The 69,225-nt window shown below is 40.5% G+C and overlaps 5 protein-coding genes across 7 annotated transcripts; 3 read left to right on the top strand and 2 right to left on the bottom strand.

Annotated features, from left to right (window-relative positions):
• Nucleotides 1-2,602: 2,602 nt before the first annotated feature.
• On the bottom strand, nucleotides 2,603-13,779 carry arpc2 (actin related protein 2/3 complex, subunit 2). The gene is made up of 10 exons (XM_080877585.1): nucleotides 13,560-13,779; nucleotides 11,788-11,822; nucleotides 10,889-11,001; nucleotides 6,504-6,549; nucleotides 6,203-6,389; nucleotides 5,951-6,044; nucleotides 5,235-5,361; nucleotides 5,040-5,140; nucleotides 4,144-4,244; nucleotides 2,603-3,100 (listed from the first exon to the last, which is right to left on the bottom strand). Exons 1-10 carry the CDS (start codon nucleotides 13,631-13,633, stop codon nucleotides 3,079-3,081), a joined length of 900 nt encoding a protein of 299 aa, XP_080733711.1. The 5' UTR covers nucleotides 13,634-13,779; the 3' UTR covers nucleotides 2,603-3,078.
• An 11,128-nt stretch (nucleotides 13,780-24,907) lies between these two features.
• Nucleotides 24,908-25,969, top strand: LOC308393750 (C-X-C chemokine receptor type 2-like; the record flags this gene model as incomplete). The annotated part of the gene is made up of 1 exon (XM_080877705.1): nucleotides 24,908-25,969. The coding sequence occupies one exon, from the start codon at nucleotides 24,908-24,910 to the stop codon at nucleotides 25,967-25,969; it is 1,062 nt and encodes a 353-aa protein (XP_080733831.1).
• A 3,193-nt stretch (nucleotides 25,970-29,162) lies between these two features.
• Nucleotides 29,163-44,667, top strand: slc19a1 (solute carrier family 19 member 1). Of its 3 annotated transcripts, none has more exons than XM_080877076.1 (6): nucleotides 29,163-29,414; nucleotides 31,734-32,321; nucleotides 36,067-36,847; nucleotides 39,759-39,951; nucleotides 40,568-40,709; nucleotides 42,985-44,667. In XM_080877076.1, the coding sequence occupies exons 2-6, from the start codon at nucleotides 32,037-32,039 to the stop codon at nucleotides 43,174-43,176; spliced, it is 1,593 nt and encodes a 530-aa protein (XP_080733202.1). In that variant the 5' UTR covers nucleotides 29,163-29,414; nucleotides 31,734-32,036; the 3' UTR covers nucleotides 43,177-44,667. The 3 variants fall into 3 exon arrangements, with proteins under 3 accessions (XP_080733202.1, XP_080733204.1, XP_080733203.1); XM_080877078.1 differs by lacking the exon at nucleotides 29,163-29,414 and adding an exon at nucleotides 29,437-29,896; XM_080877077.1 differs by lacking the exon at nucleotides 29,163-29,414 and adding an exon at nucleotides 29,952-30,482.
• Nucleotides 44,668-49,865: 5,198 nt separating this feature from the next.
• LOC308393504 (lymphocyte function-associated antigen 3-like) lies at nucleotides 49,866-57,927 on the bottom strand. The gene is made up of 11 exons (XM_080877311.1): nucleotides 57,635-57,927; nucleotides 56,919-57,080; nucleotides 56,711-56,836; nucleotides 56,426-56,586; nucleotides 56,236-56,344; nucleotides 56,041-56,139; nucleotides 53,687-53,707; nucleotides 53,084-53,104; nucleotides 52,887-52,913; nucleotides 52,733-52,789; nucleotides 49,866-52,332 (listed from the first exon to the last, which is right to left on the bottom strand). The coding sequence occupies exons 1-11, from the start codon at nucleotides 57,711-57,713 to the stop codon at nucleotides 52,307-52,309; spliced, it is 888 nt and encodes a 295-aa protein (XP_080733437.1). The 5' UTR covers nucleotides 57,714-57,927; the 3' UTR covers nucleotides 49,866-52,306.
• A 2,325-nt stretch (nucleotides 57,928-60,252) lies between these two features.
• On the top strand, nucleotides 60,253-62,115 carry LOC308394086 (uncharacterized protein). The gene is made up of 4 exons (XM_080878259.1): nucleotides 60,253-60,617; nucleotides 60,721-60,786; nucleotides 60,919-60,999; nucleotides 61,424-62,115. The coding sequence occupies exons 1-4, from the start codon at nucleotides 60,288-60,290 to the stop codon at nucleotides 61,784-61,786; spliced, it is 840 nt and encodes a 279-aa protein (XP_080734385.1). The 5' UTR covers nucleotides 60,253-60,287; the 3' UTR covers nucleotides 61,787-62,115.
• The last annotated feature ends 7,110 nt before the right edge of the window (nucleotides 62,116-69,225 follow it).

The raw sequence follows: 69,225 nt of genomic DNA, 5'->3' as shown, positions 1-69,225 counted from the left end.
TGCACGTCCATGATGTGAATTTCCTGTTCCACCGCATCCCAAAGATGTTTTCTTGGCTTTGAAGTGAAGTCATTATGTTGAAGAAAGCAGTTTGAGTTGACTGATGGAAGCAGTGATCAGGAGATGGGTGCACTGTGGTCATAAAGAATGGACAATATTTCTCAGGTAAGTCGTGGTGTTTAAAGGATGTTCAGTTGGAGCTAAGAGCTCAGAAGTGCAAAGGTACCAAGCACCATTATCCATCCCCAGCAGCTTGAATGGACCCAAGCTTTAATGTTGTTTACACCAACCTACTATTTGAAGGTTTGAAACTAAATCTAGACTTATCAGACCAGACATACTCCAGTTTTGGGGAGCCTGTGTAACTCATGTTTTTAGCTAACAGGAGTGGAACCCAGTGTGGTCTTCTGCTGCAGCCCACCCATTAGTTGTGATTTTCTCCACATCCAGAGATGCTTTTCTGCATACCTTGGTTGTAACAAGTGGTTATTTGAATTACTGCTGCCTTCATTTCAGCTCAAAGCAGTCTGGCTGTTCTTCTCTGGCAGCAACATTTTGCAGCTCACTGTGTTTATTTTCTGTTGTTCAGACCATCCTCTGTAAACTCCAGAGTTGGTTGTCTGGGAAAAATGTCAGTAGATTAGCAATTTCTAAAATACTCACCAACAAGTGGTTTGTATCATATCTATCTAATAGACTCCAGTTTGTGCATGTAAATGGAGAGTCCTCTTCACAGACTGAGGTTAATTATGGAGTTCCACAGGGTTCAGTGCTAGGACCAATTCTGTTTACACTATACATGCTTCCCTTAGGCAGCATCATTAGAAGACATAGCATACATTTACACTGCTATGCAGATGACACCCAGCTCTATCTGTCCATGAAGCCAGATAACACACACCAATGAGTTAAACTGCAGGAATGTCTTAAAGACATAAAGACCTGGATGGCCGCTAACTTTCTGCTTCTTAATTCAGATCAAACTGAGGTTATTGTACTCGGCCCTGAAAAGCTTAGAAATATGGTATCTAACCAGATTCTTACTCTGGATGGCATTACCTTGGCCTCCAGTAACGCTGTGAGGAACCTTGGAGTCATTTTTGACCAGGACATGTCCTTCAATGCACATATTAAACAAACATGTAAGACTGCGTTCTTCCATTTGTGCAACATCTCTAAAGTTAGAAATATCCTGTCTCAGAGTGACGCTGAAAAACTAGTTCATGCATTTATTACTTCCAGGCTGGACGACTGTAATTCATTATTATCAGGATGTCCAAAACACTCGCTGAAAAGCCTTCAGCTGATCCAAAATGCTGCAGCAAGAGTCCTGACAGGGACTAGAAAGAGAGAGCAGATTTCTCCTGTTTTGGCTTCCTGTTAAATCCAGAAGTGAATTCAAAATCCTGCTCCTCACATACAAGGTCTTAAATAATCAGGCCCCATCTGATCTTAATGACCTTGTAGTACCATATCACCCTATTAGAGCACTTCGCTCTCGCTCTGCAGGCCTACTTGTTGTTCCTAGAGTATTTAAAAGTAGAATGGGAGGGAGAGCCTTCAGTTTTCAGGCCCCTCTTCTGTGGAACCAGCTTCCAGTTTGGATTCGGGAGACAGACACCATCTCTACTTTCAAGATTAGGCTTAAAACTTTCCTTTTTGCTAAAGCATATAGTTAGGGCTGGACCAGGTGACCCTGAATCCTCCCTTAGTTATGCTGCAATAGGTGTGGACTGCCGGGGATTCCCATGATGCATTGAGTTTTTCCTTTCCAGTCACCTTTCTCACTCACTATGTATTAACAGACCTCTCTCTGTTATTAACCTCTGTCTCTCTTCCACAGCATGTCTTTATCCTGTCTTCCTTCTCTCACCCCAACCGGTCGCAGCAGATGGCCCCGCCCCTCCCTGAGCCTGGTTCTGCCGGAGGTTTCTTCCTGTTAAAAGGGAGTTTTTCCTTCCCACTGTCGCCAAAGTGCTTGCTCATAGGGGGTCATATGATTGTTGGGTTTTTCTCTGTATCTATGAAGCGCCTTGAGGTGACTTTTGTTGTGATTTGGCGCTATATAAATAAAATTGAATTGAATTGAACAACAATCCCACATTCAAAGTCACCTTAGTCGCCTTTGTTCCCGATTTCTCCAGGACCAGGTAATCCTTGAAAACTGAAGAACCTCAACTAAATAAACACACAACAAACCCATCCATCAATCTCCTTCTGCTTATCTGGGGCTGGGTTGCAGGGTAGCAGCCTAAGCAGAGAAGCCCAGACCTCCCTCTCCCTGGCCACCTCCTCCAGCTTATCCAGGGGAACACCAAGGAGTTCCCAGGCTAACCGAGCGATACAATCTCTCAGGCGTGTCCTGAGTCTTCCCTGGGACATGCCTGGAACACCTCACCCAGGAGGCGCCCAAGAGGCATCCTCGTCAGATGCCTGAACCACCTCAACTGGCTCCACACAACAAACTTCCTTTTAGTTGTGTGTCCCCAAACACACTGCAAAAGAGTTCAGTTTTTTCACTCTTGGCTATCCTCTATCAGGACAGTAAGCAAACAGTTCACTTGATAAAATTTTATCAAGTGAAAAAAAGTGAACAAAAAGATGCTTTTTTTAAAGCGTGATTTATTTCTCTTTTTTTCATGACAACGGTACAGAAGACATGAAAGTACAGAGGGGACTGAAATCATCCATCATGACTGTGAGGGCAAGCAAGAGTACCAAATGGAGTAAAAGATATCGTATCAAAAATTTCAGTTTTATCATATATATATTTATATAGGACTAATAATTCTTCTTTTCTTTTTAACTATGCAAAGCAAGGAATGCCCTTTTTCCATTTATTGTGAGGGTTTCCTCAGGTACGGACAGCATTATTATTCAACCAAATAAGAATAAAAAAAAACAAACAAAAACAAAACAAAAGTCTGGACATGAGAGGCTGGGAGGGCGGGCGGGGAATTAGAGGCTTCCTGAAGTCCGGTCCGATGTGGCGTTAAGTCTCATTGTGGCGCGTCTGGGCATGCCCACAGGAGGTGGGGGGGCGGGGGTGGATTGTACTTTTTCAGGTTAGGGTCGGCCTCAGCGGGAGAAGGTCTTTCCACTGAAAACGTAAAGACAAAACAGTTTTTTGTCAGATGAGAACATGAACATCGGTCACATGTTATGATAAAAATGAAGACAGAACCAGTGAACAGTGAGCGAGCCCGACTCTCTCCTGCCCTGGTAGGTACCTTAAAAAACAAGCTAAACACAACATTTCCCCTTATTTGTGTCACACATGCTGACTGCTGCCTCCAGCTTTGGATGTAAACAAGTTTCCAAGAAACGGAGTCAAGTTTAAAAAAAACAGTTCAACAAAAAGGACTGCACGTTGTAATCCTCAGCAATTTAAAAAAAAGGACATATTTACAGGTTGTTGTTGGTGCATTTCCTGTTTGTATCGTGTTTTGGTAGGCCCTCTGAGAGCTACTGAAAGATTCCATTCATCTTTGTGCATACCTGAACATCAAAAACGATAGTGCTACACAAGTAACCCTATCATCACATCTAATCAGCCAATCATATAAGGGAATCTGTCGCATGCTTTCGTGTCATTGCGTGACATTAAAGGTGACTGACACTTGGATTTCAGTTTTGTGTTCACATCAACATTTTTTCCCCGTCAGTCGTCAACCTGAGATTCAACAGAAATGTTTATCAACTAACTGCCGAAGCAGCGAGTGGCACTCGTCCAGTCTTCCAATCGAATCGTTCCTATTTCGGTTACACATTAGCCTCGGTGCAAAGCCTCTCTGAGCTCACGCTGTATGTATGCGCACCTTTCAAACAGCAGAAAACTATGCAGGCAAACATGCTGCACACCTCAAAAACACACAGACTGAAAGATGAAAAAGGCGCTTTTATCTGGTAAAAACAGGAGTGCCGAGATAGTATCCCCAGCCTGAATCCGCCGCTTGTTTTGCCTTTTTTATAAGTTATCACGAACAAAGATGCTTCTGATTCCCGAACACATCCTTGTGCAAGATCTGAAATGCGCTAAAGCTGAAGATGAAGCCTTAAAGTGCAGGTGAGGTTGTGTTAAGTCAAATATAATCAGTTGAACTCCGTTTGACAGAAACAGGGAGGAGAGCAGAGGCTACTTACGAGATGGTCTTCATCTCCTTCTTCTCTGCGTCGGGTCGAGCGCGGTTCAGCACCTTGAGGAAGTCTGACGTCTTGGCTCTCATACGTGTGTGAATGTAGGCCTGCGGAAGAGACGGGACATGTGATTCAATGCCAATCGCAACCTTATGATGTTAAGTGTTTAGTCTCCAGTGTTGGCACATTTCCCCTGGTCGCAAGGCTGCGGGGCGGAGGGGGGGGATGCATGCTTTGCTCTGTGCTAATCGCTCGAGCGAAACTGCTCATGCTCGGAAAAAACAGCGGTTGTTTGTTTTCTAAGTTTACATCATCGCATTTCTAACATTTAAGCCTATAAATACATCTGCCTCGTCAGCTCACTGTCTGAGACAAAGACAACCAACGTCCACATCTCTGAAATGTCAGTCATACAAAACATGCACCGATTAGGGGTTACAGGAAGCACGTTCGAGCAATCGTGCTTAAGCAAGTCTTGTTTCGTGGGTCGTCGCATCTACACAAACGCCCTCTTGGGGGTAGTCAGACGAGATCTCACCGACAGCGGGACTTTGTATTGTAGAGAAAGAAAAAGAGAGAAAAACCGCACTATCGCGGTGGAGGATTGTTTGTGGTTTTTAGCTTTCAGCTTTGGCAGGTGTGTTTACTGACTTGAGTTCACCTGTCAGGGCCCTTCAAACACAACCAAACCAAACAAGCATTTATTACTTGGGACAAAGATCGGGCTGGATCAAGGATTAAAGCAAAGAAAGTAAAAAAAACAAAAGAAAACAACAACTTTTGTTGTGTAAAATTATTTGAAACCCAGAAAACTTTTACTATCAGTTTTCTCTGTGTATGATGTGCTGCCAAGTAAATAAAACCATCAAGTGTAGAGGAGTGACTGGCTGAGGTGAATTCACCTTGGAGCACTTTATGTGGTAGTGCAGGTAGTCCCTGAAGGTGTGGATGAGGTTGATGGTGTTGTCTCTGGCATTGGCATTGGTGTGACGCGGAAACAGGACTGAAAACACAAAGCAACAAATTAAAACCACTGCGTTAGCTGTGAAGTGACCAGCAAATGCGAGTCTTTGTTAAACTAAAAACAAAGCACCGACCGAAAGTGATGTATCCGATGTTGTCCCCGACGGCGGCGTCTGTGTCCTTCAGCTCCAGAGGAGGCTCCCTGTGGCTGAAGAGCACCTGGGGAGCTGTGTGGCTGGCTCTCCGACCCTCTTTGAACTCCTACACACAGGAAAAATATGTTTGCAGCACTTTTTTAAAGCTTCTTTAATTATCAAAATGAAAAAAGAAAAAGAGAGAGGGCAATACAGTTGGAGTCAGTGGTCGGAATGACAGGAATTACAGGAATATGTTACATGAAAGCGCTCCACTCTGGTCCAGTAGGAGGCGGTAATGCAAATTAAAGCCCCGTTTCCATTAGAACCTACTCGGATCGACTCGGCACAGTTCGCTACTGTTTTCAGGGTTTTCCATTCACTTGGAACCAGGTACTTTTAAAATATCTGCTCTGCAGAGGTTCCAAACAGGTACTAAAATGTGTCATCATCAGACCTCATGCCACTGATTGGCTGGTCAAAATTAAAACCGCCTTTTTTGAAACTCAGCAACAGAGGAAATGGGTATAAAAAAATAAAATAATGCAGTGATCCCTCAAGTCTGATAAATAGCCACAGACCAATCATAGAAGCACGTATATTCTTCCCTCGACGTCCATCCAAGTCGAGTCGTGGCGAGTCGATCCGAGTAGGTACGAATGGAAAAGGAGCTAAGCAAAGACAGTAGAAATCAGTAAATGTGGCCTCACACACACCTGCATGAAGACTTTGCCGATGATGACGTCGTCGTCGTCTTTGAACACTGTGCTGAACACCACCGTCACTCTGTCTTTCTTGGCCTCCAAATACCTGCAGCGACCACAAGTTATGTTGGCTTCCAGAGAAATGACAGGAACGAGGTCCGAAATACATCAATTTATTTTTGATATACTTTAAGACCTGTGCTGAAATGGCTAACAAATGTCTTTAACTCTTGCTTTCCTAAATGTTTCTCATGACACACTCACATGGACTCGTCCTCTCTGTAGTGGACCACGGCCCTCTTCTCGCCCTCTTTGCCTTCCTCCTGGAACTTGAAATATTTCTCAAACACTGAGGCAAAGCAGTTCCTCTTGAGCATGCCGGCCTGGTGGACAACCTCATCTTTGTTGGCTGGTAGAACGTCCAGGTCGTAGAGGAGAGACACGTTGTAGCCTGTAATATAATACATGTAGAGCTTTTATTTTTACAGTCGAGGAAAAAAAAATAGCATCACGGCTCAGCTGATTTCTGAAACTTGCAGAAAAAAAGAGCTCAAAAAGACCTTACCCGCCTCTGGTGAAACCAGGAAGTTCCCATAGACCCTCTTGAGCAACTGGAATTAAAAATATGAACTTTATTTGTAACACACATCCGTATTGTGGTTTTTCAAGAGCTGCACTGCACAGAACAAATGTAGCACAACAGCAAAAGACAGATTACTCAATGGGCCTAAAAAAAAACAAAACACTGAATAATTACTCTGCTAATTGAAGAGTCTTGTTAGAGGCCCGACTCCAAAGGTGTGGCTTTAATAGCACAGAGGAGAAAAATTAAAAGTTGGAGGCTTTCTTTTAACCACTTTCAAAACAGATCTTTCATTTTCTTGGAAATCTTAGTAGTTTTCACATGTGGTGGGAATCCTGTGAGATCTAAGAGGACCTCTTCCAGCTCCATATTTTTAGACTTGATATCTAAGGTAGCTTTGCAAAAACAAAAAGAAACAAGAAGAAGAACTTTATTGGGATTTTGCAAAAACATGGCCTCTAACCATGTGGTGTGAACCTGTCCATCATTTTGGACGTTTGACAACCGTGGTGACAATGTAGGATCAAGTGAATAAGGTCCTGGTCACCCAGGCCTAGAGACTGGTCTGCAACCATCTGGCAACTACCCGCATAGTATTCTCTAACTGGTTTTAAGTGGTTTCTAGAAGTTGACGGGAGTTGGTGGGGAAAATAACTTTTAAAGACCCAATCAGGCAGGACTTCATGCTGGTCAATGATGCCTTGGCAACCGCCTGTCAATAGAAACGCTCAGTTCTTGACCGGTTAGCAAAAAACCTTCTTGTGACTGCCTTTGTCAGCTAGCGTACTGCTGTGGTCTGTATTTAAAGGGAAGTGATGGACTTTGAGCTGTAGTGATACTGTGAGCAGTGTGACGCTAACAGGAAATGGGAAAGGTCAACTTTCAGACTAAAAGTTGCACCTTCTGAAACATGTTGGCTGCAGTGCTGCGGCATAACTTTTACTTTAAAAAACAATGTTCTGTATTTCTAATTAGATTCAAGCTGTATCTTATCCACATCCTTTTCAATCTGAACTACCGCTGGGCCTGCAGTTAACAGATATTTGCAGACAAACATCAAAAACTACAGGCAACCAAAGCAATCGCTACATTTTTGATCCAGCGACAACAAGCAGCTTTAAAGAATCACTGCCAACCAGTGGGAGAACACACATTTTTCCCTAACAACTGGTGGCTCCATCACATAGAATATGGCATGTGCTAATGACGTCACATGAGAAACCTCAATATTAATATCTAAGAACGCAACATAAATTCATTAATAGATTTATGAACTCTAATATAAATGAAAGAGTACTTTTGGCAGCTTCCTCATGTCCCAAGACTTCTCACCACAGTGGACGCATCTACATACTGATATCAGGACTCGAGACGAGTATCAGAAGGAAACTAGCTTTTGACACAGGAGCCTGGGTTTGTGTCTCAATCCAAAGGAGAAAAATGGCCACTGAAGCTTTACGATTACTGCCATTACTGCCGTAGAGTCAACGCTTGGATTGGTGTTTGGATGTTAAAATGTGATATAGCCACTTTTACTGACATCATACAGAGCTGAGAGTAGAAAACAAATGTTTGTAATAGAGTTTCTACCTCCTGGGAATTACTCATACATACACTGACTTGTTGAACATCCGGAATTTCATGTGTATAAGAGATAAGAGCGTGAGAGGTCCGTTTTAAGTATGTGGTTTACAACAGAGCAGAGAGGTGGCTAAACAAACTTGCCGCTCAATGAAAGACTTGTACTGTGACAGGAAGGAGGTGTGTGTGTTTCAAGGAGGTAATGAAAGGTCGGAGGCTCCTCTGTAATAGATGCCTGTCATTCAGGAATGAACAGAGCAATATGCAAATCAGACCAACAGCAAGAATCTAACACAAAAACGTCGCAGTCTCCTCACAGGGGTCTGTTCTTTCTTCCTTGTACTTGCTCCCTTTAGGTCAAATTACTCGACATACCAACATCACATTTGATTTTGCTGCTATGTAGATGGTTTACAACTGTATTTACCCATGAAACAGCTATTCCATAAGAGGGCTAAGTTTCACATTGTTTGGTCCTCTAACAGAGCGGCTGATGGGTAACCTGGGCTTTTGAACTCCTTTTATTAAAACGCAGGTTAAGAACTTTAAGATAATCTTTGACAAATCAACGCAGCCAAGTCAAGAGAGCAGTTTGTTCCAAACTTTTTTGTGGTTATGCATGCCTTGTGTTCCACCCACAGACTGGACTGCTGTTTTGCGCTGCATACTGGAGTTGCTCAATCATATGCTGCGGCCAGATTACTGACTGGGACAAAACAAAACGTTTGCAGCCTGTGCTTGACAGAATCCAGAGTAAAGTGACACTGTTGGAGTTTAAAGCCTTAAATTATCTTGATAAGCTTCCTGATCACTTTTCACTATTAAGCAGTTGAAGCTTATTTCAAAGGGGGCTCGTGCCTTTGCTGTTATCACACCCAAACCCTGGGATCTCCTCACAAATAATCTCAGACAAGCATCAACTGTGTCTTTAAATCTCAGCTGACGTTCTGCCAAGCTTTAGGAAACTGCAGTTTTCTGAAACTGTCATTGTGTTAATTCATGCAAACACTGAATGTGTGTAGCGCCTATTTAGTTTTTAGTGTGTGTGAGAATGAGCAAGTGGCTTAAAAAACAGCCCCTGCGCTGCTCATCCAAAAACTGTTTTCCAAACTGACTCGTCACAGGAAGAATAAAACGAATGTGCCACTATTCACACCGCTATTCCCAGCTTCAGGGAACGAGGAGGGGCGAAGCGGCTGGGCAGCAGCCAAGCCTTTCATACACAGTGGCTGCTGCTCGCAGTCAGCACTTCCTCGCCTGGGGTGAGTCACACACACACACTTCCTGTTTCTACTGAAAGCCTCAGCGGCTGCTTTCTTCCTTACATGGCAACAGAGCACTTGTGTAGGTTTGTGTGTGTTTGTGTGTGTGGAGGGAAATAATGACCTCATTCTACTTTTATTTTATATCTCAGATCGACTCACCATCATCAGGAATCAAATTCAGTAGCAGCCTTGCCTGAACCCATGGCTCTTTTTACAGTTTCACTTGCACTCAGGTTTATTATCACTGAAATCAAAGTGTGTAATGAAAGACACTTGCACGCACTGTCCCAGATTAACTCTCATGTACCAATCAGGGATCTGGTAGAAAAAAACTGAACAAAGCTAAGCATATTTCAATCAGATGCCACAAAAAACAAACAAACAAAAAAACCAACCCAAAACCTCACGTTTGTTTTAGTGCTTTTCATTAAAATAATCATATATCGTGCTGAAGAACAAAGCAAAACTAAAGGTCCTTTATGTTCAAGCCTGGATGAACCTCGGGCACTTTTAGTGCGCTCAAGGATGAAACACCAACACAAAAAAATGCAAAACAAAGCAGCAGGTGCCATGACCACCCGGATTTACCCCCTTTAAAAGGAAACCAAAACATATTTTGCTTGGTTGTGCAGTTTTCTCCCTTAATCTGCCTTTGATCAGCTTCTATTCACTGCTTAGAATAACAGAGCATAAATGGACCAATGCACAGCACTGAATAATGCTGCATGTGTGTATCAAACGCCAGCACAGACATAAAAGGACACAGGCCTCTGAGTGACACCGAAGCGTGGTACAGACAGCAGCCAGCAGTGTGGTGGACGTTTATACCAGATTCTACCCACGTTTGCAGCTCGACATGCAGGGCTGGTTTATTGTGACACCACAGCATGTTAGAAGAAGTTTAAAGTCACATTAAAACAATATCACAATAATTGACTCATATTAAGCATAGCCGTAAAAAGGCGACTGAATGGAAAGAAGGTAACCCCCTTGTGACTGTACTTAAGCCTCGGTTCACAACTGCTTTTTCCTACTCTTGTGCCGAGCTGACATCATCGTGGATCGCCTTATATGGTCATCATAGCCACAGCCAAAGTCGAGTTTATAAGAAGTAGGTTCTGTTTGTAAAAACCCACATGAGGGACAGCTAAGCAGAAAAAAGGGGCTTTTAGAGAGCGTGGCTTAAAGAGACAGGACCTACAGTGTGTGGGTTCAGATAAAGGGTGAACTGAGGAGCTGCAGAAAGGACAGCTATAAGATGACCAATCATACAAAGCAGCTTTAGTCCCTGATTTAAACTATAGATGTGATAATAATAACTCTTTTAAGGTTATCCTTAATTGCACTTTCTGTATAACGAGAATGTTCTTGTATTGTAGAGGATGTGAAACCAGCTATAATCAAGACTCTGCAAAGGCCTCTGTGTCATACATGCTAAATAAAAAAATCATCTGATTCTTTGTATTCAGGTTTTGAGAAACATTTTCCAGCCTCTCGCTCTCTTTTGTGTGTGTGTTTTACCTCGTCAGCTCCATGATCCTGCAGCTCCTTGTAGAACTTCAGAGAGATGCTGATCATCACTTTGGTCTTGTCCCCATTGGGGTTGGAGATGTGGTACAAGACGCCATCGAAGTCTGCAGCACACAGGCACAGAGTTAATACCAGCGGGGGAGAAATGCTCAACTTTAAATGAATTATAAAACCCATTTAAAAACAACTCGTGTTGACCAAAGCGCTGTACAAACATAAAACAGAAGACAAGGGAATGGATAAGAAATAAGTAAAATACATGTTAGTAGGCGCTAAACACATTCAGTCACAGCTGAAACAGGCACAGGAGACACGGTGAGCAACTCAGGAAAGACTCCAATGAACGCCTCGATCTTTTCATTCCTCACTTAGACAGACGAGACGTCTTAGTAATCTCAGTCCATGTTTTCAGATTCAACACTGATTACAGGAACATGTGCAATAAGCTGGCTGCATAATAGGAAACTGAAGACAACACCACCATCAGCACCACCCTTTAAATTTTGAAATGGGCGTGCACAAAAATGTGATTGTGTCTGATCAAATCCAAACATTACATTACAACCTTCTTCACAGCGGATTACACAAAATACTGCACGACACAACACACACAGAAATCTATAAGCCATAATATGAACTACATTAAAGTCATTTAAAGAAATGTCATGCGGCCCATCCAACACTGGCTCATATGATTTGGTTTCATTTAATTTGGAGAACAGCAAAAAGTTCCTTCCTTATCCAGACAGCAAAAAGGGCACACTGGTGATGACGACTCAACTCGGCTGAGAGAGCCACGTTATCGAAACTGTGTGTTAAAATCTAAACACTGATATTCAAATATAGTACAAACGGGGCAAAAATAGCACGCTGCTGCACGAGACACTCACCCGCAAACGTCACATCGACGGCCTCTGGTTTGGTTCTGTGAGGAGAAAAAGAAACAACATGAGGAGACCAGTTTGTTAAGCCCACAAAGCTGGAGTTCAATTTACCATCTTAAATAGCATCAAAACAAACAAAGAAACAATGAAGGTAGTGAGGAGGTTTAAGTAGACTTGATGGTTAAAAAGGGAACAAAAAGGGTCATCGCAGCATTCAAAGCCACGCACTGCAAACAAGCTAGCTAGCTATTGCTTTGTTTCCCGTTTGTTATAATTACTGCCACTAGATTCTTTATATTTGTATGATGAAAGATGATTAGAGCCCATCCAATGTAGGTTTTTAAGAATGATACTAATACCGATGTTTGGTGATTTAAAAAAAAAAAATGCAATAACATGGTTGAATTTGCAGACATTATTCTGCAAAAGGAGAAACAAAAAGAACTGCTAGTAGCAGTTGCAGCTGACCAAACTAAATCACTTCCTCTGATAAAACCATAAAAGCTCAACAGTATCTCTAGCTTTACAGCACGTGTAGAGTAGCTTAGTCAAGGGTGTCTTCATGGTAAGCTGGTTACCAGTTTGTGAAATACATGGATGGGGAGTTAATCAGAACTGACCCTCATTATTTCTTCTACATTATAATCTGAACAGGACCTGTTAGTTGCTGTTCAAGTTACAGTACTGTGCAATACTGGTATTACTCCAGCTGCCAGTCAAGGACTGGGACACAAATTAATTGCAAGATGAAGCCGTGCGCTTGCTAAAATGCAAAACATTTAAATGTTTTATGTAATGACGTCATGATGGAGTCACAGCTTTAATGAATCATCTCGACACGACAGCTTAAAAAACAAACAAAAAACAAACAAACAATATAAGCAATGCCTGGGGAATGCACAGTAGCAAATCAACAGTGTAAAGGTGGATGCTGCAGCGACTTGTCCACACGCTCATGCTCTGAGGAGCTGCAGCTGCTGGCTGTGCAGAGCAGACTTGACTCAGCCTGACTACAGGAATGCGGAAGCAGGAGAAAAAGCGAGAGAGATGGGCGATGGTTGGCTATCATTTAGCCACTAAAAGCTTTATGTACTGCCGCGGAAGGCAAATAAATGGTCTTTATTAAGTGAAAACACCGCGGGCATATAATCTGATCTGCCGTGGTGGAGTGACACCGGAAATGAGAAGATAGTTTGCCTTGACAAACCTGTTGTGTCCAAAAAAAAGAAATAAAGTCCTCACTTCATATAAAAATATATACTATATTTATAAAAATAGTTTTTATAGGCGGTTTGTGATTTTACATATGATGTTATCAACCAGTGTGGAATAGCTTAATCATTTTTTTAAAAAAGCTTATAAATTAGCTTTATTCCCGCTAGCTCCCTTAAGGCTATGTAACCTTTTAAAAATATTTGCTTCGTATTTATTGGCAGCGCAGTGTAAATATAACCTAAGTATCTATTGTGTGCTTTGTTGTTTTATCTCCAAGGTATGTGGGAGAACCGCCAGGGGATATTAAATTCAATGGGGTTACAATTTTTGGCACAACACCGCCCGTGCAGACACACCCCGGCTCGTCGAGGCAGAGCAACAAGCTAACTCTATGTGTATTTCTGCACTTTAAAAAAAATCAATACTCTTTAGACCACATAGCTTAACTTTGTTGAACCTGCTGTACCCGATCTCCCCCGTTTCTTTAAATGAAGCCATCATCTTCTGTAAGAAGCTAAAGGGGAAGCTAGCGGTGCTAGCCAGGTGTAGCGATGATTTCTCACCCGTTGGATGCGCCGTCGAACTTGAGCGTCAGCGTCTCCTCGATAATGCGGTTATTAATTTCTAACAGGATCATCGCAGCGGACGCCGGTGTCGAGGAAAAGGGGGGATAAGCGGTGTTGTTTGGTGGGGTTCACCTCTTTGTGTCAAATTCTGCAAATTTTTTCCTGCCCTGACAGACCCGACCGCTTCCGTCGAGGCTACTTCCGCCCGCAACTTCCGCGTATTTTACTCGCAGGGCCCAAATAAGACTGGGGCGTCTAAAATAATGCCTGTAATAAATTCGTAATGACAGTACTGCGGCGGGTTCATAAGAAAGAAACAGGTGTCCGCGACTTAATAAGTGTAAATGGTACATCAATCACAATTTTAGGGCCACACAACTGCACTAATCAGGAAATACTTGTTCATACTTGTTATTTAAAAAAGGCTATTTATTTATTTAGAACAGACTGCTGTAAGAGAGAAAAGGAAGGTTTTCATGACGATAGTGAGACCTGCTGTGGTGCATGGTTTGAAGGTGTAACTTACAAAAAGACAGATATAGTTTGGAGACAAAGTTAGAGAGGCAAGACTGAGCTGGTTTGGATGTGTGCAGAGGAGGATGGTGGATATATTGGACAACGCAAAATGAATATGAGCTGGCAGGCAGAAGGAGAAGAGGAAACCACATAGATGGTTCATGGATGCTGTTGAGGAGGACAGTGGAGGATGCTGGGATAGGGTGAGGTGAGGCAGATGATCCACTGCGGCGACCTCTAAGGAATCAGCTAAAAGAAGTCGAAAAAAGAAAAGAAAACAAATAGACTACATTACTCTAAAGACTTATTTAAATAGGGAAACCTGATGTGAAAATTAAGTAACCTGAGATTAATTGAGTGTGGGGAAAGCACACAAATTACTTAGAAAAGGCCCTATACTCAGCAAGGCAATAATGCTTCTAAGTTGAATATGAATAATGTTTCTCAAAACACACGCACATATTATGTTACATGACCAGTCTGATAACCATTTACAAGCTTAGTTGGAAAAGGAAAAGAAGGTGTGGTTTCTTAAAAAGTCTGAAAACAAAGTGAGCCATTGTTTTCTGGTTTAGAGAAGCTGTGACTTCTCCATCCAACTACAAATGAAACATGCAGTATTGCACGTCTTGCGCCGCCCCTCATTTCTTTAAATTTTGTTAGGCAAATGTGAAACATGTGCAGCAGTCTTTTTTTTTAACATGCACACATAGATAAATACATAAATAGAAATGCGGTATGTAATGTAAAAACAAAGCTTGTAGAATTATAAGTATAACTCTGCAATGATACTAATAATAACAAGAAATCGTTAAATTGGTGTGATCATCTTTATTCTCCATCACAGCCTGAGTTCTCTTAGTCAAGCCTGCTTATTATTTCTTTAAGGACATGGCTTTCAGATTCAGTTCATCTGCTATAGATAGATTTTTTTCTTTTGTCTACCACCTGCCCAGTTTCCTCAAATTTCTTAAGGACACACTGCGCATCATGTAGAGATGCCAAGTCAAGTCGTTGGCAAATAGCTATTTGGCAGCCACCTCTCTGCAAACAAACAGAAAGCTTTGCTCTGGAAATGATCAGGTACAATTATTCAAATTCAAATTTTATTTGTTACGTACACAGTCATACACAGTACGATATGCAGTGAAATGCTTGGACAACTGCTCGTGACCTAAAGAAAACAAAAAAGGAAAAGGCTATGAATAAGATAGGAAATAAATATGAAAAATTAAAAAGGGTAAATTTAACTAGGAAGGAATAAAATATAAATTAAGGTTAAAAATGAAATAACTGTACAACACAAATTAGAATGAAGGGTAAATTTAACTGGGAAAGAATAAGATAAAATATATAAATTAAAGTTGAAAATAAAATAACTGTACAACAAAATACACAATACACAGTATAGAAATATATACGAATGTATGAAGAAATATAAATAAATATATACACAATAACAGCAGCTGTACAAGTATTAACTGGAAATGAAGAATGTAGTGACCAGTGTTGTGCAATCCACATTATGTCTTGTGCAGTGCAAATATGCTTAAAGTGATTAAGTGATGAAGTGAAAACAATGTCCAGAATGTCCAGTGTGTGTGTAAGAACTGTATGTGTGGGTCAGTACTGTGTGGTGGTGTGATTGAGAGACCGTATCGCCTGCGGGAAGAAGCAAAAATAATGTCAAAACACAAATATGTGTTACATGTTTCTGATGTGCTAAAAGTTTTGATATGAGCATGAATCCTCTGTTTGGAGATTATAAATCATCAGGTCATCAATATTCTCAACTGTTTATCCAAATCAGGGCTTTCGTTTAGTTCGACTTTTATGTAAATCAACATTATTAAATCTATCATCGGTATAAGAGAGGAAAACATTTTAGTACTGTAATAAAGCTCATACGTTAACAATGTTGTTATAAATACATTAAAAATACATTAAATATCTTATAACACCTTGTACCTGGCGGGATTACCAAGTTAACTTCCCCAACAATGTTAATCGCTCATACAGACACTGTTATTGGCAAAACAGTCTAAATTCCTGAATGCAACCCCTGCTGTTGTTGTTTATGCTGTTAGACATTTTCTGCTTAACTGGCAGCATGAACGGTATTCTGCGATTTCTTGTCAGGGTCTTGTCAGTGATCTGGTGTCTGTCACCATGATGCTGCTGGTACCCACTTCCCCCAGACCAACTGGTTTGGTCATGTCAAAGCATTTTCATTTTTCATTTTGGATTTTTTGTTAAATTTCCTCACAGAGGACTTTTGCTCGCATTGTTAGAGATCACACTCAACGGGATTACAAGGAAACTGGACTCTTCAGTCTGACCTCCATGTAAGTGAGTACAGTGCTGCTTTTCTTGGTTAAAGATGTAACTATGTACAATTCATTCTAAAGTTTGAATGTAATAATCAAATGTGCTTGGGTTGGGTGATCAAACCCCCCAAAACAAACAAAAACAACCCAAACACTTGATGTGTGGTTATTTTTATATTTTTGCTGATAAATAAAATGTACTCTCCAGCACAAACCTGTGTAGCCAGTCGTAAAGCAAACTTGGTGTTGGTGTAATTAAAAGATATGGTAAACGAACCATCAGTAGCTGCCAAGCCTGACATCTTTAGAGCAATACAATAGAACAATACAATTAATAAGAAAGAACCATGTAAAGATGAAAAGAAGCAAAACAGGAAACCTGGTATGTAGAAGCAGATAATGACTCCCTCTGACTAACCATATAGTTATACAGTATTCAGGGTTTTTGATTTTTGATTGGCACAGATTTTTATCCCGGCTCTCCCTCCTGACACAGTCTCCACAGGAATTTTCGAGCTTTTCCACAAATACCTACTCCTACCAGTCCCACCCTGGTCTTGAGTCGGGGCTTAACGTGCTAATTTACATATATTATCACTGAACTTGTATTAATCACGGAGCCACTTAATTACCAGACAAATCTTTCATCAAATAGTGAGATATCTTATGGAGTTATTTTCAGTGGGGTTTACACTATTATACATTTCATAAGACAAACCATAATTTGGGAGATATTTTACAATGAAAGATGTTGAGACTGGATTTTACTACATTGATGAGAAAATCCATAAAAATGCAATGAAATGCATGATTTTACAGTAAAACGTATTTAAACCATATTTGTGTTTTTACAGATTGATGAATCTGTATTTTCTAACCATTTACCTATTTATGTTCACATCTTTTTACATTTTTTATACAGTGTTAATACATTTTAAGATGATTAAACACCTGTAACTTAAAAAATAGTAAAGTTTCTGATCAGTCATAACTTAGTCTTTAAATATGTGCTGATAAATAAAATAAAAGCATATATGTAATAGTTAGCTATAGTTAAACCTTTACATAAGTACACAAATTATTGAAGAAAAAAAGGCAAACGTAAAAACAAACAAACAAAAAAAGACCTTCACTTTCAGATTTTCATTGTCATTTTTTTATATTTTATTGTTGCTCATATGATTTATTTTACATATAAAACTTCAGTTAAGTTTCTTGTGTTTTCTATAAGGTTTTATATTGTAATAGAATGCTGCCAGTTTATTATAAATGTGCATAACATTGTGGAGACAAACCTTTCGTGAATAACTTGTTTGGCTGCGCCAGTTCTCCTGAACAGAAACTGATAGGGTTAAAATGCATTAAAAAAATAGCGAGCGTGCCAGGTGTTATTTTCAGTGTGTCACTGAGGAAACAAGGCGCTGCTGAATTTGCATTAGCAGCGATCGGATCTTTGCATTAACGCTGTGCCTTTTGTGCATTTTGCTTCCTCATTTTTTGCACAATTCGCTTTCTCTTTGCAGAATGAGCAGTCCCATCTTGGGGCAAACGTGTGCATCATCATTATGTGACAGACACATAAATCAAGCAGTGATCAAAGTTATAGTTAGACAAGAAATGATGGCCTCCTTCTTTACATGTTAGAAAAGGCAAAATCATTTTGAAAACAGTGTCTGTTTAATAGTTTTTCAGTATTATATTCTTAAACTAATGATACTGAAAATAGAAAAGCTCGGGTGATTTGATTACATGAAAAACAGATAATTTACATGGAAAAGGGAAGTTATCACACTTTAAAATCCATAACATTAGAATTAGGGGTTTTAGAAATCAGACATCTGAGGTGTGATGGTTTCTTTGCTGTTCACGTGTGTGGTGTCGTGGTTATTGACACCTCTGAGTCTGGCCAGCAATCAAAAAAAAAAAAATTGAAACTATATCTTTTACTGAAACTTAATTACAGTGGAAGAGTACCAGTTACTTTTCTAAAGAAGATAGAAGTAAAAAAGTCCGGCATGCAGAGATAAGAGCGTTTTGCCCGGCCACAGTAACTGTAGAAATATTTGGCACAAACCCCAGGCAGCTTTCTGAAGAAACCCATGTCAGCTGTGAAGAATGTAGCCCACAACAATGGCAAATTCAAAGCTGTAAAGATAACCACTCTGCAGTATTGTGGAGAAGGACCCTAGCAACCCACGCACGGCATGTTGTGATTAAATAGAACTGAAGGTGGTGACGTGGCCTTGTAAAGGAAAAAAAGTTATTTGAGTCTCTTTGACATTGAGTGGACGGATATAAAGATATAAAACAAGCTGTGCATGCAAGAAAACCTCATAACATCTAAAGTAATATTTCACAAAACCTCATGGAGGGAATTTTAGAGATTGGTGAACAGTTATGAAAAACACCCAAGAAGAACATGTTTCAGATAAAGGTTGCAATAGTACCTTCAGACTTTGTCCACATAGGAAAATGCATCTATTCATCTATTATTAAAAAACAGACTTTGCTGAATTGAGTCAAAGTCAATTTAAAGTGTTTAACTTCCTGACACATTAGCTCACTTTTAAAATCTCCTATTTGAGATGAGTTGGAATTTTCTTTTAGTATGCATTTTTTAAAAAGTAAGTATAAAAATTGGTATTTAAAAGATGTCCTCGTTTAAGGAAAACACAAAGTATGAAAGAGTTTACTGAGCACAAAATGCAAAGAAAGTCACTGTAAGGTCCCCCATATGAAAACACAGGACATACCCGACTTCAGAGGATACCCGGGTACACAAAAAGAGATGAACAGAAGTGAATTTGCTTTGTCTATGAAAGAAACTGCAATAACTAAAAAGAAGAAATAGTCTCTGAAATAAAAAATAAGAGGAAGAACAATCTGTTGTCATTGTGGTGTTTCAAACATATCCTTTCCAAGGTGCATTCAGTGTTTTGTTGTCTGAAATACCACCAATTTCCCCGGCTTGTACAGACATTTTCACACAAAAACAAATACGCAAAAGCAAAAATCTGCTGTTGTGTCTGTAAGATAACCATCTGTCAGGGTTAACACATATATGCACATAGAGATGAATGGAATCCCTGAATCACCCAGATGAGACACACCCCCTTCAGTTGTTTTGTATGCTGGAATCAGGCTGTTTCTTTCACATGGTCTTGCACAAATCTCGTCTACTTGTAAAAATGCTTCTGACACGGTAAACAAAATTCCACACAGGTTCCTCAAAGACAGTAAAACTGAAACTGCGTTCGTTGGCTACAGTTGCAAATCAGGTATGAACAGAGAATGGATGGCTCCTAAAAATAGAAGGAAATTCATTCCTTATCTGAAGTTAATGACAATTTTTCCATTAACTTGCACGACAGAAACCATCTTAGAGGGGGAAAAGATGTTTTAACAAATAGATATCTGTTTTTATATTTTTAAAAATCTATAACTTTGCTTGTTGACTGGCTAATTTGGCATTAGGTCAAGTTAGTTAAGGCAGAACTTGGGAAACAGACACAAACGGCTCCTCACAAACCAACTCCACGTGGGCCTCGTTTTTCTTCATTTAAAAAAAAACAAAAAACAATGAATTAATTGCATGAACTGCTGCACACTTTCATTTTTTTTAAGATACTAGAAAAGGAGTAAGCAAGGGACAGAAGATGGTTGCAGTTATATTGTTATATCCCCCTGAAGGCAGGGGAATGCAGTTGGTTCCATTTGTTTGTCTGTTTGTTTGCAGTCTAGTGTCCACAGGTTTCAAAAACATTATTTTCACATTTTGTGTGGTGACAGATAACAGCAACAGCTAATTTAATTTTGGTGAAAATTGAGTCAATGTCAAAATCAAGTTCAAGGTCAGACCAAATGTAAAAGTTGGTAAAAAAAAAAAAAGTTCACTCTAAATTTAAACTTTTATGCAAAATATTTTATGGATAATCTTCAAACATCATAACAAGGTACTAAAGTTGACCTTGAAAAATTTGTTCAATAAACCATATTGATTAATTCATCACAGGAAAGGGCATCGAGAGAGCTCTACAGCACACTTTTTAATTTTAATACATCGCTACAACGTCACTACGATGCGTCTTTTACTACAATGTCACAATGCCATAACAAGCCGATGTCATCACGCTGTAATTAAAACATCATAAAACATAACGTTTTTTTAAATAAAAAGGAATAAATAAAAACATTTTTTCAGCTGGACTCATTAAATAAAGGAGCATATAATATCACACTAATTCAGCATTACAAACAGCACAATCAGTTAAACATACAATATACAACATACACAATATAAAATAAAGTGCAGCTCGCACTCTTATACTCTTATGGTATTTTTGAGAATCATGAACATTTCTTTTTTCAGTTTTCAATCAATCATTCATCTTAGTTTTTGATATGATAATGATAATATCATAAAGAGCATAAAAAATAAATAAAAAAATTATAATGCAGAACAAAACTGACTGTCAGGAAGGTGAAAACAAACTGATGATTCAAAGTGAAAGCAATCCGCAGGGAAGTATAAAAAACATCAACAACCCCGTCCCAATCCAGACATTCACAATTTACATTCTAAATGTTTCTCTGTGCTAATTTAGAAACAAACTCATTATGAGAGGTACTTAAATCTATTGTCTGTAGCTGCCGGCATTAGCACTTGAAGGAATGTTGATGGCAGTCTGCTGAAAAGAAAATCTGACTTCGCTGGAAAAAGACAAAAAAGAACCGAGGTGTCAGTCAGGCATTTGGCAAAAACACCAAAGTCTTCCTGGGAACCTGCGTTCCCAAGAAGCCAGAGCTGTGTGCCAAATTTCACACTGATGTTTACGTCTTTTAATGTGTGTGTGAATGGGTGGATGACTGGTTGTGTAAAGCGCTTTGGGGTCCTTAGGGACTAGTAAAAGCTCTATACAAATACAGGCCATTTACCATTTTTATGAAAAGCAATGCAAATTGCAAAGTTCGACCTGTACAGGTGCGAGCAGTTGGCACAACAAACATGCTGAATGCAGACTTACAGGGCTAGTTGGACATTTTCAAATATCATTGTTACTATGTTTGACTGTCTATAAGTATAATATTATAGATACGTGAAATATGTGTTTTTAGCAGAGGAATTCAGTTCATTTTTACTGATTGTTTTTTTTTATCACAAGCTAAAGAAAGCAGAAGAATCTAAACTGAAACTAAACTACAAAAGCATCTCCTTTTACCCTCATGTCTCTGTAGTCATTTAACCGTAACACTGCAAACACTTGATCAGTTGAACTCCAGGTGTGACGCACACACACACACACACACACACACACACACACACACACACACACACACACACACACACACACACACACACACACACACACACACACACACACACACACACACACACACACTGTTGACCCAAACTTTGTTTGCTAAACTAACATTAAATTAAAAACAGGCCATTCTAGTTAGGGGACAGTTGTGCTTCCTGGCACCATGACGATAATGTAATTGAGTGAGGTTGAGCTTATGTTCTCAAACAGATGGAGCCTACCGGCTGGTTATTGTGTGCTTTCCCTCTGACAGCCTGAAATGATTCATGGAGCTGAAGAAGAGGAGTTTTTTATATATACTTGAGCATGACGGGCTGTCATGGAGGCACTTTGGTCCCCTATCGTTAGATGTATGATTTTCATTTTTCCTCTTCGTACTCATTGGTGTTTGACACAACATGTATAACAATGCTCGCCTAGAAGTTCTCGTGAAAATAGCTGAAATAGCGATGCATGTGCATAAACATGTAGCCCACCTGTCAACTACCATTACCTAACAGCAGCCACAGTGTGAGAAATGAGTGAAAGGAAAACAGGACTTTTGAAATAACATGTCAGTGTTTCATTTCCAGAAAGTGACACAGCTGATATCCTAACCCACTGATTTGTGAAACACCTTATAGCTGATTACCCAACGAATTCCTGTAGTCAGTATTAGTGTGACATAAAGATGTTTTAAGGACAGAAAGGAAAAAAAATCTTTCTTTGATAATTATCAGCAAGTTTACAAAATGTGAGTGTCTGATTGAGCATGTGAGCCTTTTTCCTTTTTCTTCACAGATACGATGGCATTAAAAATGGAGGAAATGAGCACGGTGGGATTTTTTTTCTTCAGCGATGTGGAAATGGAAAAAAGCCCCATCAATTTTCAAAATAAAGTTTTCCTGTAACACTTTGTATTTGGGTGACGGATGATTGGGATCCAGAGAAGAAGAAAAAAAGAAGAAGAAACTAGCGTGAGACAAAAAACAGTAAATGACACACAACAAAACACAACATGGAAAAAAGTCACAGAAGTAAACTGCTCTCAGTCATCACCCTTTGATTTAGTTGGATCATCTTATATTTATTTCATTCTTCTGCTTTTATTCTGTTGTTTTAACAGACAATCTTATGATCTACTGAATTGCTTTAATATGCACTCACCAACCACTTTATTAGGTACACCTTACTACTCATTTCTTCATGGTTCAGCGAGCTGCTGGAAATACTCCTCAGAGATTTTGGTCCATATCGTTGGGACAGACACAGCTGCTGCAGATTTGTCCATGACGTGACTCTCCTGTTCCACCACATAGTGTGCTTTGTTGGATTGACATCTGGTGACTGTGGAGGCCGTCTGAGTGAACTCGCTGTCATTTTCAAGAAACCAGTTTGAGATGATTTGAGCTTTTCATGTGGTGTGTTATCCATCAGATGATGAGTACAGTGTGGTCATAAAGTAACACTATTACACCACCAGCAGCTTAAACCATTGATGCAAGTCAAGATGGATCCATGCTTCTATGTTGTTTACACCAAATGCTGACCTGATCATCTGAATGTCGCAGGAGAAATTAAGATCGACCAAGCAGTCGCCAAATTTTGATGAGCCCATACTAAATATAGTCTCAGTTCTGAGTTGTTCGCCATCGTTAGTGGTGCGCTGTGATCTTCTGCTGCTCGACGTGTCGTGTGCTCGGAGATGCTCTTCTGCATTCCTTGTTTGGAACGAGTGGTGGTTTAAGTCACCTTCCTCGCAGCAAGCTGCCTGCTCTCTTCTGAGCTTTGGCAAAAGCGATTCGTCTTCGCCCAGAGAACTGACGCTCACTGAATATTTTCTCTGTTCACTTATTCACTTATTCGGTAACCTCTGATTGGCTGATCTGATATTTGCTTTACCCATGTTAATGAGCAGTTGAACAGGTGTTCTTAATAATCTGTGTGTCATAGTTTGCTAATTAGAGCTTCTTTAATATATTTAACTGATTAATACATTTACATTATAATGGGATTATCAGTTAGCAGCTTATTCCTGTTTTTCATATAGCTCAACGACCAAACAGGTGAGCTTCACTTATGCCTGATACCTTGTGATTAAATGAACACAAATAAATTCATGAACTACCAGCCTGTCTCATGTGTGGTTTTTTTAACCAGTTCACCATCTTTTCAGACCGCAGTTCCCCTCTGGTACAAAGAGTGTGAAAAGTCACAGATGTTAATAATTACCTGAAGAGAGTTGTTGCTGCTGTAAACTGTCACCGTGAGCAATCACTGTGACACAAACTGGAGAATTCATTTTATATTTGCGTCTGTGCTCTAAGTATGTGTCGCAACGTCTTCATTTAAAGACATTTCAAAAACATGTGATGACACAAGCTGTATGCTGTGTGCTGTAACACATGGGGAAGGAGACAGGACATTGGGTCAGTGCTGCGCAAAATCCCCAAATTGTATCATGTTTAAAGAGTTGCTCTTGAACATCAGACTCATTTGGGTGCCCAGCCTTTGTCATCTTTTGAGGTGAGTGTCTGATTTAATACATTCTTCTTATATAGATGGGTACACATGAAAAAATGAATAAAAGGGCAGAATTAAAGTGATAAACTGGGACTTTTTATATATAAAATTACATCATATATACCAAATATCATACCAGAAAAAATGACAAAAGACTTTTAAGCTATGAAACATATCTTAAGCCTTCCACTTAGGAGCTGATACAATAATCGTAGCTTATATTAAACAGATATTTCTCTGTAATCTAACTACTGAGTCACTGTATCAGTGTTTCCTAATTGTGCTGCATCTTATTTAACTTTGAGTCTTATTTTCATTGGACAGTCACACTATGTACAATAGTACAACAAAATTGGAGTACTGAAAGCAAATTATAATAAATAAATACCACATCTAGAGAATAAAATATATATAATATGTGAAAAAATAAAACGAGTTAATCAGATCAGGTCAGGCACTTCTCTGGAGGTTATAATTTATTAAAGATGTTCTTTAAACTGTCACAGTGGTAGCTGTTTAGTTCAGCACAAGTTTGATTTAAAGCTACGAAAGGCAACTTTTGCAACCACAAATTATACCATTTTTACAAGTCAAAAAAAATTAACTTATGTCCATACACTTCCTGTGTTTGCATAGTGTTGGTAGTGCACTAATATCATTCTGTTTCCCATCTACAGCCATGTCATTTTTCTATGTCTTTGAAGACAATTACTTTGGAAATTACTCCAGTTTCAATGGGTCCAATGAATCCGGCACATTCACTCCAGATCTAGATACCTTAGAATGTGGATACAAACCAATGGAACCTTCAGCAGCTATTATCCTATGTAACATCCTCATAGGCATCTTCTTACTGGCTATACCAGGAAACATGCTGGTAGGATGGGTGATCAGGACCAGCCAACAAACTCTGACTCCATCAGATGTGTACCTGTTCCACCTGACCATAGCAGACGGACTGATGGCTCTGACGCTCCCGTTCTTTGCTGTAGCACTGATCCAAGGATGGATCTTTGGAGACTTCCTGTGTAAATTCCTCAACCTCGTCATGGATGCAAACTTCTACACCAGCATCATCTTCCTTGCCTGTATTAGCATCGATCGTTACCTTGTGATTGTGCACGCCAGGGAGACACTCAAGAGCCGTCAGAGGATGTGCAGCAAAATGCTCTGCACAGCGGTGTGGGCCCTCGGTTGTGCCCTCGCTCTTCCTGCTCTTTTTAAACATGTCAATAAGAATATGATTTGCTCTGTGAGCTTTGACATCGGCAGCTCCACCGTATGGCGGATCGCCACTCGGGGCTTCATTCATATTTTTGGCTTTTTGGTCCCTGCGATTGTCATGATCTCCTGCTACAGCATCACTGTTGCACGGCTGCTGCTCACTCGTGGTTTCCAGAAGCACCGAGCCATGCGGGTGATCATAACCGTGGTGATTGCATTTCTGCTCTGCTGGACACCATACCAAATAACCATCATGGTAGACATACTGCTGAGGGCTAATGTAGTACAGTTCAACTGCACTATGAGGAAGTCGGTGAGCACAGCGGTGGTTGCAACCCACTGCCTGGCTCTGCTGCACAGCTGCATCAACCCTTTCCTCTACGCCTTCGTGGGAGAGAAGTTCAGGAAGAAGATGAAACTGCTTCTTCATAGAAAGCTCAGACAGGAAAGGATGTCAGGGTCAAGGTTCAGCAGGTCAACATCTCAGACCTCAGAGGGCATTGGAACAGTTCTCTGAGCGCTGGGTGAATTTTTTTTTATCTCAAGACTTCTAGAAAACAAACTGCTTTTAAATATATAAAAGAAGGAAATATTGGTCGTTTTAATTTGTCTAGTTGTCCAAAGTTTAGTTATTAGAGTAAATCCTCTCTGCACCATTTAATACATATTAATGCCACCGAATTTGCACCAAAATCATGGACTGAATAGCAAACATGGCCACCAGTCGAATCTGCGCTCCATTAAAAAAATGCAAGAGCCATATTTTTTTTATTTGGCTCATGTAAACTATTTAAAGTCTTATGTAGGGGAATTTGGACCTGATGATGTCATCTTACAGCTGTAAATATCTTTTATTTCCATTTCCTGACTTATTTTTTTTTTAGGTTTTTTTTATTGCTTCTGTTCTTTTTTATATTGAACTTAAAAAAATCTTAACTTACCTTTAATGTATCTAGTCTTGTTTGCCCTCACAGTTTAGATTTCAGATTTGAATGACTTCCTGCTTTTGCTTGTTTGCCAAATCATGTTGGAAACTATTTGTTTTTAAAGGTGCTGTATGAATAAAACTGTTATTACTATCATGTGCGAGCAGCTGGAAAGAGGATTAAATACATATTCAGGAAATAAAATGCAGCTTTTTATGACAACTGGTTTTTAATTGACTAACATTTTTATCTATTAGCTACTATTGTTACGCACAATCAACTAAACCAACTGCAACTTATGGTAGATTACTTATAAGGGTTTAAAATAAGATGAATAATTACAAAGTCCAGGTCTCTTTTCTCTTGCTGCAGGGTAGTGTGGATATTGTGTATTATTTAAATGTCCTTGCCCAGATTTCATATTACGTTTACGTGCTGCATTGCTGCCATCTAATGGACTCACTTTGGTAATAAGGAATTTCCTCTACCTGGATCAAGTCCATGTTCATTTTTACACACAACTGAATTCTGTGTCATTCTGTTTCAAATCAAATTAAATCTACTTGTTACAACTTGTATAAACATTTTATGGTATAAAGTTTGAACATATATAAAAAGTTTTCAAGATATATATTTTTCAAAAAGGCCCATTAAAGCACGTTGAATGTATATATACATGCATATATATACAGGGAGTGCAGAATTATTAGGCAAATGAGTATTTTGTCCACATCATCCTCTTCATGTATGTTGTCTTACTCCAAGCTGTATAGCAGGGGTGTCAAACTCAAATACACAGTGGGCCAAAATTCAAAACTGGAACAAAGCCGCGGGCTAACGTTAATATTTATTGAAAAAAAAATCTTCCTCCAGATATAAGAATGAATCTTTTCTTATGGACTCAAACAAGTTTTGCTGAAAAACTGAATATGGAACAACCAAAGCTTAATACTAAACAATATATATATAATAGCAGTAGGCCAGCTCTAATAGTAATTGGGTATGGCTTCGTGGGCCAAATGTAATTAGGCTGTGGGCCAAATTTGGCCCGCGGGCCAGAGTTTGACACCTATGCTGTATAGGCTCGAAAGCCTACTACCAATTAAGCATATTAGGTGATGTGCATCTCTGTAATGAGAAGGGGTGTGGTCTAATGACATCAACACCCTATATCAGGTGTGCATAATTATTAGGCAACGTCCTTTCCTTTGGCAAAATGGGTCAAAAGAAGGACTTGACAGGCTCAGAAAAGTCAAAAATAGTGAGATATCTTGCAGAGGGATGCAGCAGTCTCAAAATTGCAAAGCTTCTGAAGCGTGATCATCGAACAATCAAGCGTTTCATTCAAAATAGTCAACAGGGTCGCAAGAAGCGTGTGGAAAAACCAAGGCGCAAAATAACTGCCCATGAACTGAGAAAAGTCAAGCGTGCAGCTGCCAAGATGCCACTTACCACCAGTTTGGCCATATTTCAGAGCTGCAACATCACTGGAGTGCCCAAAAGCACAAGGTGTGCAATACTCAGAGACATGGCCAAGGTAAGAAAGGCTGAAAGACGACCACCACTGAACAAGACACACAAGCTGAAACGTCAAGACTGGGCCAAGAAATATCTCAAGACTGGTTTTTCTAAGGTTTTATGGACTGATGAAATGAGAGTGAGTCTTGATGGGCCAGATGGATGGGCCCGTGGCTGGATTGGTAAAGGGCAGAGAGCTCCAGTCCGACTCAGACGCCAGCAAGGTGGAGGTGGGGTACTGGTTTGGGCTGGTATCATCAAAGATGAGCTTGTGGGGCCTTTTCGGGTTGAGGATGGAGTCAAGCTCAACTCCCAGTCCTACTGCCAGTTTCTGGAAGACACCTTCTTCAAGCAGTGGTACAGGAAGAAGTCTGCATCCTTCAAGAAAAACATGATTTTCATGCAGGACAATGCTCTATCACACGCGTCCAAGTACTCCACAGCGTGGCTGGCAAGAAAGGGTATAAAAGAAGACAAACTAATGACATGGCCTCCTTGTTCACCTGATCTGAACCCCATTGAGAACCTGTGGTCCATCATCAAATGTGAGATTTACAAGGAGGGAAAACAGTACACCTCTCTGAACAGTGTCTGGGAGGCTGTGGTTGCTGCTGCACGCAATGTTGATGGTGAACAGATCAAAACACTGACAGAATCCATGGATGGCAGGCTTTTGAGTGTCCTTGCAAAGAAAGGTGGCTATATTGGTCGCTGATTTGTTTTTGTTTTGTTTTTGAATGTCAGAAATGTATATTTGTGAATGTGGAGATGTTATATTGGTTTCACTGGTAAAAATAAATGATTGAAATGGGTATATATTTGTTTTTTGTTAAGTTGCCTAATAATAATGCACAGTAATAGTCACCTGCACACACAGATATCCCCCTAAAATAGCTAAAACTAAAAACTACCAAAAACATTCAGCTTTGATATTAATGAGTTTTTTGGGTTCATTGAGAACATGGTTGTTGTTCAATAATAAAATTATTCCTCAAAAATACAACTTGCCTAATAATTCTGCACTCCCTGTAGTGTATAGTATTTTTTTTTGTTTCCCAAGAGACGTTTTACTGTATTTGGAATTCGGGGGTGACTACTTATGTAAACATGCCTGGTCCATGACTGGTACAGGCGTAACTGGGACATAATAATGCCCCACTGTACCACTGATCAGTGGGCCTTGATCAGTGGTTGTTGATCACTGATCGGCAGAAGCAACAACTTCACAGCAGATGGCGATGAAGGCAAAGGAAGTTCCGCTCTCTTGTCTCAAGGGTTACCGCAGCTTCACACGGGATACCCTTCCTGGCGAATATGAGATATAAATAAAAATCAGAATTAGAAGAGACTCTTGTGCATGTATAGTACACAATCTACAATTTACGGGTTACTGTTGTATTAAAAATCCAACTCTATTGGCTTTAGTAAGCGACATGGTAGAGATCAAGGCTAAGACTACTTTTCCCAGAAGTCAGAGCGAAAGAAAGAAGGCGCTGCATCTCAAAAGGAACGCACAAGGTATGCCTTGTTCCTCTTCGTATTTACCAGGATTAGAGATATGTAAACTCCGCTTTATTAATGCAAAGTCTGTCTGATGGTGTGACACCAGATAGGTCAGCTAATAGCTTCAAACACTGTCATTTATTAGTGGCAGTGAAGGCGTCACGACGGCACTGTTTTTATGTCCATGTGCTATTAGCCAGTTGGCTAGCAGCCTCAGTTCGGGGTGATTGAGCTACAAACTGAAGTCGGCACGTCTCGGTCGTTGTTCCAGCAGCACAAACAAATCTCCTAAATACAGCCAGGTTTGGCAGCTAACGTAGGAATAAGTCGAGCTAATGTGAAACACTGACATGCTAACACACTTTGCTTCCCTGTGAAGTAGTTGTGTAACTTGTTGTTCCCTAAAATTTGGAAATGAGGCTGAAGTTCAGTCAGGAGAAAGCCAGATCACTCCTGGAGTTGTGCTGATGTATCACGCTAAAATAAATAAATAAGAGGTAAGAAAATTGTTTGGTAAATTTTGCCCAAAGTTTAGCAACATTAGCATATGTTAGGGCTGTTTTTGTTGTGCATCTGCACTTTATTGTTGTCAATGTCTACGCATGGGACAGTGTGAAACGTAATTTCAATTCCTTTGTATGGCAAGTACATTTGAAGAAATTGACAAATAAAGTTTTCTATTCTATTCTATATAAATGCACAATATTTGCGAGTTTTTTAGTAAATCAGTAAACAAGATTAGGCTAACAGTCTAATTGAAGAAAAAAAAAACTCAGATTATTTTCTTAAAAACTCATTTTTTTTCACTTCGGTGAAGGAGCTGCTTCAAGTTACAACAACACATATGGGAAAACGTTACATAAGTGAATACGGTTTTCCACGTCTCTGCGCATGCTCCGTTTAACCTCCGCGTAACCTGCCATGTATCTGAATGTTTCTGCCGCTCATTTATATGGAGTAGGTAGCAACAGTAGCACCAGGTTACAACCAGCAAGATCCACGGTTTCCCTCGGAGTTACTCGAGTTCAGGAGCTTCTCCTTCTCAGTGAGCCTCACCTGGCGATTCTTCGAAAGAGCAACAGGGTTTGCAGCAGCACCAGACACACTTATCAACTAGAAACAGCATGCTTTTCTCATCTGTCTGTCTGTCTATCTACAGCCCTCCACTGAATAAGTGGAAGATATTTAGTGCATTAATTATAAAAAGCTTCACCAGTTGTGGTTATTTTTTTTATCCTGATGTGATTGCTTATATAGAGCTTTTATATATAAAGCTTTTAATACTAGGCTGCAGTCAAACGAGGCCACTGCACTGTTGTTGTCCTTTTCACCCACAAATTAAAACATATTGCTTTTGTCTTAATACAACAAGGAGGCAGTTTCTGCCAGATAGCTAGCTGAGCCTGGATACTACTTCTAGTAGTGCACAGCTACATATAACAGTGCAGATACAGCCGTGTAGGGGCATGCAGGGTAATATCTACGCCAGTTAGAACAAGCACTGCGGCAACACCTTGGAATATAAGGGAGCATCTTAAATTACCCTTAGTGGTATCTGTGGCTGGATTATTAGTAGTGTGTTGAGGCCATGGGTTAGGTACGACATAACCATATAAACCAGGTGTGTAAAAGATAAGGCTTGGGGCCCAAAATCGGACAGCAAAGACTCCAGTCTGGCCAGCTGGATGTCTTTGGAAAATATAAAAAAGGGTGTACATTTTGGACTTTCACCTGTATTTTCATTAATTTTACAGTTTTGCCTACTGATTGTACCTGATAGAAGCTATAGTTTCTGCTTGCCTACTCAGATGTGACACTGACACAGACTAAGAACTATAGTAGATTGTTTTTGTGGTAAGATGCCTCGTAAACACAGTGTATGGTTATCGCAAAGCACATGAATGAAAAACTTAAGTAGAAAATACAAAAATTAATTATAACTTGGATTTAAACATCGTGGAAGAACTGCTTGTTTTCTTTTTTGTTTTTTAAAAAAAGGCTTTCATGCCCCTCAGGCGTGCAAAAGTTGCACTGCCGTCACTGTTTTGGAAGGCGCAGCAGACCAGCATTGATAAGAGTTATTGATAAGTATGGAGACACACAGGTCAGGTGGATTGCAGTTCTAGGAAGTGTTTTTCAATATCTTCCAATATTCATGGAAACGCACAGAAACATTTGGTTTACTGCAACACGTGAAGAAAACTGTCAAATCAGGGGTGGCAGCGCTTTGCATGAAAATCTTGTTTGTCGCACAGATTAATAGTGAGAGTTAAAGCTAAGACCTGCTGTGTCAGAACAGACTGCGCAGCTCACATGATTGATTTTGTTTTTCAGGTGAACAATGACATTGGACTGAGCGGCTGGAAAGCTTTCTGTCTGACAATGTCAGAGAGAGGAATGGAGCAAAGGTCAACATTTTCTCTTACTCGCCAGCAGCAGCATGTAGCTTTTTAACCAGCTCGTCGGATGGTTCGTTCTCTCCAGTTCAGCCCTCTCTGACACAGAGAGGCAGAGGACTTGAGTTTGTTTTCTTCATAAATTCCAGGTGGAAAGTCGGCAGCTTTTCTTATCGAAAAGAATCCTCGCATGCTGATTTGATAGCGTGAGGGGGGGAAGAAAAAGTTACACGCCTGTGCAATGGTAGCAGAGGACACAGCAGGAAGTGGGGACAGATCAGATGGGGAGAAAGAGATGGATCAGAAAGCATCTGAAGACGCCGAGCGGCAGGAAGACGGGGATGTAGCGATGGCCGCCACTGCCGCAGAGTCTCCCTCTGGAGAGGATGAAGCCAGAGATCCCAGAAAGTGGAAGTGGTCTGTGATTTTCTTGTGTTTCTACGGGTTTATGTCATCCATAAAACCCGGGGAGCCCTTCATCACGCCATATCTGCTGAGCCCTGAGAAGAACTTCACCAGAGAGCAGGTGAGTGATGCACATTTCTCTGCGTAATTTGATGAAAGTTTGTGTTGACTGGTAACCTTCCCATTAGGGCTGGGCCATATCCTATCGTTCACGGTAATACCGGTATAATGTTAGGCAATGATAAGAAAATGAAATATTGCGATAAAATATGGGTAAAACACGCATTTGCAGTGCCTTTGTTTTCACACGCGCATAGCGGAAAAAGCACGGCGACAACAGAGAATGAGAAGGGCGAAAGCGGATGAAACAGATGAACCAGAACTGGTTTGTAAAAATGCTGCAGCTTCAGTGGTGTGGAACTGGTTTAGCTTTCGTCTGTCAGATACACAACAAAGCACATTATTTGGTAGAGCATGCTAGCGGGCCGTCGTTATTACCGAACCGATTTTATGTGCACGGTGCTTGAAAATCTGTTAACAATGTTTTAGTACGACTTTGCTAAGCTAAGAAGCCGCTTGGCTTGATGGATTGTCGGAGCATTACAGCTATCGTAGTCAGGAGCCTCGTGCAATAATACGTACTGTGCTTCAACATAATGTTACCGTATTGTGTGTGTATAACCTCTTTTTAAGTTTTGTGTATATTATACATGGTTATGCTGAGGATATGTCGGCCAGTTTCCACTGGAAATGCCTTTTGGTTAAACTGTCAGCGAGGAGTTTGCATTTGCACTGTTAAATTTTTATATAACTTTAATGCACATAAACAACAGCTGCTTGTTTAAGTGAAAATACATTGATGGGGTTTTTTGCACTAATAAAGTTGTGGAGTTGTAAAGTATTTTGCCTCACGTCAATTATATCGTCAGTTATATCGTTATTGCAAATTTTCAAATGTATATTGTGATAAATATTTTTGGCCATATTGCCCATCAACATTACGAGAGACAAGACCTTCCAGTTACAGTCCTGCTTACAGGAGTTTTGCAGAGTTGAAAGTCATGAGCAGTCCAAAAAGTTAACCTCTGAGACTCTAACAAGCTCTGCAGTTAAGCATGTATTGCATAGAGCTGGGCGATATGAGATTTTTTCATATCACGATATGTTTTTTTCATTTCAGGCGATAACGATATCTATCACGATATAAGCCAAATAACTATATTTGTAAGATTTAAATGTGCTGTTGCTCACAAGTAAAATGTGAAATAATCAGCAGCTTGTTTTTATTTAAATATTTATTTCCCATAATAAGTTCAACAGGGTAGATGTACTTAAGGAACATGAGACTTTTTCAGATAAATAAAGGCAAATATTGCAAACTACACAAAAGGCAGCCGCTAAAGCGTTTAAGTTTCAAAATAGAACAAACGAAACAGACTAAATTGTCAATTCCACTTAGAAACAAAGTATTAATTCTAAAAATAAATCTTAGTTTGTTTTACAGAAGAACAGACAAAACTGACTAACTTTTGTCAATATCAAATAAACTGAGAACTAAAAGGAAATTCTCAATCTCACCTTGTTGTATAGCTGAGCTTTTCAAACAGTTTTAACAGTTACTTTAGTCTGACAAAAGCCGAATGACGAATTAGCGCTTCCAGTCAGAGACTGAGGCTATGTCCACACGTACACGGGTATTTTTGAAAACTGAGATTTTCCGTTTTCGTTTTAAAAAATAATCCCGTCCACACATAAAGGCAGAAATGAAGGAAAACGCTGCTATGAACATGCCAAAGCAGCAGGTGGCGCTAGATTCCTAACCGTGCAGAAATGTTGGCCAATCAGAAGTCTAGAAGCCTCGGTGGGAAAAAGTAAACAAAGCTGGGGCATAGAAGCAGAACCGAGTCGTATGTGTGGAGGGACAGTAACTGTGTGTATATGTAAGCATTTAAACACTGCAGAGAGTAGAATTAACAGTATTGTAGAAATTCATTTCACCGAAACAATAACGTGGCGCACAGTGTGACGCATGCACCAGTTTATTGTATTTCCAGACTTGCTTTCGGCACATTTACAGTGCACGCTACTCTGTTTTTTGTCAGACTTGAAATAGCCGAAATACCTTCACACTACGGAACTTCTATGGCTCTTCCGTTCGACAATCTCTCCGGCATTGGAACCATCATCTGTTTTCTCTTCGGTCACGCTCGGTTGATTTTTCTAGTCGGTACACTCATTTCCTCCATTACCCGCTGGCTGCTTCCCAAACAAACACACGTGCGGCTTGGCACTTGTGCTGTACGTAACAAGTCACGCGACGTGAAGCTGCGGCTGTGATTGGTTCGGCTCTGCGCTACTTAATTTGGATTGGCTGACCTTTTTTTTTTTTTTTTTTTTAAGAGGACAAGAGCGGCGAGGTCTATCGCGATAGCTTAATTTCTCTATCGAGTAAAAGTTATATCGCGATAGATATCGTTATCGTTCTATCGCCCAGCTCTAGTATTGCACAATAGAATTAATGAGTTCCATGTGGGGAGTTTGCTGATCCATCTTACTGTGGTCAAAGTTCACATTCCTTCAGAGTGGGTCAGTGCATATGTGGAGTTAGACTTGTTTGTAGAGTGGGATCACTGGAAAGTGATCACTATTCTTGTTTTCCTATTGGCCTGGCCATAAGCACGAGGTGAGCTGCCAATGTGTCGACAGCATGTGGAAAAACACTTCCAAAGACCAGAATAGCAGGTTTACAGCAGAGCTGAACTCCGTGTAGAAATATCTGTTTACCTGTGAGGTTATTTAAGAGCTTTAGTCCATCGATTTTCCTGTTTTTGGGATTCCAGGGAACAAGCAGTTTATCTGTCATCAGTCCCAGTGAAGCTGGCATTTGTGAAACAAACATCAGTGCCAGACAGATGTCGATGCTTTAACCAGTTCCACTGTCATGAAGTCAGCTGTGATAGAAGTCAGTTAAACAGAAGGTGATTGGGGTGAATCTAGGGCTGGGCGATATGGCCTAAAATCCATATCGCGATATAATTTGAAGCACGTGCGGTAACGATATATATCGCGATATATTCTTTTCTTCTCTATAACGTGTTTTCCACACTATAAGGCACACTTAAAATCCTTTAATTTTCCCAAAAATCGAGAGTGTGCCTTATGTATGAATCCTGGTTGTGCTTACTGACCTCGAACCGATTTTTGGCGTGCAGAAATCTGTTAAATGTTTTAGTACAACTTTGGTAAGCCACTGCTTGATTGATGAAGAAACACAAAGGGTTTCTTTATTTTTTTCACATGACTGCACAAAGTCATGTGAAATTTCTCTTTTTCACCCCACTGAAGCCACAGCTGTTATTCATCAGTAAAAAACCCTCCCCTTTATCTTGTACACTGTTACGACTGTTACTGTGACCAACAGTGTGTATAGTTAAGATAGAGGCTGGTATTTGCAAAATACTAAAGTGATGCAGAATTGTGTTTTGCATCAAAGCTCTTCAGCAACTACTCCGGCAAAAATGCAGAACATTTGCTTGATGAGGATGGTCAGGGGATTTTGAATTATTGGTTGGCCAAAACAAGTAATATTTGCATTTGCATTCGTGATCTTTGTCATATTTTAATTGTATCTTAGTTGTATCCTTACAGATGTGAAGAAGAATGCCAGCAATGTTGGTTTATATTTACAGCTTCGTTGAACTTTCTTTAAACCTTCTTTTAAAAGTAAATAAACTGTATATTTGAAGAAAAGTTGGCACTATTTAGGGTAGAAAGTGCACTGTCAGAAAGGTTCGTGTAAGACTCTAGCTTGATTTTGCTTTTTTTTTTTTTTTTCCCCACGCCTTATTTGATTGATTTATTTCCAGGTGACCAATGAGATCACTCCAGTGCTGACGTATTCCTACATGGCTGTGCTGGTACCAGCCTTCCTGCTAACGGATCTTCTGCGTTATAAGCCGGTCCTGATCATTCAGGGCGTCAGTCAGGTGGTCATCTGGATCATCCTGCTGCTTGGTGGTACGCTGCTTCAGATGCAGTTCATGGAGTTCTTCTACGGCATCACCATGGCCTGCCGTGTCGCCTACTCCTCCTACATCTTCTCCCTGGTCAACCCGGTCCTCTACCAGCGCGTGGCAGGCTACTCGCGCTCCTCAGTCCTCTTGGGGGTTTTCACCAGCTCTATCCTGGGCCAGCTGTGCATGTCCTTGGGAAACATCACCTTCTACACCCTCAACAGTATCTCTCTGGGGTTTGTCAGCTTTGGTTTGCTGCTCTCACTGTGCCTGCCCTGGCCTAAACGCTCCTTGTTTTTCAACCGGACGAATCAGGAGGAAAAGGAACTGGTAGAAGTAGCCACCAAATCTGAACTGGACAAAATGAACCCAAAAGATGGAGGGCCATCCTTTGCTGCCCCCCCATGTCCTGCGTCAACCTGGAAGGATTCTGTGTTTATGCAGATGCTTCTGGAGGTTAGAAATGTGCTGAAGAGGCCAAACCTGAGGCTCTGGTCCCTGTGGTGGGTGTTCAACTCCACAGGGTATTACCTGGTGCTCTTCTACGTCCACATCCTGTGGAACAAAGTCTACCCTGCCACTGAGAACAAGAACGTTTACAATGGGGGAGTGGAAGCAGCTTCTACATTGCTCAGTGAGACATTTCCAGACATTTTAAAAAATAGCTTTACACAAATAGTGTTATTGAAATTTAATTTGTTTTGTATCCAGCTCGGTGTTGCTGCAGCTTGCTACATTTAGATACAAAAAATGTAACAACTCGTGCAAAGTATAAACTAAATCTCAGCCATTGTCTAATTTAAAGGCTGGCAGGATGTATTTAGCTTTGCAGTGATAGCATCAAACAACTACTTAATGTAGGACACAATCTGCAGGACTTTTATTTTTTAGGAAGAAAAATCTATGCTAATGACTCTGATAGACCCCCATCTTCATGAGAGACTCGGATCGAAGCAAAAGTGTGATAGGAGATAATTGGGTGTCTTTTTTCCAGGAACCAATTTGAGAGGGTCAGGAAGAGCTGAAGAATGATGATATGTGTTGTTATTTAAGACTAAAGTAAGGACTTGTCCACACATATACAAAAGTAGCTTTTGGAGTTTTAGGCTTTTATTCAAAGCAAATTCACTTTCAGATAGCTGAAAAAGGATGGTTTGGGTCCAGGCTAGATATAAAAGATTGACATAGCCAATGTAATGACACCCAGGCTGGTGTTTTTGCTCACCACATCTAGTGTTTTTTGTAATCAGAGGGTCTAGCTGGGGAGTAGCTCACTAGCTTTGTTAGAAAGATGGTCACATCCTCAAACTTAATTACACTTGTGTATTGAGTCTGTTATGTTCTCTGTGCAAGTGGCCAGTGTTGTTACCAGCATACTGATGTGTGGGGTTCTTGGGTTGCTGTAGTTGGTGAAGTTTCTGTCTTTGAGTCGATCCCAAATGGAGGCAGCAGTAGCATCAGGGAATACTCAAAAGGAAACAATGGTACTGAATGGGCCAATCAATGTGACTGTGCCGTTACTAGGGCTGGGTATCGTCACTGATTTCTAGAATCAATTCGATTCCGATTCACAAGGTCCCAAATCGATTTGATCCACGATTCGATTTGAATCAGGGAAATTTTGCCTCAGTCAGAAATATTCTAATTCTGATCACGTATCAGTACATTTCCATATTTTTATATCTGTAAAAAGCAAGCTGACACTTGCGAGACTTTATCAAAGGTGTGAGCATCACAGCTGATGCCTTTGTGTCAAAGTAATTGAGGATAAAACAGAAAAACATGAAGGTGGTTTTCCTGGCCTGGGATTTTATGAAAATATTCTGCACTAGATCAAAAACGAAAGAAAACCGTTAATCAACATATGAACATTACATGATGCTGCTGAAGTGAAGCAGCATCATGTAGCCCCCCCAGTCATTACTAGGGCTGGGGCACATTATACCGTTCACGTCATAATGTCAGGCAATGATAAGAAAATGAAATATCGCAATAGAATCTGGGTAAAACGTGCATGCGCAATGCCTTTGTTTTCATACGCACATGGCAGAAAAAGCATGGCGGCGACAGAGAACGAGAAGGGCAAAAGCGGATCATTGAATGAAACCGATGAACCAGAATTGTTTTTTAAAAACGTGCTACTTCAGTGATGTGCAACTGGTTTCGTTTTTGTCCGTCAGATAGACACCAAAGCACTTTTTTTTGTAGAATATGCAAGCGGGCCGTCCTTACTACCGTATTTTTTGGACTATATAAGACAACCAAAAATGTGATGTCCACATATGTGGACGCCAGGTCCGAGGAGGTTAATGCACATAAAAAACAGCTGCTTGTTTAAGTGAAAATAAATTGATGGGTTTTTTGCACTAATAATGTTGTGGAGTATTTTGTCTCGCATCAGTTATATCGTTATCCCAAATTTTAAAATATATATCGTGATAAATATTTTTGGCCGTATTGCCCTGTCCTAGAATTACATTTCTGGGGTGATGCATCAGTCCTCCCCCAGAGCCATGTTCTGTTGGAAGGTTTTTCTCCTGTTAAAAGGGAGTTTTTCATCCGCAACACCTTAAAGGCCGGTCCGTGAAAATATTGTCGGGCATGAACCGGTCCGTGGCGCGAAAAAGGTTGGGGATCGCTGATATAAAGTGCCCTGAGGTGACTGTTGTTGGGATTTGGTGCTAATATAATAAATACAGTTGAATTGAGCTGTAACCACTTGAAAGCATGCTCTAAAGTTGGGCTTTTAAATATGGGAGTCTGTGGGGACAAACCTCAAGTTTTAAGACCATTAGAGGATCTGTAGTTCTTGGAAATTAGAAGGGTGACAATGAGCATTTGACTTAGGATATCATCTATCAGTGCTTTTGATTGGGTCATATTGTTGGTTGAAAATACTTGACAGTATTGAGTATTATTATTATTATTATTACAGGGAAACACAGATTCAAGTCTGCTTTCTTTTGAATCTTTTTTTTGGGCAAAATCAGATGAAATGAACTGTTGGATTTCTACCTATGATTCTGATGATTAGCTTTTTGAAATGATCTTTTAAATAATGTTTGTAAAAAAGGTATAGGCTCAAAATGGTTTTCTAAAAGTGTAGTCCTGAAACTGACGTGTGTGTTAACATAAACAGAAGAGCAACTGCAGTAAAGGGTGCGCTCAGCTGTTTGGGAGAAGCTTAATAATTGATTGGCCAGCCCTACTCTGTAAGGGATCACGTCAGCTTTAGACGGCAATAATTGCACTTTAAACAGTTGTAAAGATTAAAGGTAGCAGCTTCGATAATCTGGATGTCATGTGTAAGTAATGAGGTTTGATGACAAAAGTCTGATAATTGAACAGTGATTAGGAGACTTCTGTGCTGCTGCTGATATTTTTATGACAAGAACAGACTAACTTATGTCCAATATGAATAACTTTCATTTTATTGGTGACAGTAGTGCTTAGCCGACTGCTTACTCAGTCCCTCTCTACAGATTACTTGCTCTGTGCTTTAACTTAATCAGTTTAAAGACTATAACCTGTTTATTTTTCTGTAGGTGCTATAGCGTCCTTTACAGCAGGCTTTGTCAAAATTCGGTGGAACATCTGGTCAGAGCTGGTCATTGGTATCATCACAGCGGTGCAGGCCGGTCTGCTGCTGCTTATGAGAACCACAGACGACATCTGGGTCTGCTATGTTTGTTATGTACTCTTCCGAAGCTTCTACCAGTTTCTGGTGCCTATTGCCACGTAAGTGCCAAAAACAATGTATTATTTAAGATGCATCTGCTTACGATGATCTTAGTTGTAACTATGCTGGATTAAAGTTAAGTGCTATAGGAATGTGGCCAAAACTGTGGTGCTTATTATTGGAAGATTTAGGCCAGAAATATTTGGGGGGAAAAGGATCAGAAGCTAAACCACAGCTGCCAATATCAACTGCCACGAGAAACTTCACTCTGAAACGACTTTTTTCTTCTTCTTTTTTTCAGTCTTTGCTCAAGCAGAATGAAGGATAACGATCTATTATAATGACATAAGCTGACATGTTTTGTGCTGTTGATCGTACAGAATAGGTCCTCTGGTGTACATTTTTTGTTGATGATTTATACCAAGTGATAACAGCATAATAATGAAGAAAATAAATGTAGCCCTCAGCTAAACTCGTAATGAAAACGTTAATGAGATAACACAGCGTTCGATCTGATAAGCCTCAGTACGTTGTGTCTGTCTACACTAGTATTTTATTGCTTTAACTTCATGTAATTTCAAATAACCTAAATACATCTACAGCGAGTAAGAACATACAGCTTATCATACATTTATACAAGACAGTTGCTCATGCTGGATGTTATTGTCTTGCCAGTTTCCAGATTGCATCGTCACTCACCAGGGAGCTCTGCGCTCTTGTGTTTGGTATCAACACCTTCTTTGGGACAGTGCTGAAGACCATTATCAGCCTGATCTTTACTGATAAGAGGGGCCTGGCCTTGGACGTGCACTCTCAGGTAAAACAGTCAAACAGCAGGGATGTTTCACACCAGTTGGATTTGAGAGTCCACATGCAGTAGTATAACTGGAGTTACAGTTGTCAGAAGTTTCGTGCTAATGGTGAATGTATGTAAAGTCCTGATAATTTTGGTCTGTTAATATTTTTTTTAACTTAATGACTTGAAAAAAACAAGAATTGGGTGCACACGTTGGAATTTATTTTAAATTTTTTCTAATCCACAAAGGATGAAAAGTGTACGTACAGATTTCAGAAATATACATACACCCCCAATAATATTAGATTAAGTTTTAAATGTCTCTCAGTAAGTTGCACCTTGACCAGAGGTAGCTTTCAGTAAGCTGATCGCTCTTCTTGGCAGACTTGATATAGTTCAGTTAAAGTAGTTGGTTTCCTGGAATGGGCGCAGCTTTTAAGTATAGTCCACAGATTTCTTTTCAGTAAGGTCGAGGTCGGGGCTTTGGGATCGTCATTCCAGGAGCTTAATGTTAGGCTGCTTTATCCATTCCAAAACCAGTTTTAATGTGTTTGGGATCATTGTTCTGGTAGAACACCCAACACTGACCAAGTTTCAACCACCTAGCTGTTGATCTGAGGTGAAGTTGAAGAGTTTGGAAGTAGTCCTTCATTATTCCATCCAATTTGTGCAATGTTCCAGTGCCACCGACAGCAAAACAGCCCCAGAGCATAATGCTACCACTACCATGCTTGACAGCTCATACACTGCTCTTAGGTTTTGAAGCCTCGCCTTTACTCCTCCAAACATACCTCTTGCCATTGTGGTCAAAGACCTTTGCAAAGTGGTGAAAAATTAGAATAATTCGTGGTTACATGCAGTTGGAATCTGCAGTTGTTTAGAAATGACTCCAAGAGACCTCCCCAAATTGTGTAACTTGACAATTCTCCCAAGTTGTTTACTGAGTTCATTGTCAAACAAATGCTGCTTATGCTGCATAGATAAACTCCCAGTTATAGTAAATCATGATCATTAATGAGAAGTTGGTAGGTAGCCATGTGAAATTAAGACATTGTAGAAACTTCAACACTTTATTAAAATATTCAAGTGAGGGTATGTCTATATCTGAGTCCGCATGTATAATTTCGACCCTCTGTGGGTTAGAGAAAGTCTAACATAAATTCAAACGTGTTTTCTGAAGATGTATGCTGCACAATCACTCCACCCTGGAAAAGGTTCAATGAAAAGCTCAAAATTATCATGACATTCATGCTCATGATGAGTTTTTGTAAACTTCTTACCACAACTGTATCCCTAATGTGGTCTATTGGTGTAGTTTTATGTTGTGCATCAGGGCTGTCAAACTCAAATACACAGTGGGCCAAAATTCAAAACTGGATCAAAGTCGCGGGCTAACGTTAATATTCATTGAAAAAATCTTCCTCCAAATATAACAAGGAATCTTTTCTTATGGACTCAAACAGTATGGAACAAGCAAAGCTTAATACTAAACAATATATTTAACTTATATAAATGTATATATAACTTAATATTGCACACATGCAAAATCAAAGTTCCAATTAAATAACACATCAGTGGAATTCATTTCTTAAATAAAAACTGTATTTGCAGCCTTCTGAATTAAATGTTATCATTCATCATATTTTCATCATATTCTCCCACCTGCTCCTGTTTTTATTCTTTTAGCCATTTTGGGATCGGTAGCATGGCAGTATTTGCATGGTTGCTATGACTATTGTCAACAGAGGAGAGGGAGCTAATAAGTCCTGTTGTGACTGATGCACCAAAACACCAACAGAGCATTCTGGGAATTGTAGTATTAGCAGTACATGACCTGTGTAATCGCAGCAGGCCAGCTCTAATAGTTTTGTATGGCTTCACGGGCCAAATGCAATTAGGCTGCGGGCCAGAGTTTGACAGCTGTGTTGTACGTTAAAACATCTGGACAGCTCCCTCAGTTGTATGTGGAAGAACCATACACATCCATGGGTGTAACCCACATGCTCAACTCTGCTGCTCAACCCACAGTGTAATCAACCAAGCAAAGATTTCCTTGCTTTTGGGGAAACTTGTTAGGAGACTCGTTTCTGCTCCCTCCTGACAGCTGTCAGTGGCCATATTTCCAAACCATTATTTTGCCATTTAACAGGTTCTTTACTTCATTATCGTATTCAAATGAGAATAGTGTTGTTGTTTTTTTGCCAGTTTAGTGGAAATTGGATTAAAATTTTGTTTGGGCTGGGATCTCATGAGGTGCAGGATAAAAAGCCTCATCCATTGCACATCTCTCTTACAGTTTCTGGTGTACTTCTTTTACTTCACTCTTCTTACTGTCGTCTACTTTGCCTGCGCTGCTGTGGTCATCTGCCGTCACTACCGAAACGAGCGGAGGGGAGGAGTAACCAGGGACCAGCCCACGCCCACGGAGCTCAGCCCTGTGGTGACAAACAAGGAGCTAGAAACTTTGTCTAATGGCAAAAGTGCCTAACCCTAAACACAAGAGGAGAAACGTGTAGTTCCATAACATTGTTAGACCAGTTTTACTAATAAGCTCGTGAGAGTCACTGAGATCAGTGTTTTAGCCCCTTCATACACTCAGGTGGGTTCAGTGATGCCTCTGAGCCTTAATCAGAAGTGCCTCATGTGCAGCGACTCCAAGAGTGCAGCAGCTTGTGTCTGAGGAGAGATTTTCTAGAGTAATTTGCTTTGGTGTTTTTAGACATTGCTAAAGCAGCCTGGGACCTTTAATATCACAACCAAGATTTCTTAGAAAACACGAAACAACCTTGTGACATGCTGGAGTGATTCTTTTCTATAGTCAAGGCTCACGAGACACGACCACACTTGTTTTTAACAAAACACTCCTATTGTACTTTGTTACAATTACTGTGTTAGTGGCATTTTTAAAGAACATGTGAGTATGAATGCACCTTAGTTATTGATGATGATTATCACAGTCTGACATCAGTGTTATGGGATCGGTAAGATCTTCACTGCCGATCATTTCAAGCAGCACACTGCAGATTTTGTGCAGTGTACTCTGCTCAATGCAATGTCGTCTGGTGTCTGTTTGTATTGCAGGAGCAGCACCACAGACGATTGCAATAATCTTCATTTGATACAATCATTTCTTTTTTCTTTTTTTAGGACTAATTAACATTTATACACATCTTTACAGAAAATTAAAACCTGTTCTCAATTTCAGTACCTCAGTCAACTGGAGCTGCTCGTGAGTTTGTCGATAAGTTCAGTAAACAACAAACCAAGTAAAATTTGTAAAACCTGATTTTATTTATTTTTGGTCAATGAATGGCTGTTTTTCTTTCTTTGCTTGTGTTTAACATTTAAACATGCTGGGTCAGTGCTGTAGAGCAGTGGCTCTCAAAGCTGGGTCTGTGATTCTTTGGAAAAGCAACATGTCAAGCTTTTTACTTCCACACTTAGTAACTTTGGCTCAATAGAAGAGCGTGTTACATATCAGAAGATTTAAACATTAATAGGAAACTTAATGAGGGGATTCCTTTGAAAGGCTCTCCCCTCTAAATGGCCACTGACCCCAGAGAATTTCAGAGCCCCTGCTCCGGAGAACACTAGAGGCAACAGGAAGTGCAGCGGAAATGTTAAGTAGGTTTTAAAATGACTTTGCTTGATCACTTAAACAGAAGATTGAGTTATTTCTTACAGCAGATGCAATGGTAGTTTGTGTTTACTGCATTGAGTATTCAGTGGGATGATACATTTACTGTATAGATTTGTTCTCTAGCTTCAGTTCAGTGTTAAGTGCATTTTCACTTGTGTTGTAAAATCAGGAGTATCTGCACTGCCATTGTGTCGTTTTAGTGTTTGAAGGCAGAATTTTGTGATTGACATCATTGCTGAAAAATGACTATGAACATGTCTGAGTGCTGTAACAAGGAAATGAGATGTTTGTTTTTTATTCACAAATAAATTACTGAGTGGATAAAAACATGCTGCCTCTGTCTTTTTTTGAGTGCAGTAAACCACATTTACAATTTGACACCATGTGATAGAGCTTTAGTGTCTTTAGTGTTTAGTGTTTTTTTTTAAAACCTCTTGTTTTATTGTCACAACAATCGCTTGCTCGGATCAGCTGGGGGTAAGTTTGGGCTTTCAAAGCTGTTGCCAACAAGCAAGATGCAGCATTTCCTCTGCTGGACAAACTTTACAACGTCAACACTGACTATGATTGAAAGGCATTTCTCCTCTTTCTACTTTAAAAACGTTCATTCATCTGACATTGTAAATGCTGATACCGATATCATTAAATACAATAGCCAATATATCAGTCTGACTCTAATTTATAACTTTTTGGAGCTAAGATTCGGTTGAGACAGAGCCACTCGGTGGGCAGGAAAGTTGATGGGAAAGCCGAGGGATGCATTTATCAAACGGGGCATTATCTCTGTGACACTATCCTCCTGTGTACGTCTGCAGCAAAAATATAAAATGTAGATGTAACTCAAAAAAATCTCTGTACTGATATGAGTTGATATTTTGTTGATTTTAGGCATTTAAATAGCCGATATTCTTGTAACCAAATTTGCAGATATGAATACAGTCGAGTGTTCAGTTTTAGTTGCTTCTAGTTACACTGTGTTAAATGACCAGATATACAGATGTTTGCTCAGCTGCAGTTGCTGCTCACAGCGTGATCACACAGAGCTCTTTGATTCTTATTTATTTTTTGTACATTTCTTAGCAGGAGGCCACTTATTAACTGGACTGTTTGTACAGCTGGTGTGATGATCCTCCCGTGTGATGAATGTTTAGCCTGAGAATCTGCACATCACCTGGTTTCTGCTTCTCTAAAAGTACAAAATAAATTCTGAAATAAATAATGTTGAAAAGTACACACTGAATCCCCCTTTTTCAAGTGATTATAACACAGTGGATTGTTACTGTAATATGAGTAAACAGGCCCAGATTCACATTTTTTGTGTTACCTTTATACTAAATTCATTGTCATTGTAGAGGCTAAGCCTACGCTTGAAGCCACTGAGGTGGTCGTTAACGGGGGTGACGCGATGTCACTGGTATGCATGAATTAAGTTCACAGTCCAATAACTCCAGCAGTATGTATCTTGTCCTTTTTGGTCTTTATTCCGTATCGACTTAGCATAACAGCGCAACGGTCACAAACTGTTTGCCTTCTCAATGACACACCTGACGCCGATTACGTGCGTCTACCTTAAATACCTTTACATTACATAATCAAAACAGAAAAAGGTGACCTCTAGTGACCACATAAGGTATTAACCCAAGAATGGCTCCTACAGTCATGTTGATGTTTAAAGGAAAGACTGATATTGTAAAAACACCTGGGGACAGATCATGGTCTCGGTAAATCTGCTTTAAGGAGTAAAACATAATCTGGAGCCTCGGGTGATGTTTCTTGGCCTGCTCGCAAAGAAAAATCCTCCTTTTGGAACTATGTATTCATGCGCCATAGTTTTCACATTTCTTTTACATAGTTACCTTATGTGACACATTTGTGGTTAATTGGGTGAGTAGTTTTCATAGTCTTCGTGTGCTTTTCTTATCTGGTTCATTTATTGTGTCTATGGCCACTACGTTATACACTACGGAGAGTTTACACTGTACAGCACCGTGCTTCAGATGTGCTGTATTAGTAAAATATGGAGATCGAAGGCACCCTGACTTCAATCATTGGGTGAAAATCTTCTCTCAAAAAAGTTTGTGGATTTATTTATGTTTATTTATTGATGGCCGGATCATGATTCCTCATAACTAAATGAAGTGGTTTCCACATGTAACCGGCTGCTGTTTTCCATTAAATAAAAGCTTAATCAGAAGCTACAAGATGAATTATGTTCCTGTATTAATGAGACCATGTACGTTATTCTCTTGCATTTTTAACAAGGCATCCTGGTTATTCTACAAAGAAACTAGCAAACCGCTGTCATCGGTCAGACTGCACTGATTTGCTGCCCTCAAGTGATGTGTTTTTTTTTAGCAACACAAATTTTGAATTATTACCTTTACCAATAAACTCAGTGATTACTCTGTTTGTGTGTCTGTACAATTACAACAAAAGCTTATGGATAGCTTTGCGTGAGCAGCAGTGGAAGATGGAGACATTTGCACGTTTCACAAATAATCATCAAAGACAAAAAAATAGAATCATTACCTTGTTACTATGAAGAAAATACAAAGTGATCTACATCCACGTGTCCTTTTGGATCCAGTGATTGCATCGTATAGAGGAAATAATCAGTATTGTGTACAGACTGTTTTTGTTAAAGTGAAAACTGGTAAAAAAAAAAGGTTTTTATTAAACATAGCTCATAAAGACACATATATGTTTACATTATTTGCATCCTCACACACTGCAGCTTATACTTGACTTCCAGTTAGTTTGTGCCTGACAAAAGTCTGACAGTACAGCTACAGCACATCCTCCGCACACACAGTAGGTTTGAATGAGACAAAACATTGTTACAAACAGAATTAAAGTTCAGTGAAACACAGAAGATGAGCTAAATAAGATCCACGGTCAAAGAAGGATTAATAGAAATAATAAGACATGTAAATAGAAAACCTGCAACTTCATCCAGGCTTCAATTTTATTAGTAGCGCACACACATGCACGAACTGTACAAAGCACTGACTGTTGTTTGACCCTGCGGCCCAAACCAAACAATGGCGTTCCTTTCCCCTCCACACACACTGTCAGTTTAAGGTCCTCCTCACCTCGAATCACAGATCATCCCCCAGCGTTCCTCTTTAACGTGGTTGATGTGTCATTTGGTGTCAGGTATGCAGTCAATCACAGGAAATGCCACTTTGCTGAGTTTCCTACTATTGTTTAAATCTTTACCTCTTTGGAAACTCCTGGAACGAACCTCATGAAGATGTGAGATCTGCTTCAAGCCTGAAAACCTTTATGACTCCTGTTATATCTCATGTATGTGTTATTGTAGGGTCTGCTTTACAATACAACGCCACTTAAGGTGACTGTTGTTGTGATTTGGTGCTGTATAAACAAAGTTAAATTGAATTTTTAAGCTTTTTGGGGCAAGTTAAGTTTTTACATCTAACTACATCTATAGTGTTTTAAACAGTAAAAGGAAAAGAAAGAGTTTATCTTCACTGCAACGATGCAGTGCAGAAGATGACCAAAGCTGATTCTTGATCAATATCCGATTATGGTTTCTGTTCAGTTCTTTGCATCAAAAACAATCAGAAAACAGCTTTAACTTCTTACAGTAGCCAAGGTCACATGACTTGTTTGCTTAGGTTTCTGCACAGATACAAACTGTTTAAGTGCATTTGTGTTGTTTGGATCCCACTGCTGCTCAACTTCCACGCCACGTCTGCACTTCCTGATTTTCTGAATCTAATTTTAGAAATCTTTCAGGTCATCTCAGTTCCCACCTGGCTGATATATGATATGATAATTGTCTCCTCTTGCAGAACAGCAGCAATTTTCTGTAACATGTACATTATTTATAAATAGTTTAACAGCGGTAAAGTATTTATATGATAAAAAATGTTGTTTTTTTTACTGTACAATCAAAAATACTTCTACTCTTAAAGGTTTTCAAAAAAAACAGAGCTGGAAATAGGCTGAATGCTGTATGTCCTTGTTAACATTTTCTCTCAGATAGATTTACTGCTGTCAGTGGACAGAAGCTTAACTAGTTTGAAAGCGTCTCACCTTGAGCCTTTTTATGCTTTTGACGAGCAGAGGCGCCGTTATCCCCACAAGCTTCTCCTGTTGTTTCAATGACAGCTTTTTAATACCATGAAAAAACTGAGGAAAAAAAAAGTAAGAATCCCAATGTGGCTGAAATCAAAGAATGATGAGATTAACAGAAAACACCGCACAGTACTGTGGACATTGTGAGACCCCTTCAGATGCTGTAAAAGATGACAGCAGCAGTAAGTGGCTTTTCAGAGTTGATGACGTGCAGCATCAAGGAGTTTGAAATGAATGCTTTGAAAGGAATGTACAGTTTCCACATCATTGATGCTGCCCCAATCCATTTGTCAATCTCATGCTCCACTCTCCCCATATTCGTGAAAAAGACCCCAAAATACTTGAACTACACAATCTGGGGTAGTGACTTGTCCTGGACCCGGACTGGGTACGTCAACCTTTTCCGGCTGAGAATCATGGTCTTGGCCTTGGATGTCCTTTCATTCCCGCCGCTTCACATTGGCGAACAGTGCACTGCTTCAGTGCAAGTAGGAGCCCACCACTCGATGAAGCCAACAGAAACACTGCAAAAAGCAAAGATAAAATCCTAAGGCCACCAAAGTGGAAACCATCCACCACCGGGACACGCCTGTTCTGTACAAAAAAACCCAACCAAACTGTACAGAATAGGCCTTTTCCGATTATTGTCTTCTCAAAGTCCACAAAACAAGTAGACTGCTTGTGCAAACTCCCATGCACTCTGGAATATCCTTGCGGGGATAAAGAGCTGATCCAGTGTTGAAAACCGCATTGTTGCTCCTGTGTCTAAGATTCGGATGGGCTCTGCTCTCTGGCAGACTTTCCTGAAGACGCTGATGAGTGCGATCCCCTTATAGTTCTAGAATACCCTCTGGTCCCCCTTCTTAAACCAGGAAACGCCAATCCAGCCTGCAAGTTAAGGGACACCGCCCCGGAGCTCCTCACAACATTGCACAGATACGTCAACTAGCACACCCTACAACATTCAGAGCCTTAAGGAACAAATATCCACCCCAGGAACCGTCCACCATCTTGTTCTGGGATTACCGCCACAAGAAGAACAAGTGACTAGTTCCATTATGTCCCAAACATCCAGAACTGGGTCGACCCAAAACAATCAACTCACTGAACCCAGTTTTCTTCTTTTTGTCTGAAGGAATGATTAGTAAAAAAAACAAAATGTATAAATGTTTTGCATAAACAGGTTGTGCTTAGAACAATTTTCGGAGACATTCCTAACCACTGGAAGATGGAGGCATCTGCGCATTTCACAAATGAACATCAAAGACAAAAAGCTCCCTGAATCACAATCACGTTAATGCTGTGAAGAACATATAAACTAACCCAGATCCACATCACCTTTTGGATTCAGAGATTCATTTCTTGCATGGTATAGAGGAAATGATCAGAACTGCCAGAAGTGTACAGAGTGATGCATACATGTAAACACTGCAACCTGCATTTTTGTAGGTTTTATTAAACATAGTTCATAAAAACAACACATATATATTTACATTATTTGAGTCCTCAGACACTGAACCACAATAAATACAAATCCAAGGGAATAAAAACAAATATTAGTGCTTGTTGTATGAAGCAATGTGGAAACTTTAGTGTATCTGGAGATTGCTAAAGACCGATGGCAGCAGCACTGCAGCTCATACCTGACTTTCAGCTCGCTACTTGTGCCTGACAAAAGTCTAACGCTACAGCTACAGAACATCCTCTGCACACACAGTAGGTTTGAATGAGACAAAAAAAAAAAACTGTAACAAAAATAATTCACTGTAACAGAGAAGACAAGCCAAATAAGATCTATGTTCGAAGATGAATTAATAGAAATAATAAGACACGTAAATAAAAAACCTGCAACTTTGTCCAAGCACACATATGCATTAACTGTACAAAGCATTGACTGTTGTTTGACCCTGCGGCCCAAACCAAACAATGGCGTCCCTTTTGCCCCCAGAAGCTGCCAGTTTAACATCCTCCCCTCCACACTGCGAGGCTGCACCACACCTGGCTCTTATTATAAATCATCCCCCAGCGTACCTCTTTAACGTGGTCGACGTGCCATTCGGTGTCAGGTATGCAGTCAATCACAGGAAATGGCACTTTGCTGAGTTTCCTGCTATTGTTTAAAAAGATTTTTGCCTCTATGGAAAATCTTGGAGATCTGCTTTAAGCTTGACTCCTGTCACATCTCATTCAAGTTACCTTTTTACATCTAACTACATCTGTAGTGTTTTTAATAGTAAAAGCTAGTAATTAAAATACTTCAGCAGCTTTAAGCAGGACAGAAAACAAAACAATACTTTCATGTCAGATTAAACATCGGATTAAAGTGAACATGAAACACTACATTTATAAAGGCTGATTTACACTGTGGAGCCCTACTCTAATCTGTCATCCTGAAACGTCAGATCAGCCCCACCAACTGTGACTTAACAATCCAAGATGGCGGAAGTGAATGTAAACAGCAGTAAAAACGTAAAACTTATAATCTGGACTGCCACTGCTGTGAATTCACAGATGAATCCTATAATCATACTCACAGCACTGAACAGGCTCTATCCACGAAGGGGCCACAGCTGTGTTCTTAATAAGCACCCCCCCCCCCCCGAATGGTTGCATCCTGCTAAGAATCAAAATGAACCCGGTTTCTCTGGTTTTCCCAAATTTCCTACTGGAATGCAAGATTGCTGAGGTAACTGGAAAATGGCTTTAGTATATGTGAACTACTGAGTGACAGAACTGTTTTACAACAACAGTTACAAATATAACTATTTTTCTTACCAATGCACATGGAAATCCTGACGTCCATCAGCATGTCCACAGAGGAAAAAGTCTCCATGTTACGCTCTCCTTCACTTATATTAGGGTTTTGATTTTCCCCACTTCTAGTATGAAGTAATGCACTGACATCATCATCTCACTCACTCCAACGAGTGTAGCAACTTTCCCTCTGATGTTCCTGTTCTACACATCACTCTGTTCCCCCTGCAGAATCTCAGGATTCCTGATGTGTTTGAGATGGGCATGTAGTAACTTATGTTGTAAACTGGTTGGGCGTGTTTGAGGAAAGAAAGACTGTTTTACTGCATAAAACAACGCTGATCACATCCTCTGAACATCTGCTCTGCCAGCTGATTGTGTGCCGTCTGTCTGCATCCAACCAAAGGAGGAAAAATCAAAGACAACGGGGACAGTGTCAGACTGAAGCTTCTCGTCCTTGTAAATCACTAGTCCACCTAACTCCAACAAGCTCTGCTCATTTATAAAGTGCTCTACAAACCCGAACAATACGGCTAACTGGTGGAGTCCCATATTTCAGTGCAGCTAGCCAATAATGAACGACCACTTCGTGCTGAAGAGACAGAGAGTGAAAGGGGACAATACATCCTTGGTACTTTAACATAAAACTCACTACAACATAAACTAATGTAAGTCTATTAGCACCAACCAACCACATAACATCACTTTCCATACTGGCACAAGATGGCACTAAAAACCTTATACACATATTATTATTAAATCCAGCTTCATAGCCATTTTTTAAAAGTGGGACTCGATGCTGTAAATCAGCCTTTATACATGTAGCACTTCCTGTCCGCTTTAAATGTGTTCACAGTAACAATGCAGGGCACACGAAGAACAAAGCGGAGTCTTCTTCTGATGGAAATGACTTCAAAATATTACATGATTCATTCATTTCAAGTCTCTAGACAAATTAAAACAACAACCAAGTAAAACTCGTTTTACTGGTGTGTGGTTTGGAGCCTCCCCCGGCGAACGTCCATTGTACGTCTGCACTTCTTGACATTCTTAAACATTTTCAGTTTCTGTTTGGATCTTTCAGATCATCTCAGTTTCCGCCTGACCCGTCCTTACTTGATGTTTAGCCGTTGGTCATTGGCGTCTCCTCTGACAGATTTCAAAAAGAAGACAAAGAAGAAAAAAGTTACACACAGCTGTTAAAAACCTGAAGGCCTTATAAATATGGCCAAAGTTTTAAATTAAATTAAACGCCGATTCAGGTGCCCGCAACTCTCAGCTCTGTATCATGTGACTAAACCATACATTTGTGAGAGGAGGACGAAAAGATGAAAGGTGGCTCACATGGAGCAGAAAAGGAAGTGAGAAAGGAAATGAACTGAGGGACAGTATATGATGAATAAGTATTTTTAAAGCTGTGAGTCAGTCGAAGCAGCTTCCACAGAGTCCAAGATCAAACCACAGAGCTGGAGATATGCTAAACACGTCCTTTATAAACTCTATACCCAGAGCGATTTACTGCTGTTTAAGTAGTTTGAGACAGTTTTACCTTCAGTTTGTTCATCGTTTCGTTGTTGAGCAGTGGTGCCGTTAGCTGCAGGAGCTCCTGTTATTTTAATGACAGAAATATACACATCAGCTTTTTAATCCCACACAAAGCCCCACTGTGAACATAAAAAATACAATTTTGGGCTGAAACTTACTCTGATGTTCATCACTCCTCCAGAAATCTGAAGTGGATGAAAAACCCCAAAAACAAAACATAAAGAACAATGACATTAACAAGAAACAGCACACAGAAGAACCACGGGTGTTTCTGAGTTCTACTTTCTAATAGACACTGATTAAAAAAAAAAAAAAAAAAAAAAAAAAAAAGGGCTATAAATGATTTGTTACTGACCTCCTTCCCACGGCATGGACTCTGCAGAGAGAATTACAGCAAAGGACAGTTAAAGACACCAGTTTTTGTTTTATTGTTCGTGGTCATCACTGAGCTGCCAACACTTTGATATTTATATCATAAAAAAGGACAATATTTTCTTTACGATGCAGTTATTATGCTGCATTTCACTGCCTGATCAGAGAATCTGATTTTGAACTAAAAATACATCCACGTTCACTAAAACGCTGCAGCATTTCTTGAAGCCAGTCAGTTCTGTTAAAGCTTCAGCTGTGATGGTTTCAACATTAGAGCTGAAACTGAAGAGAAATGCTCCTTCAGTCACGTTCTGAGATCATTTATGTACAACACAAACTGTTTGCACGTCTCTCCATGTTGTTCGTGTTACCAAGATCCACCACGGGCACGTGGTTTGTAAAACTAACGCTCCAGTCTAAAGATGAATCACATGTCATGTATTCTTAAACTGACTGAAAATATCAGATAGCATTCACAACTAATTCACCATTTTAAAATAGAGAGTAACTGACAAAGCAAATCAAGTAAATGTTTACTTTTCAGCTTCAGATTTGTTTAGGAAGCACTTTGTTTTAGACTTCTTACCTTTTTCAAAAAACCACATTCCTGGAAGAAATCAAAAGAAAATTACAACATTAGATTAGCGATCCACCAGAAATGAAACTCAAATACAACCTCAAATAGACTTAAACGAAAAACCCTTATTCTGAAAGATCTGGGACAAACCCTACACTCACTAGCGACTTAATTTGTTACTCGCTAATATCGGGTTGAATCCCCTTTTGCCAAATGCACTAATTAATCAATCACCAGCAAATGTGAGCCCCTCTTTAAAATCAGAGGTTTTGACGGTGTGTCGGTCTGGAGCATTCAGGTGTCTTCCACCTGAACAAATTCACTCCAGTCAGACGTGAAATTCCAAAAAACCCAAGAGCTACATCTCAGACTCTACTGGTCTCAATTAGCAAAACACTGAACGCGTGTGTGTTGTTTGTATGAAAGTGTCTTCATTCTAAATGAACATGGCAGCGGGGATTAGGTTTGTAAAACTGCATCTGAATAAACCACAAGACATCAGAAAAACATACTTTGGATGGTTGGACTGAAGTGGACATGTTCGGCCATTAAGCACAGCACCACATTTGGTGAAAATTAAGCAAAGCAGATCAGCACACAAACCTCAACTGTCATCACGATAGTGGAAGAGTGATGGTTTGAGGTGGTTTTGTAGCCACATGATCTGGGTACCTTGTGGTTATCGAGTCGACAATGAACTCCTCTGTATACCAAAGTATTCTAGAGTCAAATGTGAGGCCATCTGTTGCCTTCAAAACTGTCTGAAAATTTTAATGGCACAAATTCAACAAGTTGCTGGAAACATTCAAGCATAATTTGGTTGTGAGAGGTTATTTGACTTGCTGTTATCTTCAGCTGGAAGCAGTCTGAGCACTGACAACAATGAGACATTTAGACACATAGAGCTCTGAAAACTTGAAAATCCAAGTAGATTACCAGCTTGTGAAAGACTCATCTGGCACCAATAACCACATCAAAGTCACTTTAGTCACCTTTCTTTCTCATTCAGCAGCCACCTTTGCCATATGTGTATATATAACGAGCAGCTGAGGAGGTGAACATGTGTATATGCTTTGTTTAAGCTCGATGCCAGCAATGCGTTTAAATAAATTACTACAGAGCATCTTTCCTAACATGTTGCATTAGCTTGTCTTTTAACAGCAAGCTGTAAGCATTAGCAAGCTGAGGAGACTGTTGTAGTTTTGAATTACATTGAGGTTCATTTCATGGTCAAGGTCATTTTTTAAAATATTCTGCTGGAATCTGAGTAGGGATGGGTACCGGTATCTGGTGCCATTATGGCATAAATGGTAGTAACCAGACCGAAAAGCAGCGCACATTTTGGTGCTTTATTTCTGTGCTTTTTTCCCCCCTGAGCTGTGATACACTTCAGATTCTAGCCAATCGTTTTACGTTTCCGAGGATAGTAGGCGGGGCCAGGTACGTACGTTCTTTTAGAGCAGAGCTACAGATTAAAAATGCCCAAGGCGAAGCTGTCAAAGTCTGGCTGTACTTCACAGCAAAAGATGCAAACTCAGCAGCAACAAGTGCTTTAAGCTGATACTGTGATACTGTCAAAGGAGGTAACACCTCGAATCCGATGAAACACCTGGCGACGCATAGCGGTTTTTTTAAAAGCCGAGAAATGCGCCGTATTTGATAGCTTGCTGCGAGACCTCACACCGAGCACATCTACTGCGGGTGTGGTGCCTGTTATCGGACCCGGAGTTAGCAACATCCCCTAAGAACCCGAAGAGGAGAGTCCTGGCCCCTAGCCCTGCCAGTGTAGCAGAAATGATGACGGATGATGATGGCAGCAGCAGCCGTTCTTCTCTGCGTGAGTAGCTTCATGTTGTTCGTGTGTAATTTACGTTGAGTAGGCTAACCACGTTATTACATTAATGCATGTAAGGTGAACTAGCAAACATCATCATAGCTACATGCGGCTGTCTTCTTGTTTGATGGCAGATACTCCCTTCACCCTGGCCAAAAAGGCTAAAATGACCAAAGAAAAAGTGGAAAACAGCTAAACATGAGAGGTTTTTGGACAAAGTTTGTGTTTTTTCCATTGTTTAAGCTTCCAGCCAAGAGTGATACCATATATGCCCCATAGCTGCAGAAAAGGCTAACATTGTTATCTTTTTACAAAAAAAAAAACAGCTGAACATGAGAGGTTTTTGGACAAAGTTTGTGTTCTCCATTCTTTAAGCACCAGCACCGTTTCAAAAGTACTGGTTTGGTACTGGTATCGGATAAAACCTAAACACTACCCACCCCTACATCTGAGCCTATGAGTTTGGGGGACAGGGGGAATCACAATACTGAATATCAATATGCTGATAAAAGACTATTTATTTTGTCACCTGTTTTCCATTTATGAAAGGCAACCAGCAGTGTGACGACAACCAGCAGCACGATGAGCACTGTAAGTCCCATGTAAATGTTTGGACCTCCTCCAGGTGCTGTAAAATAATGACAGCAGCAGTAAGTGGCTTTTCAACGTTGATGACCTGTAACATTAATAAGTTTGAAAGGAGTGTTTTACAGAAATAACTCACGAGATATCACAGAGAATGAGTCTGAAGAGATGGTGATCGGTTCACTTCTCTCCCGGCTGATTGGGTTTTCTATCTCACAGCTCAACTCATAACTGATTGAACTGTTCACCTGGAAATGCAGTGAAATTGTTAATATAATTGAAACCACAGAGAAGAAGTCTTCGCACCTTCTAAAGTCTACTTAAAATACCTTATGAACAGTATATTGTTTCCCAGATGAAACATGCTTCCCAGTATCATCTGACATCCACGTGTAGCTGACTGGAGTGGCTCTGGCTGTGGTTCCTTCACAGATCAACTCACATTTGCTCTCATCACAGGATTTGTTAACACTGGGTACAGGGACGGGAGCTGTTGTTAGAAAAGGAAACAGGAAAATTCATCATGTGATTCACTTTCATTAGTTTTGATGTAACATACTAAACACTTTCAGTTTTACTTGATAAGCTGAACACAGTTTGATTTATCCACTTACAGAGGACGACGAGGCTAACTGGAGTGAGTCGCCTGTTGTTGATCTCGGGTGTGTAGCTGTTGCTGTCATTATGTAACAGACCGCTGATCGTCATCACACCAGTGGAAGTGTCCAGGTGGCCACGATCTTCAAACATATATGATACTGTTACCTTTAACTCATCACTGATAATCAAAGATGGGACCACTGCACCACTAACACAGCTTACCACGAAACTGACGATAGCCTGTTGCATTCGTATCTCCTGTCTCCCACTCCATGGCTTTGTTAGAACCTTCTTTCCATGAGATTTGTGTGATGGGGCCAGACACAGAGTTGGCAGGTGGTTTTAGGACAGCTTCTCCTCCCACTTTTCCATAGACTGTAGTATCTGCCCAGATAAATGATCAGATTAAAAACTTTAAAGTTTCTATTAGTGACTGGTCACATATTCAATAATGAAGATCAAACTGTTCTTTAGGAAAAAGTGACTAATTCTTTAAAGTAGTGTGAAAGTTTCATTCTGAATAAAGCTAAACTGCACACATACAACACGTTTCTATAAAAGTGCTTTGGCATTTCAAACATGCATCGTGCTGCTGTGTCACGCCGCTGTCTGTCTCATTGTATGCTAACTAATCCTGACTTATTTATCACCTGTTGTTTGACACATGCTGTTACAGCTGTAGCTTCCAGTTCACCTCCTCTATTCTGGAGTCCATAAGGACTCAGTCCTGGTGTGCTAGCTTTTGTTGACTGTAAGAAACTGGCTGAAAACACTATGTGAACGCCGGTTTGCACTGGGTGGGGTCACAAACAGGGAAAATCACTAAACTACGATTCAGCTTTCATAAAAACACCCACCCACTCCGCAAAAACACAATTTTTACTATGTGCTACAAAACGAGCTGCTTTAAGGATCCTTCAAGAGGACAGCAGACTTACCCGCATGTACTGAAGGAGACACGGCAGCTAGGACACACAAACAGCCGAGCGACACGATTAGCGTCTCTGAAGGCCACATCTTCGTCACTTAAACGGTCGTAAACAACGAAAACTCCAGGCTGGAAGTACCGAGAAACATGCCAGATAAACTCAAAGTCAAAAACTAAACGCACAGTAGTTCAGACGAGCTAGCCTAAACGGTTAAGCTAGCATAAACACCGAACAGCGCAGGGCGGAAAAAAACGATGAAATGAAAGCAGGGTGGGAGTCCCCACCGGAACCCGGACATGCCTCTGTAACTAACACCCAAACGTGGTTATCCGGTTGTTCAGTCTGACGTCACTAGCCGTGTCTGGGTCTAAACTCCGCTGCAGGTCCATATATCAAACGATCACTGTGGCATTACTGAGAGTTGAAAAACTGTCTAAAGTCTTTCATCTTTAATAAAATGATCAGCGTTCTGCTCTACCAGGTGTAACAATTGAGTTTAACATCCAGGCATCCATGAAAACCGAATTTATGACATTTAACGAGTTAGAAGTTAGCAGGGAGTTAGCTCGCTAGCTTCTATCTAAATACAATATAGCATGTCCTGACTGCGGGGTTTTGGAAACAAATTAAAACGTGCAGCTCTGCTATCACTTCCAGCATAAATGACGACAGAAAACTAAACAGCAGTGACGTTTGTAGGGTTACTGAAGTTGGGCTAGCTGGTATATAATGATGTGCTACGTGACCACTAGCGACACAGCTATGTTAGCATAATATAAACAAGCTAACCTTTTTTCCACTCGATAAAAGTTAACGTGAGTGTTCTCGGTGGTCAGAAACAAATGTAATCGCATGGCAGGATGCTGTAAAAGGACCAAACTTCAGCCAGGAGAACAACTGAGATAATCCATCCACAATACGAGGTTAGTCATTCATATACTGCTGCATGGGCTGGGCTGTAGTTACATCCTAGGGTTTTAAAAACTGAGCTTAAATAAATGATTAGCGGTAATAAAAGCCGAGGGAGGTCAACAGTGATCACTGACTGTTTTAGGAGCTTTCTGAGATCAAATAGAAGAAAATACAAAACATTAAACATGTTAACAACACAAAAGCCATATTAAACGCAGACTACTTTACACCCGGAAGTAGGATTCGTCGCGTCATCACTGAACAACCGGATATTGTTGGATAATCACCATAAAGCGTTTGATACCAATAAAACTAACTTTAAACGAGGTTAAGCAAAGTTAAAGTACTTTTTAGAAAGTAAATGGAAAGTTAAAAAAAACAAAAAAACAAACGTAGTTTTTCTCCCCCTGGCGACAATAATGTGTTACTGCAACCTAAGAAAAAGCTCCCCTCAATCTTATTTACGTCTTCAGAGATATGCATCCTGTGGTTATGAGATAAAAACTCATATTGCAGCACACTTACTAGTGACCACCATTTCTCATACCCATGTGTGGACACTCCAGTCAACTCTGATAAAGAGGAGTAATGCTTCCCTTTGCTGTACTACAGGTATTTGTTTTTTAATCTTAGTCTTATTAAATTCAGAAAAGTGCTTTATTTAAATTACAGCATTCACTTTATTTACTTTGACTGTTGATTGTACAATATAAATGCTCTTTTGTGTCCCAGTAACCACTGAAATTAAAGTTAAAATAACTTCCCAAATAAATGGCAAAAGACATTTCATTTCATATAAGTAAAGAAGAATTAACAGTGAACCGAAAGACAAACAGTAAATCTTAAAAATGCTGTCAAAAGTCAAATGAAAATATAACCAAGTAGATTGCACCCAAAAGAGTTTTCAAATAGTTTTTTCTTTCAATGTTTTAGGTTCTAGTGGTTATCACAAACACAATGAAATCCCTATGTGGTTCCTACCTGTTTTAATGAATCCTGGTGATAAAGAAAGGAGCTTTTCAAAAGGATGAAACTGAAACAGACTACACACGTTTCCTGAAAGAGTGGACACTGTAGTAATTATTTTAATCCTTTTGAAATATAACAGAGGGACTAGGGTGAAAATCAATATTTAACCACATTTCAGTGGTTGAGCTGTCAGTTTGTCCATTATTAGCAGTGTAAACTTGTCACACACACTGACTGGGAGCCCCTGTCAGAGAAAAGTGAAGGTATCACAAAGCTTCCTGCAGTATTTCCATCTGATCCTTAACCTCCTAAGACCCGAACTCTTCCATGGCATGTATTTTTAATTTGTCTTTGATATTTGGGCTGATTGGGACCTCATGAATGTAAAAACAAAGAATCACCAGATTTTTTTTTACCCAATATTTGTTTCTAAGAAAAATACCGTAAGAGCCACATATGAAGACATTCATTTTAAATTTTGATAAAACAGAAGCAGTATAATGTCCTCGCAAGGGGATATCAGGCCCTTGTGGAGCTAAATTTAATATTTTGGTCTAGACAACCCAAAATGTGATTTATTTTAATAAATTAAAATACTTTAAACAAAACACAATCACATAATAATAATAATAATAATAATAATAATAATAATAATAATAATAATAATTTTAAAAAAACAGCGCGTATCGATGTTGATGACGCTAGACGTAGATCGAATGCTGATTGGTTGAAACACTGAGTTGACCCGGGAAAGAGAAAAGCTTCACGGAAGTGGACAAAAATGCAGGCGCTCGAAAGTTTCGAGGAACAGTTAGCTCAACAAATTGCGTTACACCACAACCTTTATGACCCTGGACACAAGTATTACAAGAACCCGCACGTTAGCATCAAGTCGTGGCAAGAAATAGCAGCCGCCCTCCAGACAGAGCCGGACAAATGCCGCGAGAAGTGGAAGCAACTTCGGGACAGGTATGTTCGGGCCAAGAAAAAGTTCAACAGCAAAAGCAGCCAGCCAGCGAGAACAGCGAGAACCCCTCCGCTGCTGAAGTCCCTGTCGTGGCTGGACGGGTACGTGAAACACAGGAATGCCGTGACGAGGTACACAATAGAGGTACGAGACGCAATAACTTCCAGCTGTGCAGAAAAATAAATAAATAAAAATAAACAAACTATAAGAAGGTTTGGGTTTTTTACAGTTCATGTGTCCTTAATAGAGTCCCGAAGACTTCTCATCCTCCCCCGCAGGGCCGGCCCAGGTGCTGGAAGACATGGCTAACCCTGTAAGTGTTCCTGTTTGTGTGTGATGTTTTGATGCCCTTCACCTGTATGTTTAGCTATGTACAGTCATAGCGGAAGTGTTTGGTGGTGTTACTGAATCTCAGTATTTTTACACTGGTGCTTTTTTCCTTTAGTATCCCGATAAATCCCAGAGTTCAGCTGCAGCATCCCCTGGACCGTCACCACACAACAGCAGCCAGGGAGGCGAAATACAAGTAAGAGCTTTTACAGGACTAGCCTGACTGGCACAGACATGTGTGGTTCATCTATTATGCTATTTTAAATATATTTGTTATAGCACTGTGTATAATCAGATGACAAAAACTTGGTTGCTTATAAACACTTAACAGAACCATATTTACATATGGAAAAAATGGGAATATACACATACACAAATGGAGAATGTAACATTACATTGACAAGGTGATGATGAAATAAACATAATATATGTGGAAATTAAAATAATTATTTTTTGGAAAAAGTTATTAATAATTGCCTCATGTCAGATATGTTTCTGCAAATTCATCTTCACCCACTGAGGAGGAGATGTGGTCCATACAATGCAGTCATTATGGTAAGGTTAATAACTGCTTGATGATGCTTCCTTGACTAGTAATTTCCCATTCTGTTTCGTTGCAGTTGATGGAGTCGACTCTGCCGAGCCCCTCCAGGTCCGAGGGCAGCCCGACGCGGCGCTGCATCACCCCGACCCCACAAAGCCGGCCTAATAAAAGGAAGGAACACGATGAGGACCACGCCACCAGCTCCATAAAAGACCTGCTAACGGACTGCTCCAAAATGGCAGCATTACGTGACATGTGTGCTGTGCAAGGGGATGAGCTGGACGAATCGCACTACTTTGGAATCGTGGTCGCAAAGGGGCTGCGGACATTGCCGGACAAAATGCGGGCAGATGCCATGGCACAGGTGATGGCGCTGTTGAGCAACTTCCGTCAACAAGCTTTCGAGCTGCAAACAACAAATGACAACAAGAAAACCTGATGACACGTCTTTGTTGTTCTTTTTTTTCATCCATTCTTACGCGTTGTTCTTAATATCATAAAATCTTTGCTTCCATCTTCTGCTTTTGTCTGTGAGGCTCGTAGAGAGAAGCTGAGAGTTTCTCTGACAGCATGCTCTGAAGTGTGCGCTCGCTACACTGTTGCTGACAGTTTCAGGACATTTTTATAGTTGTCAAGTGTTTAGTTTATACGTGTGCACATACATCCGCCAAGTCCCACAATAGCCTTATTACAAAAATACAGGAATTAGTATAGCACAAATGTATATATTATATGTTTATATTAAATATGTAGTGTATATTTATAAAATCTTTGAACTTTTATTTATAATTATGTGCTTTGTTTGTCTGGTACACTAGAAGACTGACTTTGATTTAGGAACTAATACTGTGACGATGATGAGAAGCAAGACAAGAGTTACCAGGATGTCGCAGCTCTTTGTAGTTTGCATAGACAACGGGAAAGAGCACTGTTACTACACTGTACACACCATAACACTGGCAAGTGTATCTTGATCATGGTCACTGGTGTTTTGCCACAGCGCCAGTCCGATAATAGCTGACTGCTCTGGCCCAACAAGTCGTCTTTAATGTCGAGACTTTGTTGAATGTACGTTTAAAGCCTAATGAAAATCAGGGTAGTATTGCTCGTATAAAGAAATTAGCTTCCCACTTTTCCTTTCAAGAAACTACAGAAAACAATTTGTTTACTGCAAAATTTTTAAATTTGAAACAGCCCGATTTCTTAGTAATTAGAGCAGTAATTTAACATGTGCACATCTCTGTGAAATTGCTAATGATTTATGTCTCATAATGTGAGAGCTAGCAGACAGCTGTTAGAAAAAGGAGAACAATGCACAGCTTATTTCTTTCTTTTTTTTTTAAATCTGAAAAAGCAACAGGAACAGTTCAATTCCATTCATAAACCTATTGTTAATAGTGTGATTACATATCCTAAATTAATAGCAAAATACTGTTCTGCCTTTTACAATGAACTGTTCAAATCCAGCCAGTCATCTACATATAATGTAATGAATATTAAGATTTGTAGGAATCACTCAGCTGAATGGAAGAGTAGATGTGATGCTTTTCTCACTCTGGGAGAAACAAGAATAGCCATTTTGAAACTGAAGTCCCTAAAACTTCTTGTTTTAAAGTCTCGAATTATTACAGTTATTAAATATCGGTGTCGTTTCTGGATTCTGTTGTTTGAGACTACAAAGTCAAGTTTGCAGTTAAAACCCATGAGGCCTGCTGTTAAAATAGCTTTATTAAGCTGGTTTTGGTCTTGCAGTAGTCTGGATAGTAGCGTCACGGCCATACCAGCCTGTTCTCATCTGATCTCTGAAGCTAAGCAGGGGCGGTCCTGCATAGTAGCGTTGTCATGAAGCTTTTCCTGAAGCTGCCTCCACTGAGTGAGCAGCGGCGCCCTCTGCAGTTTGTGTGTGGAAGTGCAAAAGCTTACAGCACCTGGTATTCCCAGGCGGTCTCCCATCCAAGTACTGACCAGGCCCGACCCTGCTTAGCTTCCGAGATCAGACGAGATCGGGCGTGTTCAGGGTGGTATGGCCGTAAGCGAGAGAAGCCGGCTATAAAAGACCTTTTATACTTGGCAAATGTCACGCACTTTAAACTATAGTATTGTGCTAAGCTTCACATGTTACAGGGAAAACATGCAAACCTTTTTTGCGAACTGCAGCTTCAACGCTGAGCTGCAAAAATGCTTTTCCCGCGGTAACGTCACCATAATAACACATGTTCGTTTCTCACAGCACAGTGTTAAAGTGACACAGAGCACACAGTGTGTTAGGACCATTTGGAAGTGCAACATTTTTGTGCTTTGGACAATTCAACTTATATACAGGACATTAAAAAAACGTAAGCATGACTGTGTCATCACAGCATGTATAAAGAGGCTGTTTGTGAAGCAGTCTCTCGCTTACGGCCACGCCACCCTAAACACGCCCGATCTCGTCTGATCTCGGAAGCCAAGCTGGGTCGGGCCTGGTCAGTACTTGGATGGGAGATCGCCTGGGAATACCAGGTGCCGTAAGCTTTTGCACTTCAACACACAAATGACAGTTTAAATGTTGAAACGGATGTGAGGCACTCTTTAAGCTCATTTTCCAATAGGATGGTTAGTGAGTCTTGCGCAAAGAGCTCTTCCGCTCATGTAGTAATGTCAAATTCTTCAAGCGTTACATCAATATCACTGTACATGCACAGAGCACCTGTAGATGTTTTTGTGCAAAGACTCACAATTGTTTATGACGTGAATATTGCAGCATTAAGTATGCATTATAACTGTGTTGTCATGTGCAGCTATTAAAAAAAGTAGAAACTAATCAATATCCTTCACTCTAAATTGTTTTTTAAATCCCAATAAATGGGTTACAGTATCTACATGAACCCCGTTGTCGAGGAAGCCTCTCACTTATGGCCATACCAGCCTGTTCTCATCTGATCTCTGAAGCTGAGCAGGGGCGGTCCTGCATAGTAGCGTCACCTTCACCTTGCTCCGTGTTAGAAACTCCATGATATCGTGTTCCCTGCTCAGGGTAGCACACTGATGCGCATTTATTCAGTACTCTTCGGGACCGCAGTCGGCAGCCAATAAGAGTTCAAACTGGTTGCACATGGGTGTCAGGTTGACACTGCGCCCGCTGCAAACTACAAGGTTAACAAGTTCGTCTCGACTGAGGCCAGACGGACTAGCCACAGAGATTTTGTACATTTACAGAATAAATAAGTTTGTGTATTTCCTAAATATTTGGTTGTTGTTGTTTTTTTGTTTTGCACAAAAGCGAAATGCAATGAGGAGCGTTGTCATGAAGCTTTTCCTGAAGCTGCCTCCACTGAGTGAGCAGCGGCGCCCTCTGCAGTTTGTGTGTGGAAGTGCAAAAGCTTACAGCACCTGGTATTCCCAGGCGGTCTCCCATCCAAGTACTGACCAGGCCCGACCCTGCTTAGCTTCCGAGATCAGACGAGATCGGGCGTGTTCAGGGTGGTATGGCCGTAAGCGAGAGAAGCCGGCTATAAAAGACCTTTTATACTTGGCAAATGTCACGCACTTTAAAATATAGTATTGTGCTAAGCTTCACATGTTACAGGGAAAACATGCAAACCTTTTTTGCGAACTGCAGCTTCAACGCTGAGCTGCAAAAATGCTTTTCCCGCGGTAACGTCACCATAATAACACATGTTCGTTTCTCACAGCACAGTGTTAAAGTGACACAGAGCACACAGTGTGTTAGGACCATTTGGAAGTGCAACATTTTTGTGCTTTGGACAATTCAACTTATATACAGGACATTAAAAAAACGTAAGCATGACTGTGTCATCACAGCATGTATAAAGAGGCTGTTTGTGAAGCAGTCTCTCGCTTACGGCCACGCCACCCTAAACACGCCCGATCTCGTCTGATCTCGGAAGCCAAGCTGGGTCGGACCTGGTCAGTACTTGGATGGGAGATCGCCTGGGAATACCAGGTGCCGTAAGCTTTTGCACTTCAACACACAAATGACAGTTTAAATGTTGAAACGGATGTGAGGCACTCTTTAAGCTCATTTTCCAATAGGATGGTTAGTGAGTCTTGCGCAAAGAGCTCTTCCGCTCATGTAGTAATGTCAAATTCTTCAAGCGTTACATCAATATCTCTGTACATGCACAGAGCACCTGTAGATGTTTTTGTGCAAAGACTCACAATTGTTTATGACGTGAATATTGCAGCATTAAGTATGCATTATAACTGTGTTGTCATGTGCAGCTATTAAAAAAAGTAGAAACTAATCAATATCCTTCACTCTAAATTGTTTTTTAAATCCCAATAAATGGGTTACAGTATCTACATGACCCCCGTTGTCGAGGAAGCCTCTCACTTATGGCCATACCAGCCTGTTCTCATCTGATCTCTGAAGCTGAGCAGGGGCGGTCCTGCATAGTAGCGTCACCTTCACCTTGCTCCGTGTTAGAAACTCCATGATATCGTGTTCCCTGCTCAGGGTAGCACACTGATGCGCATTTATTCAGTACTCTTCGGGACCGCAGTCGGCAGCCAATAAGAGTTCAAACTGGTTGCACATGGGTGTCAGGTTGACACTGCGCCCGCTGCAAACTACAAGGTTAACAAGTTCGTCTCGACTGAGGCCAGACGGACTAGCCACAGAGATTTTGTACATTTACAGAATAAATAAGTTTGTGTATTTCCTAAATATTTGGTTGTTGTTGTTTTTTTGTTTTGCACAAAAGCGAAATGCAATGAGGAGCGTTGTCATGAAGCTTTTCCTGAAGCTGCCTCCACTGAGTGAGCAGCGGCGCCCTCTGCAGTTTGTGTGTGGAAGTGCAAAAGCTTACAGCACCTGGTATTCCCAGGCGGTCTCCCATCCAAGTACTGACCAGGCCCGACCCTGCTTAGCTTCCGAGATCAGACGAGATCGGGCGTGTTCAGGGTGGTATGGCCGTAAGCGAGAGAAGCCGGCTATAAAAGACCTTTTATACTTGGCAAATGTCACGCACTTTAAACTATAGTATTGTGCTAAGCTTCACATGTTACAGGGAAAACATGCAAACCTTTTTTGCGAACTGCAGCTTCAACGCTGAGCTGCAAAAATGCTTTTCCCGCGGTAACGTCACCATAATAACACATGTTCGTTTCTCACAGCACAGTGTTAAAGTGACACAGAGCACACAGTGTGTTAGGACCATTTGGAAGTGCAACATTTTTGTGCTTTGGACAATTCAACTTATATACAGGACATTAAAAAAACGTAAGCATGACTGTGTCATCACAGCATGTATAAAGAGGCTGTTTGTGAAGCAGTCTCTCGCTTACGGCCACGCCACCCTAAACACGCCCGATCTCGTCTGATCTCGGAAGCCAAGCTGGGTCGGGCCTGGTCAGTACTTGGATGGGAGATCGCCTGGGAATACCAGGTGCCGTAAGCTTTTGCACTTCAACACACAAATGACAGTTTAAATGTTGAAACGGATGTGAGGCACTCTTTAAGCTCATTTTCCAATAGGATGGTTAGTGAGTCTTGCGCAAAGAGCTCTTCCGCTCATGTAGTAATGTCAAATTCTTCAAGCGTTACATCAATATCACTGTACATGCACAGAGCACCTGTAGATGTTTTTGTGCAAAGACTCACAATTGTTTATGACGTGAATATTGCAGCATTAAGTATGCATTATAACTGTGTTGTCATGTGCAGCTATTAAAAAAAGTAGAAACTAATCAATATCCTTCACTCTAAATTGTTTTTTAAATCCCAATAAATGGGTTACAGTATCTACATGAACCCCGTTGTCGAGGAAGCCTCTCACTTATGGCCATACCAGCCTGTTCTCATCTGATCTCTGAAGCTGAGCAGGGGCGGTCCTGCATAGTAGCGTCACCTTCACCTTGCTCCGTGTTAGAAACTCCATGATATCGTGTTCCCTGCTCAGGGTAGCACACTGATGCGCATTTATTCAGTACTCTTCGGGACCGCAGTCGGCAGCCAATAAGAGTTCAAACTGGTTGCACATGGGTGTCAGGTTGACACTGCGCCCGCTGCAAACTACAAGGTTAACAAGTTCGTCTCGACTGAGGCCAGACGGACTAGCCACAGAGATTTTGTACATTTACAGAATAAATAAGTTTGTGTATTTCCTAAATATTTGGTTGTTGTTGTTTTTTTGTTTTGCACAAAAGCGAAATGCAATGAGGAGCGTTGTCATGAAGCTTTTCCTGAAGCTGCCTCCACTGAGTGAGCAGCGGCGCCCTCTGCAGTTTGTGTGTGGAAGTGCAAAAGCTTACAGCACCTGGTATTCCCAGGCGGTCTCCCATCCAAGTACTGACCAGGCCCGACCCTGCTTAGCTTCCGAGATCAGACGAGATCGGGCGTGTTCAGGGTGGTATGGCCGTAAGCGAGAGAAGCCGGCTATAAAAGACCTTTTATACTTGGCAAATGTCACGCACTTTAAACTATAGTATTGTGCTAAGCTTCACATGTTACAGGGAAAACATGCAAACCTTTTTTGCGAACTGCAGCTTCAACGCTGAGCTGCAAAAATGCTTTTCCCGCGGTAACGTCACCATAATAACACATGTTCGTTTCTCACAGCACAGTGTTAAAGTGACACAGAGCACACAGTGTGTTAGGACCATTTGGAAGTGCAACATTTTTGTGCTTTGGACAATTCAACTTATATACAGGACATTAAAAAAACGTAAGCATGACTGTGTCATCACAGCATGTATAAAGAGGCTGTTTGTGAAGCAGTCTCTCGCTTACGGCCACGCCACCCTAAACACGCCCGATCTCGTCTGATCTCGGAAGCCAAGCTGGGTCGGGCCTGGTCAGTACTTGGATGGGAGATCGCCTGGGAATACCAGGTGCCGTAAGCTTTTGCACTTCAACACACAAATGACAGTTTAAATGTTGAAACGGATGTGAGGCACTCTTTAAGCTCATTTTCCAATAGGATGGTTAGTGAGTCTTGCGCAAAGAGCTCTTCCGCTCATGTAGTAATGTCAAATTCTTCAAGCGTTACATCAATATCACTGTACATGCACAGAGCACCTGTAGATGTTTTTGTGCAAAGACTCACAATTGTTTATGACGTGAATATTGCAGCATTAAGTATGCATTATAACTGTGTTGTCATGTGCAGCTATTAAAAAAAGTAGAAACTAATCAATATCCTTCACTCTAAATTGTTTTTTAAATCCCAATAAATGGGTTACAGTATCTACATGACCCCCGTTGTCGAGGAAGCCTCTCACTTATGGCCATACCAGCCTGTTCTCATCTGATCTCTGAAGCTGAGCAGGGGCGGTCCTGCATAGTAGCGTCACCTTCACCTTGCTCCGTGTTAGAAACTCCATGATATCGTGTTCCCTGCTCAGGGTAGCACACTGATGCGCATTTATTCAGTACTCTTCGGGACCGCAGTCGGCAGCCAATAAGAGTTCAAACTGGTTGCACATGGGTGTCAGGTTGACACTGCGCCCGCTGCAAACTACAAGGTTAACAAGTTCGTCTCGACTGAGGCCAGACGGACTAGCCACAGAGATTTTGTACATTTACAGAATAAATAAGTTTGTGTATTTCCTAAATATTTGGTTGTTGTTGTTTTTTTGTTTTGCACAAAAGCGAAATGCAATGAGGAGCGTTGTCATGAAGCTTTTCCTGAAGCTGCCTCCACTGAGTGAGCAGCGGCGCCCTCTGCAGTTTGTGTGTGGAAGTGCAAAAGCTTACAGCACCTGGTATTCCCAGGCGGTCTCCCATCCAAGTACTGACCAGGCCCGACCCTGCTTAGCTTCCGAGATCAGACGAGATCGGGCGTGTTCAGGGTGGTATGGCCGTAAGCGAGAGAAGCCGGCTATAAAAGACCTTTTATACTTGGCAAATGTCACGCACTTTAAACTATAGTATTG

Source organism: Rhamphochromis sp. 'chilingali', assembly GCF_963969265.1.
Source record: "Rhamphochromis sp. 'chilingali' genome assembly, chromosome: 3".
Lineage (NCBI taxonomy): Eukaryota > Metazoa > Chordata > Actinopteri > Cichliformes > Cichlidae > Rhamphochromis > Rhamphochromis sp. 'chilingali'.
The sequence above is the reverse complement of the archived record's forward strand: the minus strand, read 5'-3'. Positions and strand labels throughout refer to the sequence as shown.

What these genes read in the sequence shown, in the direction of transcription:
- arpc2 (XM_080877585.1), bottom strand. Translation starts at nt 13,633, where the DNA reads ATGATCCTGTTAGAAATTAATAACCGCATTATCGAGGAGACGCTGACG. An exon ending in TTCGACGGCGCATCCAACGG is followed by an intron (nt 11,823 to 13,559) that starts GTGAGAAATCAT and finishes TTCTCCTCACAG; the next exon opens with AACCAAACCAGAGGCCGTCG. An exon ending in AGGATCATGGAGCTGACGAG is followed by an intron (nt 6,550 to 10,888) that starts GTAAAACACACA and finishes TTTTAATTCCAG; the next exon opens with TTGCTCAAGAGGGTCTATGG.
- slc19a1 (XM_080877076.1), top strand. Translation starts at nt 32,037, where the DNA reads ATGGTAGCAGAGGACACAGCAGGAAGTGGGGACAGATCAGATGGGGAG. An exon ending in AGAACTTCACCAGAGAGCAG is followed by an intron (nt 32,322 to 36,066) that starts GTGAGTGATGCA and finishes ATTTATTTCCAG; the next exon opens with GTGACCAATGAGATCACTCC. An exon ending in AGCAGCTTCTACATTGCTCA is followed by an intron (nt 36,848 to 39,758) that starts GTGAGACATTTC and finishes ATTTTTCTGTAG; the next exon opens with GTGCTATAGCGTCCTTTACA.
- LOC308393504 (XM_080877311.1), bottom strand. Translation starts at nt 57,713, where the DNA reads ATGTGGCCTTCAGAGACGCTAATCGTGTCGCTCGGCTGTTTGTGTGTC. An exon ending in AATGTGGTTTTTTGAAAAAG is followed by an intron (nt 53,105 to 53,686) that starts GTAAGAAGTCTA and finishes TTCTCTCTGCAG; the next exon opens with AGTCCATGCCGTGGGAAGGA. An exon ending in GAGGAGTGATGAACATCAGA is followed by an intron (nt 52,790 to 52,886) that starts GTAAGTTTCAGC and finishes TTAAAATAACAG; the next exon opens with GAGCTCCTGCAGCTAACGGC.
- LOC308394086 (XM_080878259.1), top strand. Translation starts at nt 60,288, where the DNA reads ATGCAGGCGCTCGAAAGTTTCGAGGAACAGTTAGCTCAACAAATTGCG. An exon ending in TGACGAGGTACACAATAGAG is followed by an intron (nt 60,618 to 60,720) that starts GTACGAGACGCA and finishes TGTCCTTAATAG; the next exon opens with AGTCCCGAAGACTTCTCATC. An exon ending in GCCAGGGAGGCGAAATACAA is followed by an intron (nt 61,000 to 61,423) that starts GTAAGAGCTTTT and finishes GTTTCGTTGCAG; the next exon opens with TTGATGGAGTCGACTCTGCC.